Source organism: Thalassophryne amazonica, chromosome 13 (genome assembly GCF_902500255.1).
Source record: "Thalassophryne amazonica chromosome 13, fThaAma1.1, whole genome shotgun sequence".
Classification (NCBI taxonomy): domain Eukaryota; kingdom Metazoa; phylum Chordata; class Actinopteri; order Batrachoidiformes; family Batrachoididae; genus Thalassophryne; species Thalassophryne amazonica.
The window spans coordinates 72,938,858-73,010,946 of record NC_047115.1 but is presented as its reverse complement, the minus strand read 5'-3'; the positions used below and the strand labels follow the sequence as shown (position 1 = coordinate 73,010,946).

Sequence of the window (72,089 nt, the reverse complement as noted above, 5' to 3'; positions counted from 1 at the left end):
CTACATTGTCACAACATCACTTTTTTATTTATTTTTTATTTATTTTTTTTATTTTTTTTTAGGAATAATGATGTCAGAAAGTGATGTTGCCATGACATAATTCTGTAAACTCCCCAAACGTTGTAGGATGACAAAATGGAGCAATATTTGACTGGAAAATGTTTGGTAGGTTTTCCTCAGGCAGCACTCATATATGTTGGGAAGCCATGTTTATTCACTTTGAAAGTCAAGTCACATTTATTTATACCTTGAAATTCTTTATGTTCCCTCCCAGCCAGGATTGAGGCGGGGATAGTGGAGCAGATAACACTAATTTTACAGCAAAATTGTGCAAATGCTGGTACAAGTACCAATGATTCCAAAGATAGTACTTGCAAAATCTGGCTGATTGGCCACTTTAAAATCTAAGATGGGAGCCATTTTCCAAGATGGCCACCGAAATGACCCCCCCCCCCCAACCAAATTGCTTTTTGCATCGAAATGCTTCCATCACAATAGATCTGTTTTACAGCAACAGTGAATCCAAGATGGTGCCTAATTTCACAATGGCCACCAAATCAACCCTAAAATGTTCTTTTTCTCACAAAAATGATACTTAAATTAGAATAGATTTGATTTGATAGAACTTTATTAATCCCTTGGGAAGACTCCCTCAGGGAAATTGAGGTTTCAGCAGCATTGGACAGCAGCACAGAGGGCAAGAAGCACACAGAGTATCAAAACTAGAAGTAAGAAACAATTTGTCAAAAGTAAATGCATATATAAAAACCAAAACTATTGTCTTACTGGCTACAACTGCTCCTCTCCTCACCATCCTCTGTCTTCCTGTTACTACTCCTCCCCCTGAGTGAGGAGTTGTACAGTCTGGTGGTCCTGCACTTGGGGAGGAGCAGTCTGTGGCTGAAGAGGCTCCTCTGGTTGCTGATGACTTATTTGATTTGTGTGATCTTGGTGTCAAATTGTAGGTTTTCAGGTATGCTGGATTAATTTTTTTCATGTCCCAACAACAATATAACACTCTTGTCCATTTTGACTGCAGATATTAAAAATTACAACACAGTATACCTGACACACCTTTTAATAGGCCTACATGCAATAGTTTCAAGAGTTGAACACTTTCAAAATATGTGCTGGGTGGAAACCATTAATACTAAATGTAAAAAACGTCACTGTAATTTGGGACATAAGAAAAATAAAACATAATAAATACCATAAATAGCATTAAAATAAAATAAAATATAACTAAATGGGATTTGACATAAAACCTGACCAAAATCCAACATCATCTGAACATCCTCTATTAGCTGGGATACACAGCTTTTCATCCCTGTATGTTTAAAGGACACGAAGCATGTTATTTAACATCTCGGTTAGCAACACAACATCAAAGTATTCATGATTGTAAGTCTATTAGCACACATGCAGTAATAATTAATGGTTGCTGAGGTGTTTTATTGCTAATTATCCCTTTTGCTTGGCGAGTTTGTAGGTGCATTTTTGGAAAATCTCCTACTTCATACATCTTATTTCTCACCATTTCTCTGTGTGTGACGTACATTATAGGAAAAGCAGAAATATTCGGATGGCCAACAGACAGAGTGAAATGAATTCTGCTACAGCCAATAATGAAGCTTCTGAGCTTTCATTAGAAAGTGGTGGCTCAGAATTACATATAATATATGGAGAGGAGACCACACACTTCGTCCCAAAACTCTTAATTTTTTGAGAGTCTGGTTGGATTTTGGATCCTAACGTGCTGACTCTGCTGTCTGTGTCACAGGATGCTATTTTACTGCTACTGTGAACATGCGCATGGAATGTCTCCATGAGGCTGTTTTTGCAGGCTGTCTGAACATGCAGATGGATTTCATACATTATTTTCAGGAGATAATGGACTTTCTAGCTAAAGTACCAGAATCGTGAGAGAACTTTGTAAGGAGCTGTCAGTCAGGACCTCTTTGATGGAGTGAACATAGACATTATTCTTCGGCCGGCAATCATGTGTGATCTGTGCATGACAACTTCTTTGATGGTGTGGACTTTACATATTTAATTTTGGAAATAATTCCACAAGTGGGTGAGTGCCCTGTTCAGTTTTTTCTGTTGTATTTAGTTCTCGTCAGTGGAGCTGGTAGACTTTATTATTTTTATTTTACTTTGAGAGAGTCTGTCAGATTTTCAATCTTGAGGTGTGCAGTCTTTTCTCTGTGAAGCTTTGGTCCCACCAAATAATAATGCCATGAATAATGAGCCACGTATAAATCTATCACGTATCCGCTATGAAGAATTCTCTATGTGCCTCGAAGTACCTCACATGTGCCAGGTATCAACCTCTAATGAGCCACTACTGACATGTCATTTGAGCCCCGTCCAGCCTTGAATGGCTTGTGTCACTGCATATGATCCATGTCGAGCCACATATGATCCATGTAGCAGCATGTAATGCGATGTTGGTGCATGTTTAGGCATGGGTTTGGTCCAAACGTCCAGCCCTCCCACACTCCCACACAAAAAAAACCAAGACACCACAATGAGGCGGCTGCTTTAATTATATACACCCGCAACTGTGTGGATCACCCCCCCCCCCCCCAAAAAAAAACCCCACAACACAAAACACATCCATAACCAGACCAGCTAGAACCAAACCACGGGTTCCTGGACAGTCGCCTTTGCGCTTCTTCTCGCTGGCTTTATTTATTCCGTGGCTTACAGTCATTTTGATACCGGTGATCCAACTTTTAAGTTTGTATTCATCCGTTATTGTCTGCAAAATCACTCTTTTGCACACTCGTGTTCTGCGTAAATGCTCATCTTGAGCGTAAGCGATTATGCCAGTGCGCACACAGCGGTGCTCATCTGATCCATTATAACAAGATGTTAAATCTATTATAAACATACTTTTATAACTGCTTATATGAAGGAATGAACATGCAGTGGCGAGCGCAGTGAACCAAAAGTTAGCTTCAATAACCATTAATCCGATAACTGAACTGGAAAGTTATCTTTTATGACGCTAAACCAAAAAACTGTTAAAAAATGTATCTTTATTACAGATAACCGATAACTTTTAGTATTGACCCGGATGCGGCCACATCAGAATACACTGTCAGCTTATGATAAACCAGTTTCACTTTAAGCGCCGCAGGGGCTGCTGGGTAAATTCAAGGATCACAAACACAAAAAGAACGCATGAAAAATGAATGAATAAAAAACCCCAAATACTGTTATCATCTTTCAAAAGCAGTAAAACACAGTATTAGAAGTTACAGTTTATCTCAGTATTATATACACCGTCATTTATGAACTAAAAGCTGCTGCTTTTTTCACATGCTTTGATTGGCAGAGTAAAAGACACGTAGTAAATATAAATTCTTACCTGTTAGTTTCAGTGGGGCTCATGAAGAAAATAATCCACATAAAGCGTCCTGATTATCCAAAACGGTGTCTAAAACGATGAAGAAAAGTCCCTCTGTAACACAGCTGCACCGTGAGATCTCCTCTCTACCACTGAGTCTTTGCGATTAAATTATCCAGTCAACCACAAAGAAATAAAATAAAATAATGTTAAAATGAGTCAGTTTTGTTTGTGTCGAGCGGACGGTAATAGTGTAACGTCCAAAGTGAACCTGAACTACACTACCCACAATGCTCCCTGCGTTGACTGGCCAATCACGTCTTGCGCTTAATGATGACATCATCAGCAAGTGACAGGCAGTCTGCCACAAACCACTCATCTACACACAGCAGGGACTAAAATGTTTGATTTTAGGGTTTACAAACATTTTTGACCGTTAAACTTTGCTCATTTTACCAGCAACAACAACAAAATGTTAGCAGACTGAAAGTTATCAGAACTAAATTTATCGGAAGATAAATTATCTGAAAAGCTAATCCGCTAACAAAAACATTAGCTTTGATAATTATCAGTTATCGGATTAGCTGAACAGTGCCCACTACTGTGAACATGCAACTGTTTTACAAAGCTATTACAATATAAACATTACAAACAATTACCTTTTAGGCTGTTCCAAATATGTTCTCCACCTCAGCGCACAAGACAGAGAGAGGAAAAAGCTCCAAATGAAAGGTCCGCTGTGATTCTTGAAGTGATTAGTGTTTTCAACATCTTACAGGAAATGATAAATCCGCTACAAAATAATTATTTTATATATAGCGTCTGGTGCACAAAGCAGGTGGGATTGTAGTATGCAAGATGGCTGAGCCAAAATAACCTGTCCTGTCCTCGTAGCCACCAGGTGCTCAGATAATGGGCTTTTAACAGCCTTGTCCTCACTACAAACATGCCTCTAAAATCCTTGTTTGCCCTCGTAGTACCTTGTACATAAACTGCCCCACGCTGTTGTTGCTAAATTTTGAACTTCTTGAAATTAGCGCCACGCTCAGAGATTAGCCTTGTTAGGCGAATATTCTGCCTCTAAGACCCACTATTCTCCCATGATTGTTGAATAACTGGACTCGTACCAAAAAAATATACTATGTGGCCCATTATTCATCTTTCATTATTTGGTGGGACCAGGGCTTAACAGAGCAGCACACTGTTTTAACCCTGTTATAGCTCCTGCCGTGAACGTGAATGCAGAATGCTGAAGTTTTTCAGGCTGTCTGATCACACAGATGTATTTCTTAGATTTTTCCACAGTTATATTGATGACAACACTTATAAATGTGCACAAATCTCATCCTCTAGCAGTGACTGTTTTTAACAGGCTGTATTCATGATGGGCGTGTATGCGCACTAAGTCTTCTCACAGTGGAGAGCAGCTGTTGCTTTTACCGTGACTGCATCAAAATGAACAGTTATCACTTAAAAACGACTCATCATAACACGACATCACACTTATGTAAACTTTGCAATTAATCTGCGGGTCCATTCTTAATGTTAGCGGCTACATTCCATTCAAGCGTGTGCTGGGACGTTTTTCTCAAAGCTACGTAAATGCTGTCAGAAACACTCGGAAAATGAGTACTCACGAGTTCTTTGCTTTCGGCAGTCTCCATAGCTGTTTGTTGTGAATGCTGTATACTTTGAGACCAGTCATAGAAGTGCACAAAGTAATCCCGGTATATCACCGGATGGTCACAAACAGCCTAAATCTAAGTTGTTATGATATCGGTGGGATGTGTCCTTTACGCATTATATAAAAAAAGGCCATTTAGCCATTTCTTGCATACTTGCATCATTGCTTTACAGGCATGTAAATGATTGGTTGTAGTAATTCTGGTTGTGACATCCATTACGGGCCAATGAATGCCTTAGTACCTCTGCAGACAAAGTAACCCATATTATCCTCTCTAATCATTCACTCTCAATCACTCGCTTCCGCACAGCAAGCTTTGCGATTGAAGGAGAAGGACGTCAGCATTGTCTAACTATCTCAAGTGGAGCCTTCTAATTAATAACAAGCATAACTTTGTGCAGACAGTTTATGTAAGCTTAAGGTGAAATAATTACTTCTCCAGCAGGAGCCACACAGACACACTTTGAAGTTCAACCAGCGATGTTAGGAAGGAACTCTCCACTATCACTCCATTATGCATTAGCAGCAACTGAGAAGAGCTTTACCCGACTCCGGCGCTCGCTGGCTAAAGTGCTTTCTGCCATATAATTGCATGCAGTGTGAACATGTGAACTGTAAATGCACCTGACCAGAAATGACTGGCAGGTGACTTTGAAGCTATGTGATGTGTGATGGCCTGTGCACATCACCTCCTCACAGTAATCATTTTGGCTGCACCACTTCTTCAGTAACATCCAAGTGAGAGTGGAATTTATAATAAAGAAAAATCTATCTCTTCAGCTGCAATTACTGCAGGAGCAGAAACCCTCACACGTGGTGTTGTTGCACCTTTTGGGTTCTCCAAAGTGTTTATAAGTGAGTATAATAGTAGCAGGTTATGTCAGCGCTTGAGGTTATTTTGTGTTTGGTGGTGAGGACACGGCAAACCAAACCACTTCACACATGAAAGGCGGTATAGGTCCGTTTAATTCTCTGTGCCGCTGGATCTCGCTGTCCTTTTAGGAGGACTCCAGAGGCTAGTTAAAAGGTGTCTGATTCTCACTATGAATCTAATTAGGTCTCTGACTGAGGTCTTAACATATCTTAAAAAAAAGGAATGCATGGAGGAATAAGGTGCTAAAGCACCTTGGCCTGAGCCGTCCCCTGCTTCCTCATTTTCTGCAGAAAAACAAAGTACTGCAGGCTAATGAAGTTTGTAATTAAGGAGATTCTGTCAGGCTGAATGAGTAATTAGGAAGTGCTTTCTCGGGGGTGTTAATGGTGGTCAGACTCAGCGGACCGCAGGCTGCACGTATGGCCAAAGAGAGTGCACATTCATTGGCCACAAAACCAGCCAAGAGAGTCTTTGTTTCTTCTGCAGCACTTTCTACACTTAACGGTTTAAGATGCAAAACGCCGTATAGGCTCAGGCGCAAACATTAGTTGAGAGAAAACCATAAAAATAGTCTTGTATGTTCTCCTGTTGTAATTCAGAGCAGGCTTTTGGGGATGTGTTGTGAAATAATCAGATGTAATGTGAGGGAAAGCGGCTGAGGGACAGGACCACCACGCTCTGTTCTCGGTGAAGACATCTCTGTTCTAATTATCACATTTACTTCAGATTGGTTGACTGGGCTGCTGATAAAGAAAGTTCACCTGGCCTCAATTAACTATATTTATCTCAGATTATCCCTTCATGAGATTTCTGCTGTGGCAAAAAGATTAGCATTATTATGAGTCGCGCACACAGGATGAATACATTTTCAGACAAAGTGACATCTCTTAAGGATGAGAAATTAAATCAATGAAACGGGAATCAAAAGAAATGGCTGTATGTTCTTGGGATTCTCTGGCAGCACTCCCCCCACCCCTTTCTTTTTTCATCTCCAGTTGTAATATCCCAGTTTATGTCCACTGACAGGCTCTTTTCATTTTGACAACAAACTGAAAATTAAATTGGGTAATTGTTCAAGTCTTATCTAAAGTTCTCTAAAATCACATTTAGTCACCAAAAACGGCAGCACAGCAATAGTCATGCGCATCAGTGTCTACATCGGTTATTATTTTTTAGCATACTGGGCTTCAAAGCAAATAATGACTGTAAGCTTGTCGTAAGCAGATAATGCAGTAGCAGAATATACAGCCGTGCCGCTAACTGTTTTTTGCAGAGCATCCAGAAAGTATTCACAGCGCTTCACTTTATCCACACTTTATGTTACAGCCTTAGTCCAAAATGGAGTAAATTCATTTTCCCCTCAAAATTCTACCCTCAACACCCCATAATGACAACATGAAAAAAGTTTTGTTTAAATTTTTGTAAATTTATTAAAATCACATGGATGCTCCTGAGCCTAAAGTATTCACACCCTTTGCTCAATTGTTTGTTGATGCATCTTTGGCAGCAATTATATTCTCAAGTCTTCTTGAACATGATGCCACAAGCTTGACACACCTATCTTTGGGCAGTTTTGCCCATCCATTCCTCTTTGCAGCACCTCTCAAGATCCATCAGGTTGGATGGGGAGCATCGGTGCAAGGTATGCATGTGAATCTCATCACTGACAATGATTCGATATGCACCTCGATACACTACCAGTGATATGATACATATAGCGATGCATGAGGAGGCTGAAGATACGATGTGATATGATTCAACCCTGTTCTCGATTTGATGCGATTTGATGGCAATTCAATTCCTCACAATGTGATATGATGCAATTTGGTGCGATATGATTAATGATGAGTATTGATAAGATTTTATCGATATCGATGCCATTATTGATTCTGCTTATCGGCCCGATTCTTTATTGATTCCCTTATCAATACCTCTCGTGAATTTTCTGTGTACTAAAAGTAGGCTTTACAGGTTTTCTTGTTCAATAACATTTTATTGAGTCTTAAAGTAAGTAAATATGAAAGTGGTCACTGGATCCTTGATCTCTGGACATAAAGAAAAATCAATAAAATCTGTACATGGTCACTGGATCCTTGATCTCTGGATAGAAATAGAAATAAACAAAATCAAAGTCAAAAGCATTTTCTTTCAGATATTAATGGCACAAATGTAACTCCATAGGCTCTGACGTGAGCTCTTCAGGCTGCGCTACACGTCAGGATGTAATTCATAAAAAAACGCAGACGTCTCATTTTGGGAAAAACGGTTTAGTGGGTTGTCGTTTGTTTATTATAAAGAATGGAAAGAGGTGTCACTTGATTTGAAACAGCGATTCACTCTGAAGTTATTATTTCCAACCAAAATCTGCACTGCTCTTTCGAGCTGTGCACTTAGTCCCACAAAACAGAGGATATTATTATTATTATTATTATTATTATTATTATTATTATTATTATTTCCTTTACTTGATGGACAACTTCAGTTTATGCACCGGCTGATGCTCATGCCAGAGACCCATCACATAAAACTCCGTTGTGGAACGTTGGACAATTCTCATTTCTTCCCCGCAACAGGACAAGAGTGCCAGTTCATGACTTTAATCCACACAAAGCAGACTCACGATTGACATCTTTAAATGGCTTAGAGAGAGGTTAATGAAGACATTGCAGACCTGCTGCTGGAAGCAAAGCAGAGAACCAGCAAACAGTGGGTCAAAGCGCTGCTTCGTTGCTTCAAGCTTCAAGCAGACCCGCTGCAGTCTGTAATAAATGTAGAGAAATAATAATTTTCTCAATAAACACCCTCAAAAACAATGGCCTCTCCGGTGTCCCGAACTGAAGGGCCAATAAGGGAATCGTTAAGCAAAAAGGCTATTGATGTCATCATTTTTGTTGTGGTAGAAATGTGCTTTTTCTGGCTTCTGTGGTGCATTCAATGTGCATCGGGAAAAAAATGATGCAAGCAGGCAGAGGGCGATGCAACACAATTCAGTCTGTCAAATGAATCAATGCACACTGAATGAATCGATACATTCACATCGCGCATGTTTGTATCTAGATACTGATTCGTATCGATTAATCTCCACATGCCTAGTGCGCAGCCATTTTCAGATCTCTCACAGAGATGTTCACTCAGATTCAGGTGTGGACTCTGGCTTGGCCACTCAAGGACATTCACAGAGTTGTCCTGAAGCCACTCCTTTGATATCTTGGCTGTGTGTTTAGGGTCACTGTCCTGCTGAAAGATGAACGTCACCTCAGTCTGAGGTCAAGCGCGCTCTGGAGCAGGTTTTCATCCAAGATGTCTCTGTACATTGCTGCATTCATCTTTCCCTCAATCCTGACTAGTCTCCCAGTTCCTGCCACTGAAAACATCATCACAGCATGATGCTGCCACCACCATGCTTCACTGTAGAGATGGTGCCTGGTTTCCTACAGACATGACGCCTGGTATTCCCACCAAAGAGTTCAATCTGTGTCTCATCAGACCAGACAGTTTTGTTTTTCATGGTCTGAGAGTCCTTCAGGTGCCTTTTAGAAAACTGTAGGCGGGGTGCCGTGTGCCTTTTACCAAGGAGTGGCTTCTGTCTGGCCACTCTACCATACAAGCCTGATTGGTGGATTGCTACAGAGATGGTTGTCCTTCTGGAAGGTTCTCCTCTCTCCACAGAGGAATGCTGGAGCTCTGACAGAGTGACCATCTGGCTCTTGGTCATCTGATTAAGGCCCTTTCTCCTCCAGTTTAAACGGGCAGCCAACTCTAGGAAGAGTGCTGGTAGATCCAAATTTCTTCCATTTATGGATGATGGATGCCACTATGCTTATTGGGAACTTCAAAGCAGCAGAAATGTTTTTGTATCCTTCCCCAGATTTGTGCCTAGAGACAATCCTGTCTTGGAAGTCTACAGACAATTCCCTTGACTTCATACTTGGTTTGTGCTCTGACATACACTGTCAACTGTGGGACCTTAGACAGGTGTGTGCCTGCTTGACTGATTTGGCTCTTTTTCTCTCTGTCCGAACTACAGACAATGTCACATAGGATTGCAGGATTGATGAATCCAAACCGCCAGGGGCTGGACTGAACATGAGATACAGGGCCTGAAGCAGGTGCTATATACTGCTGTCTGCATTTGAAACTGACCCTGTTGCAGGAACAGGCCCACTGACGGTGTGAGGAATGCTGGATGACCCTGCCTGTGGCGCTAAGACCTGCATGGACTTCTCATGTTCTTTATATTATTATGTTGTTTGATTTGCTGTTTTCTGTTTCTTCAGCTTTGTAAAACTTTGCAAAACCTTGTAATTGTTAGAATGGCTTAAGCAGTGGGTCACCTCTCTGAGTCTGGTCTGCTTGAGGTTTCTTCCTCAATATCATCAGAGGGAGTTTTTCCTTTCCACTGTCACCTGTGTGCTTGTTCTAGGGGTTGGTAAGGTTAGACCTTACTTATGTGAAGCGCCTTGAGGAAGCTTTGTTGTGACTTAATTGGCACTGGATAAACAAAATAAATTGAAATTGAAATTCCATAATCATGTCCAATCAACTGAATTTACCCCAGGTGGACTCCAGTTAAGCTGTAGAAACATCTCAGGGATGATCAGTGGAAACAGGATGTGTGTGAGCTCAATTTTGAGCTTCATGGCAAAGGTTGTGAATACTTATGTACATGTAATTTCCTAGTTTTTAAATTTTTTTAATAAATTTGCAAACATCTTAAAAAAACTTTTCCCCATATTGTCATTATGTGTATTTTGTGCAGAATTTTGAGAGAGAGAGAGAAAACAAAACAAAACAAAAAAGAAATTCATCCATTTTGGAAAAAGGCTGTAACATAACAAAATGTGGAAAAAGTGAAGCGCTGTGAATACTTTTTGGATGCACCATACATCAGCAGTGACATCATTAATCAGATAAGTTTCACTGCCAGCCATACATGTGTCCACCACAACACGACGTCCATCATGTTTATACAGATGTGAACTGAGGTCATGAGCACTTCCTCATTATCCTCTCAAGATCTTTTGTTCATCATTCTGCTTCATCCTGATGTTTGACAAACTTTCTGATACTTGAGATTTTCACCTTCACAGTGTTTAGCAGGACATCATATTCTTATTTAGTATATCATACAAATAGTTAAGCATGATAGATATTTTATGCATTTTTAAAAAAATAAATAAATTCCATTCATTTAAAGTAATTTATATCCTCCTGAGATCCAGAAAAATAAAAGTTTTGCAAGTTCTGCTTTTTTCCCAATAATTATTCTTGGGTGAAAACACTATGCTACAAAAGTTTTTTTTTTGTCAGAAACGTTTTTTTTCAAAGCTGTGCAGCCTTTCAAAGTTCACAAAAGTGACAAAATTTAGTTTTTACTGAAATCTGAGTATTATAATGTCAGTTTATTTTTGAAACATGTTGCAAAATTACAGCTCATTTTAATGAAGAGAGCATATTTACCTGGGGAGAAATACATAATGAATATTTTGTTTTACTTTTTAATGGCATCTACAGGAGGAAGTGCATGTGTGCATGCATGAGATTTTGAAATTAATGGAAGTTGCCTTTGACCTCACGTGATGCATGTACATGGCTTGTGCATGCTAACATCCAAAAATGTCTTGTAAATCACTTTGGAGGTGTTATCTGGTTTCAAAACCAGTGTTTGTAGATATAAATGTGGTTATTTCTCATTAACTTTTACAAAATAAATAAGAAACATATTACATTTATACAGGAATAAGCTGTTTTGGAGCATTTTATGGTTTATTTTGTTTGAGGGAAGAGCCAGCTGATGTCACCATGCCACCCTACTCAGATTGGCTGGCCCTGTGTGCTTCCCAACATCCTTTGTGCAAGTCAGGGAATCTGTTTCAGGCTATGGTGGCTATCAGTTTATTTTTATTTTATTTAACCAGGTTAGTCCCAATGGGATTTAGATATTTTTTGAAAGGAAGACCTGGACAATTACAGTTGTATTATACAGTTTCCAATCACCTAACCTGCATGTCTTTAAATGTGGCAGGAAACCGGAGCACCCGGGGGAAATCTGCGGAAACATGGGGACAACTTGCTAACTCCACACAGAAAGGCTACAGGTGGGAATCAAACTCATGACCTTCTTGCTGTGAGGCAACAGTGCTAACCACTAAGCCCCTGTGCTGCTGTAGAGTGTATGTGTCACAACTGAACATAGTTCAAGGCTATTATTTGGAATTGTTTCCTCTAAACTATTTTAAATTTTTTTTGTGACCATGTGAATTTTGATCATATTACCAATGCGATATTATGGATCCCCTATTTAAAAGCTAATAAATAAAATTATAGTGGTGCCAAAGAAAATTATTTTTATGATTTTAATCTTAAAAAACCCAAAGGCCAAACCTTTAATTGAGTGTCCTTTGCAGTGGACAATGGGATCTACTGCTAAGTGAATAATTCTTTTGAAATAAAGCTGTGAAACGCTTGTCATTTACACCCCATTTACACTCCGTTTACACCAAGTCCACAACCCAGTTGCGATTGAATATTTGGTCTCTGCTTGCTGTCACTCTCACTGACTCCCACTGGGGTTGCAGGCTGGTCACAATGGGGGCTCCATGGTTGGAACAAGGATCCCTCCTGGGCGCCATCACTCTCCATCACTCCCCGTCAGTCTCCAGCAGGTGTGCGAGTGTATTGAACTGTTTAAAACACTCGCTCAAGTTGTGAAACCAGTTAACAGATACATGGGTCTCATAATCAGTCTTGATAAACTCTCACATGTCTTAACTTGATCCTGTGGGTCGTAATAGACTCTCAATTGACTCTGCATGGGGTTGCATCAATGTTCGCGGATATTAACATATTTTTCACTTCCACAATTCCGTCGCAATGCAAACTTGGTTTAAATGTAAATAACAGATCACAATGGAGACCAGGCAAGACTTGTGAGAGCTGACAAAATGTCATGATCTTGTAGGTCTCCGTCCAGTGTAAACAAGGCATTACAGAGGACAAAAATGCATTGCTGGGACTAAAAAGGATTTAGTACCAAATCACAACCTACAGTAAGTAGTAAAGAAAAACTTCCTCTGGCATTTTCTGATTGTAAGAAATAAACCTTATGCAGGCCCGAGTTAGAGGGGCGACTGTCGGCTCTGGCCATAATAATGTTTGGTTTTTGGCAGTCCCAGTTTCTTCAGGGTCTGTGGAGCAGAAACAGTACAGATCCGCATTTGGCTCATGTACAAGTTTTATGCCAATGCAACTCTAGTTTTACCTGAAGAAACACACACAGTCCCTGATCATCCTAAGAGGTCTCTCACCAAAGTACTAACCAGGACCTTGATGATCAGGTGTACACAAAGCAGAGTGGCTGCCTTCTCTGGCCATAATACCAACAACAAATTAACAAATATGACAAAGCACAACAAAGAATTGTGAAAAACAGGCAAGATAGAGAAGATACAGCTAAGCATCCAATTACTCAAAGTCCAATGGTCATTTTCCCCAATTATCAAAATGTGTGCTTGTGTTTTGGTTAAGGCTAGGGTTAGGTTTAGGGCTAGACTAACACTAATAAATATAAGATTGCTTCCTGTACTTTTTCACTTGGATGATCTGCCATCTTGTCATCACACCCTCCGGGTAGAGTGATATATGGGACATCTATGAGATCACCTGAAAAATATGTAGGAAGATGTACAAATTTTTGTACATTACTTTTTTGTATGTTTTACTACAAATTTTCATGAGAACAGGATGAACATGATGTTGACGTCTTGCTGATGTTGGGCACCATGGAGTACAATTAGTTATACCTAACAGCTAACGTTAGCTTATCTAGCGGGCCTTAGCAATGTTCATTGTAGCTTACAAAATAATTGGTTCTTTTGTGTTTGATAACCCACATTAATTCATACTTTTGCCCACATTTATTTTATATATATTTGTTAATACTGTTACTGTAGGTTTAACTATGCTATTAAGATAAGATAAACTTTATTGATCTCACAGAGGAGAAATTCATGTTATTATACTTTATACACTAATTACCGTTTTTGTTTATCATGTTAGCTTGCTGGGTACGGTTGGCTTATTCACGGCTAATTTAACTCTTCTACTATAACTACCTTATTTTCGCCATTTACAATTCTATTTTACATGGTGTAGATTTTTAATGATTCATCAGTTTATGTGTTCCTCTAAAGACATCAACATATAGTACCTAAGTTCTTAGGTTTCCATTTGATAGCATAATGATTATTCCATCCATCCATCCATTTTCTTCCGCTTTATCCAGAGACGGGTCACGGGGGCAGCAGCTCAAGCAAAGCCGCCCAGACCTCCCGATCCACACACACCTCCCCCAGTTCCTCTGGGGGAACCCCAAGGCGTTCCCAAGCCAGCCGAGAGATGTAGTCCCTCCAGCATGTCCTGGGTCTTCCCCGGGGCCTCCTCCCAGTGGGACGTGTCCGGAACACCTCCCCAGTGAGGCGTCCAGGGGGGCATCCGGAAAAGATGCCCAAGCCACCTCAACTGACTCCTTTCGACCTGGAGGAGCAGCGGCTGGACTCCGAGCTCCTCCCGAGTGACCGAGCTCCTCACCCTATCTCTAAGGGAGCGCCCAGCCACTCTGCGGAGGAAACTCATCTCGGCCGCTTGTACTCGTGATCTCGTTCTTTCGGTCATGAGCCAAATCTCATGACCATAGGTGAGGATCGGAACGTAGATCGATCGGTAAACTGAGAGCTTTGCCCCCCTACTCAGCTCTCTCTTCACCACGACGGTCCGATACAGCGACCACATCACTGCAGATGCTGCACCGATCCGTCTATCGATCTCATGCTCCATCTGTGCCTCACTCGTGAACAAGACCCCGAGATACTTAAACTCCTCCACTTGAGGCAAGGACACTCCACCGACCTGAAGAGGGCAAAGCACCTTTTTCTGGTTGAGAACCATGGCCTCAGATTTGGAGGTGCTGATTTTCATCCCGGACGCTTCACAGTCGGCTGCAAACCGCCCCAGTGCACGCTGAAGGTCCTGATTTGACGAAGCCAACAGAACCACATCGTCTGCAAACAGCAGAGACGAGATTCTGTGGTTCCCAAACCAGACCCCCTCTACACCCTGGCTGCGCCTAGAAATTCTGTCCATAAAAATAATGAACAGAACCGGTGACAAAGGGCAGCCCTGGCGGAGGCCAACGTGCACTGGAAACAGGTTTGACTTACTACCGGCAATGCGAACCAAGCTCCTGCTGTGGTCGTACAGGGACCGGATAGCCCTTAGCAAAGGACCCCGGACCCCGTACTCCCGGAGCACCCCCCACAAGGTGCCCCGAGGGACACGGTCGAATGCCTTCTCCAGATCCACAAACCACATGTGGACTGGTTGGGCAAACTCCCATGAACCCTCGAGCACCCGATGGAGTGTGTAGAGCTGGTCCAGTGTGCCGCGACCAGGATGAAAACCACACTGCTCCTCCTGAATCCGAGGTTCGACCATCGGTCGAATTCTCCTCTCCGGTACTCTGGAATAGACCTTACCGGGGAGGCTGAGGAGTGTGATCCCCCTATAGTTGGAACACACCCTCCGGTCCCCCTTCTTAAACAGAGGGACCACCACCCCGGTCTGCCAATTCAGAGGCACTGTCCCCGATCGCCACGTGATGTTGCAGAGGCGTGTCAGCCAAGACAGCCCCACAACATCCAGAGACTTAAGGTACTCAGGACAGATTTCATCCACCCCAGGAACCTTGCCACCGCATAATGAGTATACTTTTTATTTTCCTATAGTATGCTAACAGAGTTAGATACCAGTACGCTCACACAATCATAGCTTTTGCTTCTACAGCTTAGCCTACTAACTATATTTGATTTTACTACTAGTCTACACACTAATTACAAATACTACAGTCTTCTCCTGTGATGTCTTATCCTTCTTATGTCTTATTATTCTTTATTATGTTATATATACCTTTTTCTTGAGATGGGTAGGGAGATTTCCCATGGGATAAAAAAGGTTTTTAACCTACCATCCCTGGTTCTCAAAACCAGGCACCTAAGTGGCTCTACTCTACTCTTTTCTACTCTCCTATTTTCCTTTTCCTTTTTAGATATTTAGATATACCTTTGTATACTGGCATAGTTCCACCTTAGAATTGTAATATAATATATAAGATATACCTTACTGAATTTTCATGTTATGTCATGATGCGTCATCCTGGGTTTGCAGGCCCCGCGATGCACTGCAGTATCTTTCGAAATGTTCAAAAATGTTCTTCTGTTTTGGCATTTTGTGTGACAATGTATTGATGGTTTTGTGACAGCATCTTGCAGAGTCATGAGTATTCTTGGCAATACTTGAGGAAAAGAAATGACCACAAACCAGTAAGTGCTTTCATGAATGCAACACTAATCCCACCAGTCACCATCTGATGAAGATATGTAATGCACCCGATATTTATGGAAGACTTTGGCACCATTCTCCCATGACGTGCAACCTGTGTGTGCATTGTGATGGCATACTTACACATTGTGATATGTCGTACTGGTGTCATAGCATAATGTTGATGTGTTGTATTGATGTCGTGACAGTTTGTGGTGATTCTTGCTGAGGTTTTTTGTCAGATAAGCGAGGTTATTGCTGTGTTGTGTAACACTACTGTGTTGTGGTAACATTGTCACGTCAGTGCCTCAGAAGTAAATGGACTGCATTTATATAGCGTTTTTCCATCTGAATCAGACGCTCAAAGCACTTTACAATTATGCCTCACATTTACCCCGATGTCAGGGTGCTGCCATACAAGGCGGTCACTACACACCAGGAGCAATAGGGGATTAAAGGCCTTGCCCAAGGGCCCTTAGTGATTTTCCAGTCAGGTGGGGATTTGAACCCATGATCTTCTGGACTCAAGCCCAACACCTTAGCCACTAGACCATCACCTCCCCTAAAAAGAAGTGTCATCAATACATTGGTGGTGGGCCACTGTTCAAGTCAAATCGCCAGTGGCCATTAAACTACAGCTCATTACAGTTCGGCCTATAGATCTTGACAAAAACTACAGCTCATTACAGTTCGGCCTATAGATCTTGACAATTTGTGAAAGTGGAACACCTACTTTATTCATGATTCTTGAGTTTTGATCTTGACAAAGATACACCCATTTGTTTGAGGGTGTTCTTGATCTGGCCAAATGTTGTTAAGTGTTTTTCTCCCATCAGGGAAACAATTATTCATTCATTATATATAGTAAAGTAAGTCCCTTCGGCTGCTCCCTTGTTTGCACTTGGGGTCGCCTCAGCAAATCCAAGGTGGATCTGCATTTTGAATTGGCACAAGTTTTATGCCGGATGCCCTTCCTGACACAACTCCACATTACATGGAGAAATGTGGCAGGGGTGGGATTTGAACCCGGAACCTTCTGAACTGTAACCAAGCGCATTAACCACTTGGCCACCACTTTATTTATGCAAATCCATGCATGCATCGATTTCTGTAAATCCCTATTTAAAATCACAAAAAAAATGGTGATACCGGGTTTTGCACCTGCATCCTTCAAATATAACCTTATAACAGCATATTTTGCCTGTACTTCCTGCAATACTGTAAATGTAGTATATTGGGTATTATTTGAAGGAATGTGATGTGCTACATGCAGACAGACTGTGTACAATGTTAAGCATTTTTTAATCTTGGCTATGCAACAAGCTGATATGTATGTGTCGACCAATGTGAATATCCATGAAAAGTTGAAGAGATTAATGAAAAATCAGTAACGTATATCTTCTATTATACATACCAATTCTAAGGTAGAACTCTACTAGTGTATACTAAAGAATATTTTAAAATATCTAAAAAAGAAATAAGAGTAGGGCCACTTAGGTGCCTGGTTTTGAGAACTAGGGAAGGTAGGTTTAAAAGCTTTTTTATCCCATGGGAACTCTCCCTACCCACCTAAGCGGCTCAAGAATATGGACAGCATGTATATAAGTGATATTTACACAATGAGGGTAGTAAACAACATATACAAGAAATATAGTTACTACATAATATTATAGGAATAAGCTACCAAAATCTAAATATTCATACAGGAGAAGATTGTATTATATGTCTACCTAGTCTGTAGAGTTGTTGTAAAACTAAATTATAGTTAGTAGGCTAAGCTATAAATATGGTTATGTTATTATAGAAACAGAAGCTATGATGTAATATGTTTTAGGTATCTATCTAAAGTTCACCCTGCTAGCTTACTATAGGAAGACAAAATCTATACTCTACATGCTTTCTAATGGAAACCTCAAACTTACCCATATGGAAAAGATATACATAAATTTTATAAACTTTGTATCTGTTCTATCTGGAACTTGTAAGTAATGCATGTGACAGTCAAACCAGATATAACATCCTTAGTAAATTTGTACAATATGTAACTTATATAAATTGGGAACTTAAAAGAACAATATATGACAGTAATTACACATACAGAATCCTTAATAGATATGTGTAATATCAAACTGAGACTTATAAGCACAACACATGTCAAACATAAAGATTTATTACTGGAACTGATGTAACTTCTTGTAAGTTTTTTATATTTCTTTTCCATATGGGTAGATACTATCTGTTGATATCTATTAAAGAACCCGTAAACTGAAAAAAGTCTACACCATGTAAAATAAAAGTGTAAATCACAAAAGTAAGCTAACTACAGCTAGATGAACTACTGTTAATTTAGCCCTTAATAAACCAGCCGTACCTTGCTAGCCAACAAACCTAAACAAAAATGGTAACTGGCGTATAAAGTACAATAGCGTTGCGTCACCCTACAATAATGGTATTAACAACAAATACATATAACAACAAATGTAAACAAAAGTGTGTATTAATGTTAGCTTCCAAAACAGAACAGAACCGACTATACGTATTGTTAGCTATGACAAACGGTGCTGCAGCTGTCTTGATAAGCTAATGTTAGCTGTTAGGTTTAACTAATTGTACCCCACTCCTTCATTTTATCACTAATAAAATAAAAAAAGAGAACAAGAAAAAAGACGTGTATGTATTCACAACCATCCGCCTGTGGATCTGACCATAATAACAGATGGGAGAGTTAGCTTCTCAAACTTAAACATGTTGGTGGGAAGAACTGGTGTAATCTGTTGTGCATGATAAATGTGTTACTTATTGAGATGTTAGAGGCAGCTTTCTGAAGAAGTTAAGAACTGATCCGTAGGGCGGAATCAGTGTCTGACTCCTCTTAGGACCCCTAAGGGGTGCAGATCGAAGCAGATTAGTGTTTTGACAAAGTGATGTGAGTGTCAGATACAGTAGAAAACAGCCCGTACGAGGCAGACCTGTTTGATCTCAGGTTACCCTCCACATCCTCCAAAATCAGCTTGCAGTGTTCAGACTGGAAGTGTCCTGCTGCGAGGCACAACACCTGGGCTTTGAACCCATGACCTCACATCTGAGTGTTCTCACTGAAGCCTCACAGTCAGCTGGAGGATCAGCGGAGACAGACAGGCCCAAAGGTCTTCATTTCCTGTTTCGCCTGCAATCTACCCTTCCCAAATGGGAGGAAAAATGTTACCTGTGTTTCAGGTAAAATAATCTACAGAACAAACGGACGACCCGGATAAGGACAAAACAGCTTATGTTCACTCCAGTCACACAGATCAGTTGTGTGTGTGTTTTTTTTAATGGAAATGGCTTGAAGAAAATTAAGAAACACTATTCACTTAACCACTTTATAATGTTTGGCAGATTACTGGACAGTGCAAATATTTGCAGAATACTTACAGTGCCGTGCAGAGATTTTAGGCAACTTAGACTTATGATTAAAACATTATTTTTCCTTTGGGGAGCGCTGTAACAAGGTGATGTTCAGTTCACTGTCTCACGGGAAAGTCACTATGGTGCCCTTGAGCACGATCCTAAATTCCCAACTTACTCCTGGTGCATTGCACACATCAGTGTGAATGAGAGGCATCATTGTAAAGCACTTCTAGTGTCTGCATCAGATGTAAAAGTGTTATAGAAATACAGTCTATTTCAACTGAAATGTTCAAACATTTCTATTCCAACAAAAATCAAATTGAAGATTTTTTTTCTCAGTTTTTTAAAATAAAAGAATTATTATTATTATTATTATTATTATTATTGATGGCCATCCCTGTATATGACAGCATGCTCATGATGTCACATAATAATAAAGTCATTGAGTTAAATACCTTGGCAATACTTGAGGAAAAGTATTCAGTATTCATTCAGTTAAATCACTTAAGATATATATATATATATTTTTAGAAGTGAAAAGTACTCTTGCATTGTACTTAAACATATGGAACAGCTTTTCATTGTTTTTTTTTTAAATAAATATTTAGGGAAATCAAAAGTGTAGTTCCTTTTGGGTTAAACAATAATCATTTAAGTCATAAATGTGTTTTTGTTGGCATCACTATATATCATGCAATTCAAATAAAGGGGTCACAAGTTTATAATGGCAATTAAATTAAAAATAGTCCATTCTGGAGCAAGTTTTAATGAGTTGAAATACAACAACAAGACATCAGGATGATGTCAGAAACCCAGTCTCCCAGCACGGTGTTAGAGGTTTGAATGGCAGTAGTGTGCTACATACATTTAATTTCTTACATTACTTTCAATTGTAACTGAAGGTAGACCTAGACTAGACTAGACTCAAAGGGGTGATCCATTGCTCTACTGGTTGTTGTCTCTCACTGCGGTATTGTATCACTTCCTGTTCCGGAGCACAGCGGTGTTTTGCTGTATCTGTTAGCTGTTTAATCTGCACAGTTAGATTGATCTAGATAACTAGATAACGATTTGTTTCACAGTGTAATCTTCACGTGCCTTAACTAAAGCACTCCTTCTGCTGAATCACCTCTAAATTATTTACACATTATTCACTTTGCGTGTTTTTAGGAATCCGCTAGCTTAGCGCAGCTACTAGCTCTTAGCCAGTTTAGCATGGCGGCTTCTCCTGTCTCTCCCGCACTTTTCTGCTCTGGGTGTGAAATGTTTAGTTATTCCTCGGCCTCCTTTAGCAGTAATGGTACTTGTAATAAGTGTAGCTTATTCATAGCTTTGGAGGCCAGGCTGGGCGAATTGGAGACTCGACTCCACACCGTGGAAAATTCTACAGCTAGCCAGGCCCCTGCAGTCGGTGCGGACCAAGGTAGCTTAGCCGCCGTTAGTTTCCCTCTGGCAGATCCCGAGCAGCCGGGAAAGCAGGCCGACTGGGTGACTGTGAGGAGGAAGCGTAGTTCTAAACAGAAGCCCCGTGTACACCGCCAACCCGTTCACATTTCTAACCGTTTTTCCCCACTCGGCGACACACCCGCCGAGGAACAAACTCTGGTTATTGGCGACTCTGTTTTGAGAAATGTGAAGTTAGCGACACCAGCAACCATAGTCAATTGTCTTCCGGGGGCCAGAGCAGGCGACATTGAAGGAAATTTGAAACTGCTGGCTAAGGCTAAGCGTAAATTTGGTAAGATTGTAATTCACGTCGGCAGTAATGACACCCGGTTACGCCAATCGGAGGTCACTAAAATTAACATTGAATCGGTGTGTAACTTTGCAAAAACAATGTCGGACTCTGTAGTTTTCTCTGGGCCCCTCCCCAATCGGACCGGGAGTGACATGTTTAGCCGCACGTTATCCTTGAATTGCTGGCTGTCTGAGTGGTGTCCAAAAAATGAGGTGGGCTTCATAGATAATTGGCAAAGCTTCTGGGGAAAACCTAGTCTTGTTAGGAGAGACGGCATCCATCCCACTTTGGATGGAGCAGCTCTCATTTCTAGAAATCTGGCCAATTTTCTTAAATCCTCCAAACTGTGACTATCCAGGGTTGGGACCAGGAAGCAGAGTTGTAGTCTTACACACCTCTCTGCAGCTTCTCTCCCCCTGCCATCCCCTCATTTCCCCATCCCCGTAGAGACGGTGCCTGCTCCCAGACCACCAATAACCAGCAAAAATCTATTTAAGCATAAAAATTCAAAAAGAAAAAATAATATAGCACCTTCAACTGCACCACAGACTAAAACAGTTAAATGTGGTTTATTAAACATTAGGTCTCTCTCTTCTAAGTCCCTGTTGGTAAATGATATAATAATTGATCAACATATTGATTTATTCTGCCTTACAGAAACCTGGTTACAGCAGGATGAATATGTTAGTTTAAATGAGTCAACACCCCCAAGTCACACTAACTGTCAGAATGCTCGTAGCACGGGCCGGGGCGGAGGATTAGCAGCAATCTTCCATTCCAGCTTATTAATTAATCAAAAACCCAGACAGAGCTTTAATTCATTTGAAAGCTTGACTCTTAGTCTTGTCCATCCAAATTGGAAGTCCCAAAAAACAGTTTTATTTGTTATTATCTATCGTCCACCTGGTCGTTACAGTGAGTTTCTCTGTGAATTTTCAGACCTTTTGTCTGACTTAGTGCTTAGCTCAGATAAGATAATTATAGTGGGCGATTTTAACATCCACACAGATGCTGAGAATGACAGCCTCAACACTGCATTTAATCTATTATTAGACTCTATTGGCTTTGCTCAAAAAGTAAATGAGTCCACCCACCACTTTAATCATATCTTAGATCTTGTTCTGACTTATGGTATGGAAATAGAAGACTTAACAGTATTCCCTGAAAACTCCCTTCTGTCTGATCATTTCTTAATAACATTTACATTTACTCTGATGGACTACCCAGCAGTGGGGAATAAGTTTCATTACACTAGAAGTCTTTCAGAAAGCACTGTAACTAGGTTTAAGGATATGATTCCTTCTTTATGTTCTCTAATGCCATATACCAACACAGTGCAGAGTAGCTACCTAAACTCTGTAAGGGAGATAGAGTATCTCGTCAATAGTTTTACATCCTCATTGAAGACAACTTTGGATGCTGTAGCTCCTCTGAAAAAGAGAGCTTTAAATCAGAAGTGCCTGACTCCGTGGTATAACTCACAAACTCGCAGCTTAAAGCAGATAACCCGTAAGTTGGAGAGGAAATGGCGTCTCACTAATTTAGAAGATCTTCACTTAGCCTGGAAAAAGAGTCTGTTGCTCTATAAAAAAGCCCTCCGTAAAGCTAGGACATCTTTCTACTCATCACTAATTGAAGAAAATAAGAATAACCTCAGGTTTCTTTTCAGCACTGTAGCTAGGCTGACAAAGAGTCAGAGCTCTATTGAGCTGAGTATTCCATTAACTTTAACTAGTAATGACTTCATGACTTTCTTTGCTAACAAAATTTTGACTATTAGAGAAAAAATTACTCATAACCATCCCAAAGATGTATCGTTATCTTTGGCTGCTTTCAGTGATGCCGGTATTTGGTTAGACTCTTTCTCTCCGGTTGTTCTGTCTGAGTTATTTTCATTGGTTGCTTCGTCCAAACCATCGGCATGTTTATTGGACCCCATTCCTGCCAGGCTGCTCAAGGAAGTCCTACCATTATTTAATGCTTCAATCTTAAATATGATCAATCTATCTTTGTTAGTTGGTTATGTACCACAGGCCTTTAAGGTGGCAGTAATTAAACCATTACTTAAAAAGCCATCAATTGACCCAGCTATCTTAGCTAATTATAGGCCAATTTCCAACCTTCCTTTTCTCTCAAAGATTCTTGAGAGGGTAGTTGTAAAACAGTTAACTGATCACCTGCAGAGGAATGGTCTATTTGAAGAGTTTCAGTCAGGTTTTAGAATTCATCATAGTACAGAAACAGCATTAGTGAAGGTTACAAATGATCTTCTTATGGCTTCGGACAGTGGACTTATCTCTGTGCTTGTTCTGTTGGACCTCAGTGCTGCTTTTGATACTGTTGACCATAAAATTTTATTACAGAGATTAGAGCATGTCATAGGTATTAAAGGCACTGCGCTGCGGTGGTTTGAATCATATTTGTCTAATAGATTACAGTTTGTTCATGTAAATGGGGAATCTTCTTCACAGACTAAAGTTAATTATGGAGTTCCACAAGGTTCTGTGCTAGGACCAATTTTATTCACTTTATACATGCTTCCCTTAGGCAGTATTATTAGACGGTATTGCTTAAATTTTCATTGTTACGCAGATGATACCCAGCTTTATCTATCCATGAAGCCAGAGGATACACACCAATTAGCTAAACTGCAGGATTGTCTTACAGACATAAAGACATGGATGACCTCTAATTTCCTGCTTTTAAACTCAGATAAAACTGAAGTTATTGTACTTGGCCCCACAAATCTTAGAAGCATGGTGTCTAACCAGATCGTTACTCTGGATGGCATTTCCCTGATCTCTAGTAATACTGTGAGAAATCTTGGAGTCATTTTTGATCAGGATATGTCATTCAAAGCGCATATTAAACAATTATGTAGGACTGCCTTTTTGCATTTACGCAATATCTCTAAAATCAGAAAGGTCTTGTCTCAGAGTGATGCTGAAAAACTAATTCATGCATTTATTTCCTCTAGGCTGGACTATTGTAATTCATTATTATCAGGTTATCCTAAAAGTTCCCTAAAAAGCCTTCAGTTGGTTCAGAATGCTGCAGCTAGAGTACTGACGGGGACTAGCAGGAGAGAGCATATCTCACCCGTGTTGGCCTCTCTTCATTGGCTTCCTGTTAATTCTAGAATAGAATTTAAAATTCTTCTTCTTACTTATAAGGTTTTGAATAATCAGGTCCCATCTTATCTTAGGGACCTCGTAGTACCATATTACCCCATTAGAGCGCTTCGCTCTCAGACTGCGGGCTTACTTGTAGTTCCTAGGGTTTGTAAGAGTAGAATGGGAGGCAGAGCCTTCAGCTTTCAGACTCCTCTCCTGTGGAACCAGCTCCCAATTCAGATCAGGGAGACAGATACCCTCTCTACTTTTAAGATTAGGCTTAAAACTTTCCTTTTCGCTAAGGCTTATAGTTAGGGCTGGATCGGGTGACCCTGGACCATCCCTTGGTTATGCTGCTTTAGACGTAGATTGTGGGGGGGTTCCCATGATGCACTGTTTCTTTCTCTTTTTGCTCCGTATGCATCACTCTGCATTTAATCATTAGTGATCGATCTCTGCCCCCCTTCACGGCATGTCTTTTTCCTGTTTTTTTTCCCTCAGCCCCAACCAGTCTCAGCAGAAGACTGCCCCTCCCTGAGCCTGGTTCTGCTGGAGGTTTCTTCCTGTTAAAAGGCAGTTTTTCCTTCCCACTGTTGCCAAGTGCTTGCTCATAGGGGGTCGTTTTGACCGTTGGGGTTTTTCATAATTATTGTATGGCCTTGCCTTACAATATGGAGCGCCTTGGGGCAACTGTTTGTTGTGATTTGGCGCTATATAAGAAAAAAAGTTGAGTTGAGTTGATCACTAATTGAAGAAAATAAGAACAACCCCAGGTTTCTTTTCAGCACTGTAGCCAGGCTGACAAAGAGTCAGAGCTCTATTGAGCTGAGTATTCCATTAACTTTAACTAGTAATGACTTCATGACTTTCTTTGCTAATAAAATTTTAACTATTAGAGAAAAAATTACTCATAACCATCCCAAAGACGTATCGTTATCTTTCGCTGCTTTCAGTGATGCCGGTATTTGGTTAAACTCTTTCTCTCCGATTGTTCTGTCTGAGTTATTTTCATTAGTTACTTCATCCAAACCATCAACATGTCTATTAGACCCCATTCCTACCAGGCTGCTCAAGGAAGCCCTACCATTATTTAATGCTTCGATCTTAAATATGATCAATCTATCTTTGTTAGTTGGCTATGTACCACAGGCTTTTAAGGTGGCAGTAATTAAACCATTACTTAAAAAGCCATCACTTGACCCAGCTATCTTAGCTAATTATAGGCCAATCTCCAACCTTCCTTTTCTCTCAAAAATTCTTGAAAGGGTAGTTGTAAAACAGCTAACTGATCATCTGCAGAGGAATGGTCTATTTGAAGAGTTTCAGTCAGGTTTCAGAATTCATCATAGTACAGAAACAGCATTAGTGAAGGTTACAAATGATCTTCTTATGGCCTCGGACAGTGGACTCATCTCTGTGCTTGTTCTGTTAGACCTCAGTGCTGCTTTTGATACTGTTGACCATAAAATTTTATTACAGAGATTAGAGCATGCCATAGGTATTAAAGGCACTGCGCTGCGGTGGTTTGAATTATATTTGTCTAATAGATTACAATTTGTTCATGTAAATGGGGAATCTTCTTCACAGACTAAAGTGAATTATGGAGTTCCACAAGGTTCTGTGCTAGGACCAATTTTATTCACTTTATACATGCTTCCCTTAGGCAGTATTATTAGACGGTATTGCTTAAATTTTCATTGTTACGCAGATGATACCCAGCTTTATCTATCCATGAAGCCAGAGGACACACACCAATTAGCTAAACTGCAGGATTGTCTTACAGACATAAAGACATGGATGACCTCTAATTTCCTGCTTTTAAACTCAGATAAAACTGAAGTTATTGTACTTGGCCCCACAAATCTTAGAAACATGGTGTCTAACCAGATCCTTACTCTGGATGGCATTACCCTGACCTCTAGTAATACTGTGAGAAATCTTGGAGTCATTTTTGATCAGGATATGTCATTCAAAGCGCATATTAAACAAATATGTAGGACTGCTTTTTTGCATTTACGCAATATCTCTAAAAGGTCTTGTCTCAGAGTGATGCTGAAAAACTAATTCATGCATTTATTTCCTCTAGGCTGGACTATTGTAATTCATTATTATCAGGTTGTCCTAAAAGTTCCCTAAAAAGCCTTCAGTTAATTCAAAATGCTGCAGCTAGAGTACTGACGGGGACTAGAAGGAGAGAGCATATCTCACCCATATTGGCCTCTCTTCATTGGCTTCCTGTTAATTCTAGAATAGAATTTAAAATTCTTCTTCTTACTTATAAGGATTTGAATAATCAGGTCCCATCTTATCTTAGGGACCTCGTAGTACCATATCACCCCAATAGAGCGCTTCGCTCTCAGACTGCAGGCTTACTTGTAGTTCCTAGGGTTTGTAAGAGTGGAATGGGAGGCAGAGCCTTCAGCTTTCAGGCTCCTCTCCTGTGGAACCAGCTCCCAATTCAGATCAGGGAGACAGACACCCTCTCTACTTTTAAGATTAGGCTTAAAACTTTCGTTTTTGCTAAAGCTTATAGTTAGGGCTGGATCAGGTGACCCTGAACCATCCCTTAGTTATGCTGCTATAGACGTAGACTGCTGGGGGGTTCCCATGATGCACTGTTTCTTTCTCTTTTTGCTCTGTATGCACCACTCTGCATTTAATCATTAGTGATCGATCTCTGCTCCCCTCCACAGCATGTCTTTTTCCTGGTTCTCTCCCTCAGCCCCAACCAGTCCCAGCAGAAGACTGCCCCTCCCTGAGCCTGGTTCTGCTGGAGGTTTCTTCCTGTTAAAAGGGAGTTTTTCCTTCCCACTGTAGCCAAGTGCTTGCTCACAGGGGGTCGTTTTGACCGTTGGGGTTTTACATAATTATTGTATGGCCTTGCCTTACAATATAAAGCGCCTTGGGGCAACTATTTGTTGTGATTTGGTGCTATATAAAAAAAAAATTGATTGATTGATTGATTAGGCCATTCTAACAGTTACAACATTTTTGCAAAGCTTTACAAAGGTGAAGAAATAGAAAACAGGAAATCAAAACAACATGATATAATAGCAAAAGAGTATGTATCTGATGAGAAGTCCAAGCAGGCGGTTATGCCACAGGCAGGGGTCATCCAGCATTCCCCATGCCATAAGTGGGCCTGTTCCCGCAGCAATGTCCATTCCATACGCAGACTGCAGTGTGTGGAACCAGCTTCAGGTGTGGCATCTCATGGTCAGTCTGGCACCATGGTTTCAGTAGCTGTCCCACTATCCGTACCTCGGACAGAGAGAAAAAGAGCAGAATCTGTCAGCTGGAAAAACTACACCTAAAGTATATTTCATCACCAGTAAATCAATAGGAAAGCAGAGAAAATGCTAAAGTGATCTCCAGCCGCTAGCCCTAAGCTTCACTAACAGGCCCAGGATTTAGATAAAGTTGAGGCCGAGGCCTGTTCCATTACTAATACAATGGATTTAAAAGGACAGGAAGCATAGTTCCATACTATGCCAGTATGCTTGCAATATGAAAAGGAGAATAAATGCATCTTAAGTCTGGATTTGAATGTCGCTACAGAATCAGACTGTTTTATCGCCATAGGGAGATCCTTCCACAAAACACGTGCATGATGAGAGAAAGCTGTGTGGCCTGCAGATTTTTACTCACCCTAGGGACACAACGTAGTCCTACACCCTGAGAATGCAGAGCCCGGGCCGGTACGTAGGGTTTAATTAGGTCAGCTAAGTAGGGAGTTGCTAGTCTGTGAATAATTTTATAGGTTAACCTTAAAATCTGATCTCACAGGGACAGGAAGCCAGTGAAGAGACACCAAAATGTGTGTAATGTGGTCAAACTTTCTGGTTCCTGTCAAGAGTCTGGCTGCAGCATTTTGAACCAATTGGAGACCCCTAATGCTGGACTGTGGTAAACCAGAAAATAGAATGTTACAGTAGTCCAATCTAGAAGAGACAAACGCATGAATCAGGGTCTCAGCATCAGCCATAGACAAGATGGGATGAATGGTCACTATATTTCACAGGTGGAAGAAAGCAGTCCTCGTGATTTCTCTAATGTGGAGGTCAAAGGAAAATGGGACGAAAAAATGACCCGAAGGTTTCTCACTCCTCAATATCTAAAAGGACTCTGGACACAGGGCCAGAGCCCGGGTTTTGGCCTTCTGGTTAGAGTGTCTGCCTCCCATGACAGAGATCATAAGTTTGTGTTAACAACTCAGAAGCAGAGAGTACAAGCTGCTACACTAGCAATAAGATTAGCTGTAATTTAATGATATACCACAGAAATAAAGCACTTTGCAATAACTAGATCTCAACAAGGGCTAAATTCTATCAATTTTGTGAGAAACCTAAATGTACCTAAAGCCTTTGCTTTGTATGAAGACATTTTCAAACCATATGACAAACCATATGTCTCAAACCCTGCTGGGAATGTCAAAATTGATTTATACCAAACACGGATAATTCACTCAGTACACAGCTGGTGTGCTTCCACATAAAAATCCATCTTTTTTATGAGTCAAGAATGTTTCAAACGTACATTTCTATGAATGATTTTCATGAAGGAAGCTGTCCATGGTGCTGCTCAATGACTGTTACATATTCAAATGGAATCAGTAAATTGAAATACATGTTAACAGCTGAGGGTTCAGTCCTAAAGAAGTTGTGAAATTCTATTTTGAGGACTTTGAAAAAAGAATTTCCACTTAACTCATTTTAGCTAATTTTCCTGAAAATTTCTGATACCCTCTTGACAGGTCCACAATGATATTATAGAAATATGATTATGGAATAATCGCCCTTGTTATGTATGTATGTATTTTTTTGTCGTCGTGGTTGCGGCAAGGAAGATTGTCTCTTGATTGATTCCCGTACAGGATGGCGGATGCAGAGATGACTGAACAGGCCTAGTCTTGACACACACTGTTTCTGATGCTGATGCTGCAGTAAGCTTTGGCCAGTTAGGATCGTGCTCTCTCTCTCTCTCTCTCTCTCTCTCTCTCTCTCTCTCTCTTTCTCTTTCTCTCCTTCCTCTTTCTCCTCTGTGTTGTTCATCTGCCTTTTTTCGAAGACTTCCACTTCTGTGTAGATCATTTCTCCCCCGCTGGCTTGATCCCTTGCTTGTTCTTCCTGGTCTTCCAGTCGATGGAGCAGCTCTTGAGGTTGTGCTGCAGGAGGTCCTTGTCACATTTCTTCTGCCCTCCTTTAGACCGTTTTCCTTCACTCAGTTGGGAGTAGAAGATCTGCTTGGTAAGTGGGCTGTCACCCATCTTAATGAAGTGACCCAACCACTGAAGTTGGTACTTGATGATGACACACTTTGTGCTCTGGAGCTTGGCTTTAGTCAGGATACTGATATTGGTACGTTAGTCTTCCCACCTGATGTGGAGGATACGCCTCAGGAAGCCTTGGTGGAACTGCCAGAGGGTCTTCAGGTGGAGGTAAGTGTTTTCCGAGGTCTCAGATCTGTACAGCACACTTGGCATGACAAGAACATTTTTGTCCCGTGTCCAAAACCTCTGTTGTTGACAGCATGTGTGAATCGGATCAAAGGCAGTTCCTGTACACTTGAGTCTGTTTTGGATCTTGCCATCAATGTCAGTATTTGGCTGTCAACATGTGGCTACCCAGGTATGAAAAGAGGGTCACATTCTCCAGGACCTGTCTGTGAAGTTTTACAGCAGGAAGCGTTGGATTGACCATGTTGGGTGGAGGCTGACACAGGGTGTATCTTCTTCACAAGATGGGTGTAGTCTTAGTTGAAGGTTTCAAATGTTTTCTGAAGACCTTCTTCTGTAAAGGATGACACGCTTCGGCTGTAGGCGTAGTGGAAGTCCAAGAGCAAAGTGATTTTGATTGTTTTCTTGGCTCTCAGTCAGCTCAGGTTGAAAAGCTTTCCATCTGTTCCGTACATGATGCCAATTAATGGTGGCACCTTGTCTTTGATCAGGAGGGGGATTGTTGCCACGAAGATGATGAAGAGTGTAGGTGAGATGATACAGCCCTGCTTTACTTCTGATTGAACATTGCCGGCTTCAGTTTTTATGCCAATTCCCAGAACTTTGATCGACATGTCCTCCTGTAGAAGCCTCTGGATTTTGCTGAATTCCCCACAGAGCACACTGTAAACACAAAGGAAGGACAGCAGGAGAGAGAGCAGCGGAGTCGGATGTTGTCAGTGATGCCACCTTGAGCTGTGTGTAACCTGGACACTTGTCCTTCACTAAAACAGGAAATCAGACACTGATAAAAGGTGATGTTGAAGGCAGAGATAAGCACACATAAAACACAACGTCCTTCACAACTGCCTTCATAAAACAGTGCTAAAACAAAACCAAGTGCACAAAAGGCACAACGTACAAGACTGGCAGGAACTAATCATTCTCCGCCACTGAAAATCTGCTTTGCAAAGACAGGTTCATTTGAGATGGACACAGATGCTATGGAGCAGAAAGAAACAGGGATCTCTCACAGGGGGAGATCTTCACACTCTCAATCAATCACACACACGTTTTAAAGATGTTCAGCTTGTATGTCCCCACACTTATCTGATACAGGAGCTGTACGAGGGTTAATCCTTCATCAGTCTTCTTTTTTCATGTCTGGGTTGCTCTTTGCTCATTGATGCTGCTTATCACCAAACTCAGTGTTTCACCATTGTTGCCATAGCTTCTGTCATCTGTACAGGGAGTTCATCTTTGTGCTGCCACACAATTGGCTTCTGCTGCTCCTGCCAGGTCTCCTGTCACTTGTCTGTGCATCTATGGTAGCCACCCATAGGTCAACACTGGGGGTGTGTCTTTCGAATGGTGCGACTCATTGTCTATACAGAGCATCCGGAAAGTATTCACAGCACTTCACGTTTTCCACATTTTGTGATGTTACAGCCTGATTCCATAAGGGAGTAAATTAAATTCTCTCAAAATTCTTCACACAATACCCCATAATGACAACATGGAAAAAGTTTTTTTTTTTTTTTTTTTTTTTTTGCAAATTTATTAAAAAAACCACCCCTAACAAATCACATGTACATAAGTATTCACACCCTTTGCGAAATACTTTGGCAGCAATTATAGCCTCAAGACTTCTTGAATATAATGCCACAAGCTTGGTGCACCTGTCTTTGGGCAGAGTTGCTCATTCCTCTTTGCAGGACCTCTCAAGCTCCGTCAAGTTGGATGGGGAGCATTGGTGTCCAGCCATTTCCAAATCTCTCTAGAGATGTTCAGTCGGATTGTCATTGTCCTGCTGAAAGATGAACGGTCTCCCCAGTCTGAGGTCAAGAGCATTCTGGAGCAGGTTTTCATCCAAGATGTCTCTGTACATTGCTACATTCATCTTTCTCTCAATCCTGACTAGTCTCCCAGTTCCTGCTGCTGAAAAACATCCCCACAGCATGATGCTGCCAGGGATGAGCGAGTACACCATGATCTGTATCTGTATCTGTTCAACCATCTAAATGATCTGTATCTGTGTCTGTACTCAGAGTGTGCGGAGTCTAGACTGGAAGTGGGCGTGGTTTAACCAGAAATGGGTGGGGGTTAAATTCGTACATTATTTTAAACCTGAAATTGATATGGATTGATCAGAAGTTGCTATATTTATTGCTTATTTGAAAACTATTTACAGAACAGCCTCAAAACTGAGATTCAAATCAATGATTTTGATCACAAAAGTAACAGAACTATTTACAGAACAAGTTTTTTTAGGAACTCAGTACATGAATATTCTTAAGTGTATGAATGAATATTTACAGAGCAGCCTCAGAATTGACATTCAGTGTAGTAGGAAATTCTGAACTACTAAGTATGCATGAACAAGAGTTGTCATACTCAACACAACTTTCTTCTTCTTCTTCTTTTTTCATTTTATGATCAAACTGTGATTTTTTTCAATTATTTATTTATTTTTACTACCTAACGTTCTTGGCACACAAAGTTAAACAATGTTGATTAAGGTGTGTGTGTCTGTGTCTGTGTGCATGTGTGTGTGTGTGTGACTGAGTGAGAGGGAGAGAAAGAGGTTGTTTTTTAATGATCTGTGTGAACTTGGTGATTCATGCAAACATCCAGTGATGGCAAACAGGGAAATAATATGTCAGCCTTGTTCACTGTATTCTTCTCAAAAGCACCACGTTCAGTACGAGCAAAATTTTCTAACTGACTTTATATCACCAGCCAAACTAAGAGCAAACAAACGGTTAAAAAAAACCCAGACCGGAGTGGAGGCGGTGACCGACTGTCTTGTCAAATGCTCCACGTACGTTACGAAACAAGTTCACCAAGTAACTTTAAATAACATACAAACCAAAACAGAGGCAGAGTGAAGAAAACCTAAGGAGTACTGAGAGAGCAACGTGAGGTAGAGTCAAGCCAAGCACACAGAGAGAGAGAGATCAGTTCCTGTCTGCGTGTGTGTGCGTGAGAGTGAAGTCTGTGTGCACACATGTGTCTGTGTAGGGAGGGGCGGGCGCTGTGTGTGTCTGGCCAATCACAGAGCATGAAGACAGTCAGTTACCCACTCAGGATTTTCCTTCAGCATGAGCACAGATATTGATGAGTTTTACTCATATCATGCTCGTGCTTGTCAAAAATGCTTTATCCGTACCCGATACTAGTCCGAAACGAGTATCCGGCTCAACCCTAGATGCTGCCACCATGATGCTTCACTGTAGGGATGGTGACTGATTTCCTCCAAACATGACACCTGGCATTCATGCCAAAGAGTTCAATCTTTGTCTCATCAGATTGAATAATTTTGTTTCTCATGGTCTGGGAGTCCTTCAGATGCCTTTTGGCAAAATCCAGACAGGCTGCCATGTGTTGTTTACTAAGGAGTGGCTTTCTTCTGGCCACTCTGCCATACAGTCCTGATTGGTGGATTGCTGCAGAGATGGTTGTCCTTCTGGAAGGTTCTCCTCTTTCCACAGAGGAATGCTGGAACTCTGAGAGAGTGACCATGGGGTTCTTGGTCACCTCTCTGACTGAGGCCCTTCCTTCCTGATTGCTCAGTTTAGACGGGTGACCAGCTGTGGGAAGAGTCTTGGTGGATCCAAATGTCTTCTATTTACAGATGATGGAGGCCACTTTACTCATTGGGACCTTATATGTAGACAGGTATGTGCTTTTCCAAATTATGTGCAGTCAACTGAATTTACCCCAGCTGGACACCAATTAAGCTGTAGAAACATCTCTAGGATGATCAGTGGAAACAGGATACACCTGAGCTCAGTTTTGAGCTTCATGGCAAAGGCTGTGAATGCTTATGTGCATATGATTTCTTAGTTTTTTTTTTACTTTTAATAAATTTGCAATAATGTCCAAAAACTTTTTTTCACATTGTCATTATGGGATATTGTGTGTAGAATTTTGAGAGAAATAAAAGAATTTCATCCATTTTGGAATAAAGCTGTAACATAAAATGTGAAAAAACTAAAGTGCTGCGAATACGTTCCAGATGTACTGTACCTTTGGGATTGGCAGATTGTGCAGGAGTCCACTCACAGTAGTGGAAACACTCTGGACTGTGGATGTTATTACTTATAACTGTAATTCAGCATTCTGAGGTCTACTGGATTTGATTGCTCCCGGAAAGACTATAAAATACTGCTTACAAAAACATATGCCCTGGCTTAAATGTGGACTTGCGACATCTTAGGGGTAAATGCTGGTGTTCAAAGCAAGGATGGTGTCACTCAAGGCTGGAGGTAGCCTATCATGAATGGCACAGTTGCTTACCTCATTATAAATTTGCTTATCACTGGAAGTCTGCCTCACAGCTTTATAAATGCATTCAGGGAAGACTAATGATTCAGTAGATTATAGCAAAATATATTGACTGCGATCATAATAAAGTATATTTTATTTGTCAACATAAATTTCATAAATACTATGACCAAAGAAACCTACTAAAACAGTTAGCTGTTGTTATTTGGGAGATAATATATAAATTGAACTGAATAAATGTACTAAAACATATTAGTAGGGGAAACTGGGGCACAGTGGATCAGAAATGTTTTGTGTCAGCATAAACACATTATGCAAAGGTTCAGGTCATTCTATTGTGGATTTAATACAGCAGGTTATTGTTTATAAGGCTGTGTTATTTAATTTACAGGTGTTTAAAATCAATTTTAAAATTTTTGATTCACTGTGCCCCGGACACTAATTCACGGAGCACAGTGAATCAACTTAGAATATAATGAAAAAACATATGATTAATAAAGATGTCTTCAAAATTATTAAACATATGCTGATGCATATACAAACTATAATCCAGCAAACCAGCTATGTAATGTGTGAGTGTCTTATATAGTGATAAGTCCTTTAGAAACTATTATAAATACAACTGTCATCATTTCTGTTAAAACATAAAAAACAGTTGTTTATATACACAAATTATAGAAATAATTCATGGAAAAATAAATGTATAAGCATCAACAAGTAATATTTGTCAACCACTTGATACTGGGGCTTAGTAAATCACTCTCTAGACTGATTCACTGTGCCCCGGGTGAATGTGACACACATGAGTCATGTTATCAAATAGCTGATAGTCTGGAGAAGACATAACACATACTCATCAGTTGGACGGGGTAGTCTTCTAACTAATAATTTTTTGGGCCACATTTCCTCTGTTGTGAGAAATAAATACAAAGACACTGACATCCACAAAATTTATTTTTGAAAAAACTGACTTCACTTGCCACTTAGTTTTACCCTTAATATAACCAAAAACAAAATACAAATTTATAAGAGGTGTGTGTTTATGCATAAAAATATGGCATAACTGCTGCAAATATATATGTAGTTTTGCAGATATAGCTACTGATTCACTGTGCCCCGGTTTCCCTTATTTGTATTTTGGGTAATTTTGGCTCAATTAGAGTGTATTTATTCACAGAGATGGCATGTATCCATCTATCATATACAGTTGTGGTCAGAAGTTTTCATACACCCATCATGCTCCTTTTATACCCAATCATGACACTCACAATTAGTGTCCTCAGTTCCCAAACGCTTATTGAATGTTGTTAGAAGGAAAGGTGATGTAACACAGTGGTAAATGTACCACTGTCCCAACTTTTTTGAAATGTGTTGCAGGCATCCATTTCAAAATGAGCAAATATTTGCACAAAAACAATAAAGTTTATCAGTTTGAACATTAAATATCTTCTCTTTGTGGTGTATTCAATTGAATATAGTTGAAGAGGATTTGCAAATCGTATTCTGTTTTTATTTACATTTCACACAACGTCCCAACTTCATTGGAATTGGGGTTGTACATATATAAAGTTAAAACTTTTAATAAGTGGTGCTGAAAGTTTTACAGTGTCTTTTAACATGACAAGGTCAAGGCCCATTAACTCCTCATTAGTGATTATGATGGACTACAGCTGGTAGTTTCTCTTTTCCAAAATAGAAAGGATGTGTTTGACAGCAGTCACTGGACTGAATAATGGGAAACTCTAAAGAACTCAGGGAGGACTAAGAAGGAGAATTGTTCATTTAAACAAGTTGGGAAGATCTCTTGGAGCTAGTTTTAAACAACTGCAGATTCTAAGATAATCAGTTCAAACAATTGTATGTAAATACAAAATAAATAAATAAATAAATAAAAACACCTTCAAGCTAGCTAGACTGAAATTTGTAGCGACCCACATGGACAAGAGTTTATGGTCAGACAAGACAAAGACTGAGCAGTTTGACCACAATGACAAGAGATATGTTTGGAGGTGCAAAGGCGAGTCTTTCAAACCTAAGAACACTGTACCAGCTGTCAAGCATGGTGGTGGTAGCACCATGCTGTGGGGCTGTTTTGTTGCCAGTGGTGCTGGTGGATGGAATAATGAAGGAGGAAGATTGCCTCCAAATTCTTCAACATCACCTCAAATCAACAGCTATACTATTGAAACTTGGTCACCATTGGGTTGTTCCAACAGGACAACAATCCCAGACCCACATCAAAAATAGTTCTGGGTCATTGTATAAAGCAGGAATCTGGAATGGCCTTCCCAAAGGCCTGACCTCAACCCTATTGAAAATTTGTGGGTTATGCTTAAAAGCTGGTTGCATTTCAGGAACTCAACCAGTTTAAATTAACTCTACCCATTCTGCCAAGAACAGTGGTCAACATTGTTAACTGAAGTAGGCAGGTATAGAAAATGGATGGATGGATGTAAGACAGATTTTTTTTCAACATTGCTATGGTATGATTTCATTAAAGGAGTTCCAGACCTTCTCTGGAACTGGAGATGAAATATTGACCGGTGGCAACTAATCTTTTGTAAACCTTTAACCTGAATGGGAATGACGGTGTTTGTCATATCAGTCATTTGGACAAACAAACACAGAGTGTCTGCCTACCCTCGAGGGCGGGGCGAGGATAATGAACAAAGCAGATCTCACGTGCAGACTCATTACAGGTTAAGTAAAACAGGTGTTTGTCAGCTTCAGGCAGACCTACGTGGACGAGGCTGTTTCATGTGCTGCTTCCTCACACATTACTCTTTAGCTAAATTGCTGTGAGTGGAGGCTTTGCCCAGCCCATCCCTCATCATCCACCCTGACCTCGCTCCCCTCCCTGCTGCAGGCAGGCCTGCAGATAAAAAAAGCTGAAAAACGACTCCAGGAATCCTAAATATTAGTGGTTGTAAATCAGCCCCCAGTGGCCTATGAATAGCAATTATCTTTTTCTTGCTAATAAATCCCCGCAGTCACAGATAAGATGGTTTCCCTTCATAACCTGCAGTAAAAACAGCCATGCATTGAGCAAGCAAATGAGAGGAGTGCAGCAAATAAAGGAGCACTGTGGATTTAGTCATAAGAGAAAATATGTAATCTGTTGTGAACAATATGAACTGACAGACAACCGCTGCATGATCAGGCCACTGTGGGAACATAAGTACAGAGAGCTCTTATCAATACCTTATCAATACCTGCTGAATGTGAATCACTTCAGTGCACAGTGGCAAAAGGTTTTGTCAAAATGTCACTGAGGGAGTGGAGGTAAATTGGACTGATTGTATCATTCTATGCATCTCATAGGAACCCTTCTTTGATTTGATCTATTGGAGATCAGAGGGTCCAACAAGGTTTAGCTGTTTTAAACCAGATTTAAATGGACTACTGTTTAAACAGTAGTTTCTTGACTGAACAAGTGAATCGTCTGCACTAACCCATGGTGCCTTGGGGCAAGCGTTGGTTCCACAGAAGCTTTTACACAGTACAGTTCAGTGATTTTGACCTTTGACTCTTGGCGTCACCATGCCTAACATGCAAACAAAGTTCGGTGACAATCAGACAAATAGGAAATAATTTATACAAGTCCAGGTTGGCTGAGGCAGGTCAGCTGGACTTATTTCCTTGAAAATGTTTCGCTCTTCTTTCAGAAAAGCTTCATCAGTTTAACAGCACAGTCTGTGAGTGTGCCTAGTACATACACCAAAGGATATTTTTGAAATGACCGTTGCTACTCTAGCAATCACCACTTTCTTTCTGCAGGCCTTGTCACTGACTTCTTGGTCCTTTCTTAAATGAAAATTGTCAAAATATGATTCCGCACTGGCTCTCAGCTCCAGATAGTTCAATGCTCGACTTGCCAAAATCATGACTGCCAAGCCTGCACATTATGTGTGTGTTGTCAGATTGGGTGTTTTTTTTAATTTATTTAGCTTTGGCTACATTGCTTTTTATAATACACTAGTTGAAGCAATTAGGACAATTAAAATGCTGAAAAAAATACAGATCCATAGTTCTGAGCAGTTTTGAGTGCATTGTGACAGCTTTTGAACAGTTTTTGGGCTGGAAACCATCAGCTGCATTTCGCAATGATATGCTTCGTGGCTGTGGGCTCATTCACTCATTCAATAAAACAAATAAATAAGGGGAGGTGATGGTGTAGTAGTCTAGGTCTAGAGGTTAAAGCGTTGGGCTTGAGACCAGAGGCTCCTTGGTTGACATCCCAGTCTGACCAGAAAATCACTATGGGCCCTTGGGCAAGGTCCTTAATCCCCTAGTTGCTCCCGGTGTGTAGTGAGGACCTTGTATGGCAGCACCCTGACATCGGGGTGAATGTGAGGCATTATTATCACTTACTGAGGCGTTGCTAGGCTGGTAGCACAGATTTACATTTACGCTACCTGTCTATACCTGCCCGCAGTAATGGGCATCTATATCCAAATACCCGTCTGTTGTGCATAAAGTGATGACGTCATAGCATGTACAACCCAAGAACTGTCCGCAGATGATAACATGAAAAGGCGTTTAGTGTGTGTTGGTCCCAATATGGATATTATGGATGATTTTATCATAGATAGTCCTACAATGAACAGCAGCCAAAACAGCCAGCTTGATGAGGACACCCTGGTGAATTTGAAGAGCAGCGCGGTACCAGCCAACATGACAAAAGTTAAAGTGAGCCAACTTTTTATGTATGCATTTGCTGGGTGTCGTGCGTTTTGAAATGACATTAAATATTGTTAATGTGATTCCACATGTTGTGTATTTCAGTAAGTGATAATAATGCAAATAACATGCAGTTGTCGTGCGCTATGCATTTTCAGAGTCCCTCCATCCATGCCCAGTCGCCCAAAATGACCGATATTCACCCGTATTCAGAGATTCCTTGTTATCTCCCGTTGGTGCTGTATTTAGTTTTGGATTTTTGTTCATTCGTTGTTCCCTTTGTGTTGTATTTTGTTGTGTGTTTGATTTTGGACTCTTGTATCCCCGTGGCTCTCACATTGCTTGCAGACTGTTATTCACATTTTTGGATAATTAATTAAATCACCTTGTGTTTTCACCTCACCTCTGTTTTGATTGCTGCCTGCATTTTGGGTTCAGTTTTGACATTACTAAATGTAACAGGGTGATCTCTTTGACGTGAATGCCAGGCATCATGCTTGGAGGGAACCAGGCACCATCCCTACAGTGAAGCATGGTTGGTGGCAGTATCATTCTGTGGGGATGTTTTTCAATGGCAGGAACTGGGAGACTAGTCAGGACTGAGGGAAGGATGAATGCAGCAATGTATAGAGACATCCTGGATGAAAACCTGCTCCAGAGTGCTCTTGACCTCAGATTGGGATGACAGTTCATCTTTCAGCAGGACAATGACCCTAAGCACACAGCCAAGATATCAAAGGAGTGGATTCTGAATGGATAAGCCAGAACCCAGACCTAAATCTGATTGAACACCTCTGGCGAGATCTGAAAATGACTGTGCACTGACGCTCCCCATCCAACCTGATGGAACATCAACAAAGTATTGAGCAAAGGGTAAGAGTACATATGTACATGTGATTTCTTAGTTTTTTTTAAATAAATTTGCAAAAATTTCAAAAAAACTTTTTTCATGTCATTATGGGGTTTTGTGAGTAGAATTTTGAGGGACATATGAATTTACTCCATTTTGGAATAAGGCTGTAACATAATAAAATGTGGAAAAAGTGAACCGTTGTGAATACTTACCGGATGCACCATATGCAATACAACACAGCATTTTACAACTGAGAATCAAAGAATGAAAATAAATGACCCATATGCCGTACCATTTTGTGGGCACCCTTCGGTTGGGGTCCCAAAATTATGGACTGGTTACAAAACAGAGGCACTAACCCACTGCTGTGCATTGATTGGCTCAACAACTGAAAGCTGCAGCCCTTATGCAAACAGTTGAGACTGTTTCAAATATTAAAACCAATCACACACGGAGCAAAATTATATTCTTACCAGTTTGTTTCAGTTGGATTCATCATCACAGCCTGTGGCAAACTTATTAAAGTAAAGCATCCTGATTTTGGAAAACAACATCTGAAAATAGTTAAATTTCTTGCCATGGTTGAAGCAACATGGCATTTTTCAAGCAGTCCCTCTGCTCCTGCTGCATTTCTCAGCCTGAACCAGTGGATGCTTTGTCCCACAATAAAAAATGAACTTATTTTAAAAGTTGAAAGAGTAACAGCACCTCTTTCATTCACATCAGTGTTTACCACAGGCATGAGTCGACGCTTCAGCATGCTGCCCACGATGAAATTTAATCCCATGATCCACCAAGATAAAAATAAAATTATTATTGCATGTTTTCTAACTCTCCCTGATCCACTCCCAGGCAATTAACTCTATCAGGTGTGCTCATTCAATCAAGAGCACACTTAAAAAAAAATCAGGTGTGACTTGAGTAGGTTGATGTGGAAAACATGCACGACAGGTGCCCTCCAGGAACAGGGTTGGTGACCCCTGGTTTACACGCTCAAGGTGAATGACAACATCTACTACAGAGCAGTTAAGATATATGATAGACAATCTAACTCTTATCATCACTGTAAGTTTCTGGAAAAGCATAAGTTTGTAGACTTTGAAAATCTGAAGGTATTCAAATATGCCTGTTTCATATATAAATGTTTACATGGACCAGCACCAATTCCTGTTAAATAATTCATACACATAAAAAGACTCACATGGTATGGTACAAGATCTGACACAAGAGGTGACTGTGAGATCAGACCACCTTTGGTCAGAACGTGTTATCCATTAAAGGTGGGCAAGCTTGGGACAACCTCCCAGTCACAATCAGGGAGCGCACCACTTTCAGTACTTTCAAAGGACAACTGAAAGCATGGTTACTATCAAATCAGACATGCAACCATCTGTAGCCTAAAACACAGTTCACCCGTGGAGGCACCGTTCAAGTTTCTTTTTCAGTTATATGTACACAATTCCCTTGTGTATTTTATTTTATTACATGGTTTAGTAGTCTTTACATAATAAACTTGTGTATGACACCCTGTGCAATATTTACACTTGTGCATGTGAATGAGTTTATTGGGCATCATGCAATACAACCTAGTACTGTAATGTGCAATTACGACCAGGCACTGGAGCAATTTTGCACTTATCACTTGTCACTTTAATAGAGTACTTTTGCACCTCAACACCCATCATGAAACTCTTTTGGTTCCTCCACCTGTCGGCTACTTATAATCTATCAATTATTGTTATGTTGAATTGTAAATATCTGACTGCTGGGATAGGCTCCAGCACTCCACGACCCTTGATTGGACTAAGCGGTTGAAGATGAGTGTGTGTGTGTGTGTGTATTTTCTTTTAATTGTTTTTCTGTCATTATTAATTTACTTTGGTATGTTCTGTGGTCTTAGTCTGTTTTTATGTTACTGGGACGACGTATGAAAATTAGCACCTTGCTATAATCCGGCACATTTACATGTAACTATGTCCATTAATATGCACTGTCCCATTTCAAATAAAAATATAAAAAAAAAATACATGCTCCGTCTACCAAACAAAAGGGTACTGCTGGCGGTGGAAATGCAAGCTAAGCCAGACTGAACTTTTCCAACCCGTAAGTCTGACGCAGACAGCTTGGTGGAAACAAGGTTTAAGTACGTTTTGTCAGTTTTTTGTTGTTTCATCCGTTGTTTTTGGTCACATTTTTCTCTACGGAGCTCCCCCTACAGCTTGGGGGTACATTTGTCACAAAACTGTTATAAAACTCACTGCCCACCCACCCCTACCTCTCCCACTTTCCATGTGCATTTGTTTTTACACAATCCATGGAACCATGTCAAGAAAGCAACAACCCACAGAAATACACAGGGAATACAGTTTAGCTCAGGCAGACTCTCACTCCAAAGCTTCCCTCAGCAGCAGGAACACAGGTTTGCATCTTTTTTTCACACTTCTTTATCTGTCAGCTCTGCTATTCCAAGAAAGTCCAGCTGAGGTTATCCTGTATCGCGTTGTTTTCCCTATTCCTCTCTTCCTACGACAGTGTTTTTTCCCTCTTTTTTTTTCTTGCTTTTTTCCACAGGCTCTGTCATGATTATGAACATATAAAAAATAAATTTGGCTTGTTCTTATAGCCACTAGCTCACCTGTGCCTTGATAGGGGGCTAGTATGTGTTGTTGTCGTTCCATAAAGCAGTTTGTGCGTCTTGCGAGACCCAAGACTCTCAATCACACAACACCGGGTCAGTGTCTCTGAAGTTGCAAGGCTGGTTTTCTGCTATGAGACCCTTGGTGGTGGACAGAGCCTTCATTCTCCCCAAAACTAGTTATTTAATCATTACAATTACTCCCAAACTGAAAAATGAAGGTAAAATAGTTACTTAGTTCCCCTGTAAGCATAAACTTTGCAACTTATCTGAACATGTGCCAATAAAAAAAGCCCTCCTACACTGAACAAAAACATAGGTAAATGCAACACTTTTGCTTTTGCTCCCATTTTTCATGAGCTAAACTCAAAGATCTAAAACATTTTCTACATTCCCAAATCTGTCTAAATCTGTGTTAGTGAGCACTTGTCCTTTGCTGACATAATTCATCCCACGTCACAGGTGTGGCATATCAAGCTGCTGATTAGACAGCATGATTATTGCACAGGTGTGCCTTAGGTGGGCTACAATAAAGACAATGTTTCTTCTCAGGACACAAGTCACATTTTGTACAGCCAGTCAAACACTGCAGCCTCCTCCTGTATGATGTCTGATAATTTAACCGTGATGCACCACTTACACTTTTGCCCAGAGGATCGTCCTGGCTGACTTTTGAGGAAAACACAAATGTACGTTATTTTTATTGTTTGTACAAATGACCTCTGGTGTTGTTTTTCTGTTGTGGACAGTCTGAGCTTCTTTTCTTGTCTTCTTACCACAGAGAATAAGTTCACTGTGCCCCTGATCTCTGTCTGGATTCACAATAATTCTGCTTTCTAGCCATTATTTTTGCAGGAGCAGTACACACTGAAAGCCCCCAATCATAAAGTTGTTTCTCTACAAGGTAGCTGAACCTTTGTTTCACAAAAAGAATTTAACCTCAGGACGCTCGGTCACATATGAGATAATTGTTCCTGAGAGGATAGTCGGTGCTGAAACAAATTACGAAGATAATGAAGCTACTGAGACTGGACAAAACAGAGCATTCAAAACAACTGCAGTTTACAGTCACTACACCGCCTGTTTATCAGACACGTAGTGCAGTTTGTCAGACAGGCAGTACAGTTTAACGGACTTGCAGTACAGTTTGAAAGACATGCAGTACAGTTTGAAAGACAGGCAGTACAGTTTGTCAGACAGGCAGTAGAGTTTAATAGACATGCAGTACAGTTTGTCAGACAGGCAGTACAGTTTGTCAGACAGGCAGTACAGTTTAATAGACATGCAGTACAGTTTGAAAGACAGGCAGTACAGTTTGTCAGACAGGCAGTAGAGTTTCTCAGACAGGCAGTACAGTTTGTCAGACAGGCAGTACAGTTTGTCAGACAGGCAGTACAGTTTAACAGACAGGTAGTACAGTTTGAAAGACAGGCAGTACAGTTTGTCAGACAGGCAGTACAGTTTAATAGACATGCAGTACAGTTTGAAAGACAGGCAGTACAGTTTGTCAGACAGGCAGTACAGTTTGTCAGACAGGCAGTACAGTTTAACAGACAGGCAGTCCAATTGAACAGACAGACAGTACAGTTTAACAGACAGGCAGTAGAGTTTCTCAGACAGGCAGTACAGTTTGAAAGACATGCAGTACAGTTTGTCAGACAGGCAGTACAGTTTGTCAGACAGGCAGTACAGTTTGACAGACAGGCAGTACATTTTGTCAGTACAGTTTGACAGACAGGCAGTACAGTTTGAAAGACAGGCAGTACAGTTTGTCAGACAGGCAGTACAATTTAATAGACATGCAGTACAGTTTGAAAGACAGGCAGTACAGTTTGTCAGACAGGCAGTACAGTTTGTCAGACAGGCAGTACAGTTTGAAAGACAGGCAGTACAGTTTGTCAGACAGACAGTACAGTTTGAAAGACAGGCAGTACAGTTTGAAAGACAGGCAGTACAGTTTGTCAGACAGGCAGTACAGTTTGTCAGACAGGCAGTACAGTTTGAAAGACAGGCAGTACAGTTTGTCAGACAGGCAGTACAGTTTAATAGACATGCAGTACAGTTTGAAAGACAGGCAGTACAGTTTGTCAGACAGGCAGTACAGTTTAACAGACAGGCAGTACAGTTTGAAAGACAGGCAGTACAGTTTGTCAGACAGGCAGTACAGTTTAATAGACATGCAGTACAGTTTGAAAGACAGGCAGTACAGTTTGTCAGACAGGCAGTACAGTTTGTCAGACAGGCAGTGCAATTGAACAGACAGACAGTACAGTTTAATAGACAGAGAGTACAGTTTAACAGACAGACAGTACAGTTTAACAGACAGACAGTACAGTTTAACAGACACACAGTACAATTTGTCAGACAGGCAGTACAGTTTAACAGACAGGCAGTACAATTTGTCAGACAGACAGTACAGTTTAACAGACAGGCAGTACAGTTTAATAGACAGACAGTACAGTTTAATAGACAGGCATTACAGTTTAATAGACAGGCAGTACAGTTTAACAGACAGACAGTACAGTTTACCAGACAGACAGTACAGTTTAATAGACAGGCATTACAGTTTAATAGATGGACAGTACAGTTTAACAGACAGACAGTACAGTTTAATAGACAGGCATTACAGTTTAATAGACAGGCATTACAGTTTAATAGACAGGCAGTACAGTTTAACAGACAGACAGTACAGTTTAATAGACAGGCAGTACAGTTTAACAGACACACAGTACAATTTGTCAGACAGGCAGTACAGTTTAACAGACAGGCAGTACAATTTGTCAGACAGACAGTACAGTTTAACAGACAGGCAGTACAGTTTAATAGACAGACAGTACAGTTTAACAGACAGACAGTACAGTTTAATAGACAGACAGTACAGTTTAACAGACACACAGTACAATTTGTCAGACAGACAGTACAGTTTAACAGACACACAGTACAATTTGTCAGACACACAGTACAATTTGTCAGACAGGCAGTACAGTTTAACAGACAGGCAGTACAATTTGTCAGACAGACAGTACAGTTTAACAGACAGGCAGTACAGTTTAATAGACAGGCAGTACAGTTTAATAGACAGGCAGTACAGTTTAACAGCCAGACAGTACAGTTTAATAGACAGGCAGTACAGTTTAACAGACAGACAGTACAGTTTAACAGACAGGCAGTACAATTTGTCAGACAGGCAGTACAGTTTAACAGACAGACTGTACAGTTTGAAAGACAGACTGTACAGTTTAACAGACAGACTGTACAGTTTGAAAGACAGACAGTACAATTTGTCGGACAGGCAGTACAGTTTGACAGACAGGCAGTACAGTTTAACAGACAGGCAGTACAATTTGTCAGACAGACAGTACAGTTTAACAGACAGACAGTACAGTTTAACAGACAGACAGTACAGTTTGAAAGACAGACAGTACAATTTGTCAGACAGGCAGTACAGTTTGACAGACAGACAGTACAGTTTAACAGACAGGCAGTACAATTTGTCAGACAGACAGTACGGTTTAACAGACAGACAGTACAGTTTAACAGACAGACAGTACAGTTTGAAAGACAGACAGTACAATTTGTCAGACAGGCAGTACAGTTTGACAGACAGGCAGTACAGTTTAACAGACAGACAGTACAGTTTGAAAGAGAGACAGTGCAGTTTAATAGACAGGCAGTACAGTTTAACAGACAGGCAGTACAATTTGTCAGACAGACAGTACAGTTTAACAGACAGGCAGTACAGTTTAACAGACAGGCAGTACAGTTTAACAGACAGACAGTACAGTTTAATAGACAGGCAGTACAGTTTAACAGACAGGCAGTACAATTTGTCAGACAGGCAGTACAGTTTAACAGACAGGCAGTACAATTTGTCAGACAGACAGTACAGTTTAACAGACAGGCAGTACAGTTTAACAGACATGCAGTACAGTTTGTCAGACAGACAGTACAGTTTAACAGACATGCAGTACAGTTTGAAAGACAGACAGTGCAGTTTAACAGCTAGGCAGTACAGTTTAACAGACAGGCAGTACAGTTTAACAGACAGACAGTACAGTTTAACAGACATGCAGTACAGTTTGAAAGACAGACAGTACAGTTTAACAGACAGACAGTACAGTTTAATAGACAGGCAGTACAGTTTAACAGACAGACAGTACAATTTGTCAGACAGGCAGTACAGTTTGTCAGACAGGCAGTACAGTTTGACAGACAGGCAGTACAGTTTAACAGACAGACAGTACAGTTTAACAGACAGACAGTACAATTTGTCAGACAGGCAGTACAGTTTGACAGACAGGCAGTACAGTTTAACAGACAGACAGTACAGTTTGAAAGACAGACAGTGCAGTTTAATAGACAGGCAGTACAGTTTAACAGACAGGCAGTACAATTTGTCAGACAGACAGTACAGTTTAACAGACAGGCAGTACAGTTTAACAGACAGGGAGTACAGTTTGTCAGACAGACAGTACAGTTTAACAGACAGGCAGTACAGTTTAACAGACAGACAGTACAGTTTAACAGACAGGCAGTACAATTTGTCAGACAGGCAGTACAGTTTAACAGACAGACAGTACAGTTTAACAGACAGGCAGTACAGTTTAACAGACAGGCACTACAGTTTAACAGACAGACAGCACAGTTTAATAGACAGGCAGTACAGTTTAACAGACAGGCAGTACAATTTGTCAGACAGACAGTACAGTTTAACAGACAGGCAGTACGGTTTAACAGACATGCAGTACAGTTTGAAAGACAGACAGTACAGTTTAACAGACATGCAGTACAGTTTGTCAGACAGACAGTACAGTTTAACAGACATGCAGTACAGTTTGAAAGACAGACAGTGCAGTTTAACAGACAGGCAGTACAGTTTAACAGACAGACAGTACAGTTTAACAGACAGGCAGTACAATTTGTCAGACAGGCAGTACAGTTTGACAGACAGACAGTACAGTTTAACAGACAGACAGTACAGTTTAACAGACAGGCAGTACAGTTTAATAGACAGGCAGTACAGTTTAATAGACAGACAGTACAGTTTGAAAGACAGGCAGTACAGTTTGAAAGACAGACAGTACAATTTGTCAGACAGGCAGTACAGTTTGACAGACAGGCAGTACAGTTTGACAGACAGGCAGTACAGTTTAACAGACAGACAGTACATTTTGTCAGACAGGCAGTACAGTTTGAAAGACAGACAGTGCAGTTTAACAGACATGCAGTACAGTTTGACAGACAGGCAGTACAGTTTAACAGACAGGCAGTACAGTTTAACAGACAGGCAGTACAATTTTTCAGACAGACAGTACAGTTTAACAGACAGACAGTACAGTTTAACAGACATGCAGTACAGTTTGACAGACAGGCAGTACAGTTTAACAGACATGCAGTACAGTTTGACAGACAGGCAGTACAGTTTGACAGACAGGCAGTACAGTTTGACAGACAGGCAGTACAGTTTAACAGACATGCAGTACAGTTTGTCAGACAGACAGTACAGTTTAACAGACATGCAGTACAGTTTGAAAGACAGACAGTGCAGTTTAAGAGACAGGCAGTACAGTTTAACAGACAGACAGTACAGTTTAACAGACAGGCAGTACAATTTGTCAGACAGGCAGTACAGTTTGACAGACAGTACAGTTTAACAGACAGACAGTACAGTTTAACAGACAGGCAGTACAATTTGTCAGACAGACAGTACAGTTTAACAGACAGGCAGTACAGTTTAATAGACAGGCAGTACAGTTTAATAGACAGACAGTACAGTTTGAAAGACAGGCAGTACAGTTTGAAAGACAGACAGTACAATTTGTCAGACAGGCAGTACAGTTTGACAGACAGGCAGTACAGTTTGACAGACAGGCAGTACAGTTTAACAGACAGACAGTACATTTTGTCAGACAGGCAGTACAGTTTGAAAGACAGACAGTGCAGTTTAACAGACATGCAGTACAGTTTGACAGACAGGCAGTACAGTTTAACAGACAGGCAGTACAGTTTAACAGACAGGCAGTACAATTTTTCAGACAGACAGTACAGTTTAACAGACAGACAGTACAGTTTAACAGACATGCAGTACAGTTTGACAGACAGGCAGTACAGTTTAACAGACATGCAGTACAGTTTGACAGACAGGCAGTACAGTTTGACAGACAGGCAGTACAGTTTGACAGACATGCAGTACAGTTTGTCAGACAGACAGTACAGTTTAACAGACATGCAGTACAGTTTGAAAGACAGACAGTGCAGTTTAAGAGACAGGCAGTACAGTTTAACAGACAGACAGTACAGTTTAACAGACAGGCAGTACAATTTGTCAGACAGGCAGTACAGTTTGACAGACAGTACAGTTTAACAGACAGACAGTACAGTTTAACAGACAGGCAGTACAATTTGTCAGACAGACAGTACAGTTTAACAGACAGGCAGTACAGTTTAATAGACAGGCAGTACAGTTTAATAGACAGACAGTACAGTTTGAAAGACAGGCAGTACAGTTTGAAAGACAGACAGTACAATTTGTCAGACAGGCAGTACAGTTTGACAGACAGGCAGTACAGTTTGACAGACAGGCAGTACAGTTTAACAGACAGACAGTACATTTTGTCAGACAGGCAGTACAGTTTGAAAGACAGACAGTGCAGTTTAACAGACATGCAGTACAGTTTGACAGACAGGCAGTACAGTTTAACAGACAGGCAGTACAGTTTAACAGACAGGCAGTACAATTTTTCAGACAGACAGTACAGTTTAACAGACAGACAGTACAGTTTAACAGACATGCAGTACAGTTTGACAGACAGGCAGTACAGTTTAACAGACATGCAGTACAGTTTGACAGACAGGCAGTACAGTTTGACAGACAGGCAGTACAGTTTAACAGACAGGCAGTACAGTTTAACAGACACAATACAGTTTAACAGACAGGCAGTACAGTTTAACAGACAGGCAGTACAGTTTAACAGACATGCAGTACAGTTTGACAGACAGGCAGTACAGTTTAACAGACAGACAATACAGTTTAACAGACAGGCAGTACAGTTTAACAGACAGGCAGTACAGTTTGACAGACAGGCAGTACAGTTTGACAGACATGCAGTACAGTTTAACAGACAGGCAGTACAGTTTAACAGACAGGCAGTACAGTTTAACATACACACAGTGCAGTTTGTCAGACAGGCAGTACAGTTTAACAGACAGACAATACAGTTTAACAGACATGCAGTACAGTTTGTCAGACAGGCAGTACAGTTTGACAGACAGACAATACAGTACAGGCAGTACAGTTTGACAGACAGACAATACAGTTTAACAGACATGCAGTACAGTTTGACAGACAGGCAGTACAGTTTAACAGACAGGCAGTACAGTTTAACAGACACACAGTGCAGTTTGTCAGACAGGCAGTACAGTTTAACAGACAGACAATACAGTTTAACAGACATGCAGTACAGTTTGTCAGACAGGCAGTACAGTTTGACAGACAGACAATACAGTACAGGCAGTACCGTTTAACAGACAGACAATACAGTTTAACAGACAGGCAGTAGTTTGTCACATTGCTCAAATACACTTAGTCCCCAGGCTGCCCATTGCTTCTTGTCGGTGGACTGTGTCGAACTTTAATTTGGATCTGTTAAATGCAGAGGACAATTTTGATTGTATGGTCAATGACAATAAAGGCCCTTCTTCTTTGCTCTTCTTGCAAGGCACCCTGTATAGTTTATCAGATGGTCTGTGGAGTTTCACATGGCCCATACATATGAAATCAAATCTGAGCAAACAAATGTATCTGGACATTATATATATATATATATATATATATATATATGTATATATGTATATATATATGTATATATATATATATATATATATATATGTATATATGTATATATATATATATGTATATATGTATGTATATATATATATATATATATATATATCTGTATATATGTATATATATATATATATATATATATATATATATATATATATATATATCTGTATATATATATATATATATATATATATATATATATATATATATATATATATATATATATATATATATATCTGTATATATATATATGGGCTGGGCAAGTTAACGTGTTTTTAACGTGTTAACGCATAAATTAAATTAAGAGTAAGTCCCTTCGGCTGCTCCCTTGTTTGCACTTGGGGTCGCCACAGCAAATCCAAGGTGGATCTGCATGTTGAATTGGCACAAGTTTTACGCCGGATGCCCTTCCGACAGTTTTTTTTATCGCACATTAACGCAGTTGAATTTTTTTTATTTTAAGAGTCTGGTGCTCACAGGCTTTTGTTTTGCAAGTATGTCGCTGACTGCTTCCGTGCTCACAGGAACTGTTGTGATGAGTTCCCGACACCGGAAAATAATTGGCTGATAAACCAACCAACATGGACATGAGCATGGAACCTTTACATGGCCATTTTCATTTTAAAGTGCTTCCAGATGGCATAGACAGAACCAAAGTTATTTGTAGCCACTGCAAAGCTGCATTTTCTTATCAGCAGAGTACTTCAAGTCTTAAATATCACCTAAATGCAGCACATACAGCTGATGCCAGCAAATCATTCAACGAAACAAACTGCGACGCAAGGCTTCGGCAGACTATGTTAGATGCAGCATGTGGGAAAATTACCAAGGCAAGAGAGGCTCGCAAATGCGACAGCGGAAGGGATTGCTACATACTGCAGGCCGATTAGTGTTGTGGAGGATGTCGGTCTGAGAGACACTCTCACGATGCACCATAAAGGAGAGGACTGCAAAAGCCACAACTTTACAACATGCACCTGCTGTTGCTCTCACTGGGGACTAATGGACATCAATTCAATTCAATTCAATTTTATTTATATAGCGCCAAATCACAACAAACAGTTGCCCCAAGGCGCTTTATATTGTAAGGCAAGGCCATACAATAATTACGTAAAAACCCCAAAGGTCAAAATGACCCCCTGTGAGCAAGCACTTGGCGACAGTGGGAAGGAAAAACGCCCTTTTAACAGGAAGAACCCTCCAGCAGAACCAGGCTCAGGGAGGGGCAGTCTTCTGCTGGGACTGGTTGGGGCTGAGGGAGAGAACCAGGAAAAAGACATGCTGTGGAGGGGAGCAGAGATCAATCACTAATGATTAAATGCAGAGTGGTGCATACAGAGCAAAAAGAGAAAGAAACACTCAGTGCATTATGGGAACCCCCCAGCAGTCTAAGTCTATAGCAGCATAACTAAGGGATGGTTCAGGGTCACCTGTTCCAGCCCTAACTATAAGCTTTAGCAAAAAGGAAAGTTTTAAGCCTAATCTTAAAAGTAGAGAGGGTGTCTGTCTCCCTGATCTGAATTGGGAGCTGGTTCCACAGGAGAGGAGCCTGAAAGCTGAAGGCTCTGCCTCCCATTCTACTCTTACAAACCCTAGGAACTACAAGTAAGCCTGCAGTCTGAGAGCGAAGCGCTCTATTGGGGTGATATGGTACTATGAGGTCCCTAAGATAAGAAGGGACCTGATTATTCAAAACCTTATAAGTAAGAAGAAGAATTTTAAATTCTATTCTAGAATTAACAGGAAGCCAATGAAGAGAGGCCAATATGGGTGAGATATGCTCTCTCCTTCTAGTCCCCGTCAGTACTCTAGCTGCAGCATTTTGAATCACTGGGTAACGACAATTTATTTTTATTTAACTGCAGCTACATAAACAAAATGCTGTTGTTAAGTGCAGAACAAACATTATTTCATTCATATGCCAGAGCATTTAAAATAAAATTGTGCTATACATTACTTTTGAATTCATTTTTGGATTTTGCACATAACTGTTGGGAAAGTGTAGGAACACGGACCCACAACAGGGGGCGCAAATGAACGGACAATGGAGTAAGTCAAAATAACAACGCTTTACTGTTGTGAATGTGCACAACGAATACAACCAATCACAGCAATGGACAACAGTCAATTCACAAAAGTGTCGTGTGGGCAGGCTCGAAGATAGGAGACGCCTCTCCAAGGTAAGACCGGAACCACACGGCTTCCTCCGCCACAGGACCCCGGGAATACTGGAGCCGCCAAGTCCCGAACTCCCAGGTGGCCACTGCCTCCGCGTGTCGGACCTGGTACTGCTGGCGAGGAGCAAAGAACAGTTAGATGGGGGCGCGTATGCACCCAGGACTCCGAACAGCAGGAAAGGTACCTCCACCTCTCGTTGGAACAGTAATCCAAAAAACCTAGCTCAATCCAAAAGATGCACTCTATTTGCTTTGATACGTTACCTCTCTGGTAGAAACGATATCTCGGCAAATGAGGTGGAGATGCCGTCCTGCTGATATACCTCCGTAGTGATTGGGATCAGCTGTCTCCGGTGATGGGTGACAGCTGTCATCCTGGCTGCTCCTGTAAGGCGGCAGCGCCCTCCGGTGCCTGGAGCCCGCACTCCAGGCAGGGCGCCCTCTAGTGGTGGTGGGCCAGCAGTACCTCCTCTTCAGCGGCCCACACAACACATAACAATGCAATTAATCTCATATATATATATATATATATATATATATATATATATATATATATATATATATATATATATATATATATATATATATCTACAGGGGCAGATCCAGGATTTTGTAAAAGGTGGGTGGGGAGGGGGGTGCATGGATTTGCAAATGAGTAAGGTGTGACGGGGGGTGGGTGAAATTCTACATTTTTTTGGTGCCATTTCCTACATTTTTGCACATATTTTACCACAAATTACACCACAGAAAAAAGAAACTTTATAACCTGTTTTTTTTTTTTTATTAATTTGAACTTGTATTGTGCAATATATGATGACAGAGAACATTTGAAATGTCTGTGGCTACAAACCTTGCTGAATGTTTAAATGTATCTACAACCCCTGGCAAAAATTATGGAATCACCTGCCTCGGAGGATGTTCATTCAGTTGTTTAATTTTGTAGAAAAAAAGCAGATCACAGACATGACACAAAACTAAAGTCATTTCAAATGGCAACTTTCTGGCTTTAAGAAACACTATAAGAAATCAAGAAAAAAGATTGTGGCAGTCAGTACCGGTTACTTTTTTAGACCAAGCAGAGGAAAAAAATATGGACTCACTCAATTCTGAGGAATAAATTATGGAATCACCCTGTAAATTTCCATCCCTAAAACTAACACCTGCATGAAATCACATCTGCTCGTTAGTCTGCATCTAAAAAGGAGTGATCACACCTTGGAGAGCTGTTGCACCAAGTGGACTGACATGAATCATGGCTCCAACGCGAGAGATATCAATTGAAACAAAGGAGAGGATTATCAAACTCTTAAAAGAGGGTAAATCATCACGCAATGTTGTCAAAGATGTTGGTTGTTCACAGTCAGCTGTGTCTAAACTCTGGACCAAATACAAACAACATGGGAAGGTTGTTAAAGGCAAACATACTGGTAGACCAAGGAAGACATCAAAGCGTCAAGACAGAAAACTTAAAGCAATATGTCTCAAAAATCGAAAAATGTACAACAAAACAAATGAGGAACGAATGAGAGGAAACTGGAATCAACGTCTGTGACCGAACTGTACGAAACCGCCTAAAGGAAATGGGATTTACATACAGAAAAGCTAAACGAAAGCCATCATTAACACTTAAACAGAAAAAAACAAGGTTACAATGGGCTAAGGAAAAGCAATCGTGGACTGTGGATGACTGGATGAAAGTCATATTCAGTGATGAATCTCGGATCTGCAGTGGGCAAGGTGATGATGCTGGAACTTTTGTTTGGTGCCGTTCCAATGAGATTTATAAAGATGACTGCCTGAAGAGAACATGTAAATTTCCACAGTCATTGATGATATGGGGCTGCATGTCAGGTAAAGGCACTGGGGAGATGGCTGTCATTACATCATCAATAAATGCAGAAGTTTACGTTGATATTTTGGACACTTTTCTGATGTTTGGGGATGATGAAATCATTTTTCAAGATGATAATGCATCTTGCCATAAAGTAAAAACTGTGAAAACATTCCTTGCAAAAAGACACATAGGGTCAATTTCATGACATAGGGTCAATGTCAACCAGCAGATGTGATTTGATGCAGGTGTTAGTTTTGGGGATGAAAATTTACAGGGTGATTCCATAATTTGTTCCTCAGAATTGAGTGAGTCCATATTTTTTTCCTCTGCTTGGTCTAAAAAAGTAACCGTTACTGACTGCCACAATCTTTTTTTCTTGATTTCTTATATTGTTTCTTAAAGCCAGAAAGTTGTCATTTGAAATGACTTTAGTTTTGTGTCATGTCTGTGATCTGCTTTTTTTCTACAAAATTAAACAACTGAATGAACATCCTCCGAGGCCGGTGATTCCATAATTTTTGCCAGGGGTTGTAGTTGAGTCACTTATTGCTGAATAGAGGGTTCAGAAACAGCATTCGGCAGGGATTTTTATTTTGTTGGTCCATGAAGGGGACCATGTATATGTGTATATGTGTGATATATGTGAATGTAAGCATTTTACTGAGTGTTCCTCTTGGTTGTTTTCTAGTCTCAGTTAATTTACTATTGAAGACTAAGTTGCAAATTTGTTCTAATTCTTGACTTATCTTTGTGTTAAAGTCTCACAACAAGTCAGCCTTCTTTACAAATTTAAGATCATTTTTGATGCTGTGATTGTTTGTATTTTAGAAGTATGTGCCAAGCTTCGGTCATCTCACTTCTGAATTTTCTCCTGTCGGACTGCGTCCGAGGAGTGCCTCAGGGCTGCAGTCCACCTTTGTAACCAGGCAGGTTAGTGTCCTGAAATGTCTAAGAGTCACTTCAAAGACGCCAAAGTGCCTCCTCGAGCAAAAGGAAACATTTCTCAAAAACGCTCAAACAGGAACAATAAATCTGGATGATTTGGACATTCCTCTTTAGATCACATGATACCCGCATGAACGGCAGCGTGCACGACAGCGTACATGTGCACGGCTCAGTGTGGTGTCCCTGCAGCGTCACGATTAGATCAGGGTGCAACTGTTATTTGAAAATATGTCCAGAGAAAAGATAAGTCCTCATTGCTGGATGTGCTTTAAAGCCAGGATGCGCGCACACTGTGAAAACGCTGCTGAACACAGTTTTAAAGCCATGTTTAAAAAAAAAAAATGTGATGCTAGAAAACGTGTGGCTGTGTATAGCGTTCTCTTCTTTTTTTTTCCTTCTTTGCCTTCATGAAGGTACTGGTTGTGTGCCAGCTGAGCCTCCTGCGGTTTCACGCGTAACAAGCCGGCGTGTGCACGGCTCTAAGTAAAGCATTGATTTAAGAGGGCACTTCTTCTTTCCACAGCTTTAGCAAAACAAGCCCCTATGTTTGGATAGACTCGGTAAGCAGCTCACTGACCTGAGCAATGGGTCAGATTAAGTTAGACTGCTCCGTCCCTCATCTTTCCCTCCCTTCTGGCTCAACGCAGAATGAGGAAAAGGAAAGTGGTCTTTGGGGCAGGCGGGCCTGCCAGCCAGGTCAGAGGAGTGACTCAAGACAAATGATAGGTCTCCCCCAACCGCCAGCGCTTAGGCCTTCTGCTGCAGAAGGCTGATCGTCCATAATTGCTGGAAGAGTGCGAGAAGCATGTGCATGCTGATTATTTCATGATCATCGCTGTTTTTCCACACATGCTGTTGGGTAACTGAGTGGATAAATCTGTTATCGCCGGGTCTGAAATCAACCTGTAAAGTAATAACCTATAAAAGCACTCTTACAGTTTGTCATAAACACGGCAAAGCAGCTGTTTTAATCTATAATTAAAAGAAACATTAACCCTGAGTATGTTTTTGTGGAAACCCACAAAGTAAACACTGAGACGTGGCAACAGTGAGAGCTGATATTATCTACTGACAATAAGTTAGTTATATATTTTCTCTGGACACGCCGCAGGGAAGACTGTGTTGTGTGACTAACGGGCGGCGGGTTCAGAGCAGAGAAGATGCTTTTGGCCAAATGCACAGATAAGGCGAGGGGAACTATGGGGGAGGCACAATGGATGGAGCCCAGCAATCAGCGAGCGATCTTGGGCCGTGTTTAGTGGCGCTGTAAGATCTGCTAAACTAGGCCTAATTTCCCCTGTTGTAGGAAACGTGTGAGTTAAGGTGGAAAGGTGCAGGAGGAGGGGAGGCCTTTCGTCTGTCAGAGCGGAGTTAATCTGAACCCGGGGCAGCACGTTCACTTTTGATGGAGACCAGAGATAGGACGGCGAGGCAGCAGAGGAGGAGGAGGAGGAGGAGGAGGAGGAGCGCTGGGAGGATGAAAGATCACCCACACCTGCAAGGGGCTGCCGAAAGTTACAACTCACTCAAAGACGCTTTTCTGCCGCTGTTCCATTTGTCAAGGAGGCGGCGTGATGGGATTGTAACCCTCCTCCTAATTTTTTTTTTGTAGCACTATCATCATAACCCCACCTGGAATGTGACAGTTACTGTTCAAAATCCTGTGTTTTCATCCTTAGACTCTCACATTCTGTGGCTGATCTGCTCGATAGCGCCTCCAGCTGTCACACCACCCGTGAGATACTGTTCATGAGCTGCGTATGGATTTTGACTGAACAAGATCCGAGTACTCATTCAATGCAATGTTATTATTTTCTAGTCAATTCATTTGCTTTGGTATACTAGCATGAAAAAATAAGGCAATGCTAAAATATGCTCTGCCATATGAGCATTGTGTTCTTTATAATTCACAGTTTTTCATTAATTATTAAGATTTATATAATGGCTGAGTGGATCCTTGTCATTTGATAGGTGCTTTGTATGTCACATGACATGGATTAATTCATCCCATTTGTGTTGCATTGCATTCAGAGTGCGGCTTGGTTCCACTTAGAGTGCAAATTTGGTTCCATACGTTTGGTAACATTGCACTCTCACGTACACGCCCTCGTGCACGCGCGGCATGGCGTGTGCACACATGCTCGTGCGCGCACAATCTTTTTTTTATGGAAGTTGGAAGTCAGTGCACAGCATCACTGGACTACACGTCACAGTGGAACACCAAAATGTAAGTCCCTTTTCTGTTGTTTATAAATTAATAAAATATCAAATGACGATCTATTTTGGCTGTTATATAAAACAAATAATGAATGTTTTTACATTCTTTCAATGGTACGAATATTTAATTCGGTGAAAGCTCGGCTTCACCTCGTTGAATGGTATGTTCCAGCTTTCACCTCATGAAATATTCATAGCATTGAACTCATAAACATTCATTATTTGTATAATATTGTTTTACATACAATTTGTACAATTTGTGTTCAATAAAGCCCGTCTATCAATCAATCAATGAATCACAAACAATATTTATGCTTTAATGCCATCTGCAGGAGGCTTAGTGTGTTTGTTTGCATGAGAGTTTGACAAGAGTGAAAGTTGTGCAAATCAAAGAAAATTTGTAGATCACCCTCTGTGCATTTGCAGGTATTAATAAGACAAATTTAACCCATAGCATGTTAGCTTTGACTGAGCAGATGTTAGCGTTAGTGGATGTTAGCATGCACGCTAACATCCACTAAATGTCTTCTAAATCACTCCAGAGGTGTTATTAGGTTCCAAAAACAGCCTTTTCAGTTTTAGAAGTGTTTATTTCTTGCTAGCTTTTACGTAATATATGAGAAACATATATAAACACACAAAATGAAGCGGTTTTGAAGAGACCAGCGACTGACATCACGGTGTAGCTCTACGGTTGTGTTGGAATGACGTTGTCACCCGTGTCATTCCAACACAAAACGCATCAGATTTGAACAGAATGTGACTTTTTAACTTCTTAAAATACACCAAGGTTATCCATCTTTGAACTTGTCCAAGGTGTGTGTCCCAAGAATATTTCCTGTGAATTTCAAGAGTCTGTCAGTAATTGGACTGGATGTATACTGAGCACAGACAGACAGACGGACGAAAAACCTTTGCAATACCCGATAGCCATATTTGATGGCCTTGGGTAAAAATGGATTGTTTTCCTGTCAAATACGTTCACAATCAAATTAGAACCCAATGAAATAGAGAAACAGAAGAATAACAGTCCTAGAAAGAGAATAGTGCCACAGAATGGTCCCCTGAATGCGTGCTTTGTTGTTTACTGGGTAGTATTTCTTGTTTTTGTTATTGTGTGTTTTATTACATTTGTAACTTGTCAGAAGAGTAACTGTTATTTTAAAATAAAAAATAGTATTTATTATTATTATCACTTTACAGAGGCGTTGCTAGGCTGGTAGCGTAGATTTACGTCGACGCTACCTGGCTATACCCGCCCGCTGTACGTAAACAAATGACGTCATAGCGCGGAAAAAAAAAAAATGTCAGCAGAGGAAAAGATAAAAAGGCGAGAAGTGTGTGTTGGTCCCAATATGGATATTCCGGATGATTTTATCATGGATAGTATGACAATGAACAGCAGCCAAAACAGCCAGCTTGATGAGGACACACTCCTGAATTTGAAGAGCAGTGTGCACCAGCCGACACGACAAAAGTTAAAGTGAGCCAACTTTTTGTACGCGTTACGTGTTGTGTATCTCAGTAAGTGATAATAATGCAAATAACATGCTGTTGGCAATGACAAATATCTGTCATTTTGGGAAACTGGGCATGGACGGAGGGACTCAGAAAATGCATACTGCCCTCCAAAAGCATGTTATTGTATTATTATTTAGTTCATTGTGCATTGTATGTGTGAATTAACAACATATATGTAGGAGACATTTAAAATTTACTGTAAATTTCATATTTGCAGATTTACTACAAATTCTGTCACTCCACCCCATAATTTCTGGAGCCGCCACTGCTAAGTACAAATACACTCAAATAAAACAATTTAAATGCTGACATTTCTCTTAAACATGGCTTTGAATCTATTTTGCACTATGGTAAAAGACAAAAACAATTAGAAAACTAAACAAACAGAATTCCCCCCAGTGCTCTGTATTTATTTCTCAGCGGGCTGGTTTTGGTTTTTGTTTTGAGAGGCGTTTGTGTAAGAAGGCTCCCGCAATCTTCTCAGAGAGAAATATGAAGCACCAGCCCTTCAGGTTTGCCCTCTTTGGCCTGCATCTTTCTTTCGTGCACTTTAAGAGTCATCTGTGCAATCAAAAGCTTTCCTTTAAATTATGATGCTGGGATGATTAAAGCTTGTCTTTCTTAAACCATAAAACACAAAAATCTCCACTCACCTCAGGCTGGTGCAGGATCACTGACAATAATTTACAGCATAACGACTTAACCCGGAGTCATATCAGCTTTAAAAGGGTCATATTAGACAGCATTTCATCCAGTTAATACAAGGCACCAGCAGGTTTAGAAACACATCTTAGAGTTTGTGGTCAGGAATAGACGCTGGCTGATGCATTTATAAAATCAATCAATCAATCAATTTTTTTTTATATAGCGCCAAATCACAACAAACAGTTGCCCCAAGGCGCTCCATATTGTAAGGCAAGGCCATACAATAATTATGTAAAACCCCAACGGTCAAAACGACCCCCTGTGAGCAAGCACTTGGCTACAGTGGGAAGGAAAAACTCCCCCTTAACAGGAAGAAACCTCCAGCAGAACCAGGCTCAGGGAGGGGCAGTCCTCTGCCGGGACTGGTTGGGGCTGAGGGAGAGAACCAGGAAAAAGACATGCTGTGGAGGGGAGCAGAGATCGATCACTAATGATTAAATGCAGAGTGGTGCATACAGAGCAAAAAGAGAAAGAAACAGTGCATCATGGGAACCCCCCAGCAGTCTACGTCTATAGCAGCATAACTAAGGGATGGTTCAGGGTCACCTGATCCAGCCCTAACTATAAGCTTTAGCAAAAAGGAAAGTTTTAAGCCTAATCTTAAAAGTAGAGAGGGTGTCTGTCTCCCTGATCTGAATTGGGAGCTGGTTCCACAGGAGAGGAGCCTGAAAGCTGAAGGCTCTGCCTCCCATTCTACGCTTACAAACCCTAGGAACTACAAGTAAGCCTGCAGTCTGAGAGCGAAGCGCTCTATTGGGGTGATATGGTACTACGAGGTCCCTAAGATAAGATGGGACCTGATTATTCAAAACCTTATAAGTAAGAAGAAGAATTTTAAATTCTATTCTAGAATTAACAGGAAGCCAATGAAGAGAGGCCAATATGGGTGAGATATGCTCTCTCCTTCTAGTCCCCGTCAGTAATCTAGCTGCAGCATTTTGAATTAACTGAAGGCTTTTTAGGGAACTTTTAGGACAACCTGATAATAATGAATTACAATAGTCCAGCCTAGAGGAAATAAATGCATGAATTAGTTTTTCAGCATCACTCTGAGACAAGACCTTTCTGATTTTAGAGATATTGCGTAAATGCAAAAAAGCAGTCCTACATATTTGTTTAATATGCGCTTTGAATGACATATCCTGATCAAAAATGACTCCAAGATTTCTCACAGTATTACTAGAGGTCAGGGTAATGCCATCCAGAGTAAGGATCTGGTTAGACACCATGTTTCTAAGATTTGTGGGGCCAAGTACAATAACTTCAGTTTTATCTGAGTTTAAAAGCAGGAAATTAGAGGTCATCCATGTCTTTATGTCTGTAAGACAATCCTGCAGTTTAGCTAATTGGTGTGTGTCCTCTGGCTTCATGGATAGATAAAGCTGGGTATCATCTGCGTAACAATGAAAATTTAAGCAATACCGTCTAATAATACTGCCTAAGGGAAGCATGTATAAAGTGAATAAAATTGGTCCTAGCACAGAACCTTGTGGAACTCCATAATTAACTTTAGTCTGTGAAGAAGATTCCCCATTTACATGAACAAATTGTAATCTATTAGACAAATATGATTCAAACCACCGCAGCGCAGTGCCTTTAATACCTATGGCATGCTCTAATCTCTGTAATAAAATTTTATGGTCAACAGTATCAAAAGCAGCACTGAGGTCTAACAGAACAAGCACAGAGATGAGTCCACTGTCCGAGGCCATAAGAAGATCATTTGTAACCTTCACTAATGCTGTTTCTGTACTATGATGAATTCTAAAACCTGACTGAAACTCTTCAAATAGACCATTCCTCTGCAGATGATCAGTTAGCTGTTTTACAACTACCCTTTCAAGAATTTTTGAGAGAAAAGGAAGGTTGGAGATTGGCCTATAATTAGCTAAGATAGCTGGGTCAAGTGATGGCTTTTTAAGTAATGGTTTAATTACTGCCACCTTAAAAGCCTGTGGTACATAGCCAACTAACAAAGATAGATTGATCATATTTAAGATCGAAGCATTAAATAATGGTAGGGCTTCCTTGAGCAGCCTGGTAGGAATGGGGTCTAATAAACATGTTGATGGTTTGGATGAAGTAACTAATGAAAATAACTCAGACAGAACAATCGGAGAGAAAGAGTCTAACCAAATACCGGCATCACTGAAAGCAGCCAAAGATAACGATACGTCTTTGGGATGGTTATGAGTAATTTTTTCTCTAATAGTTAAAATTTTGTTGGCAAAGAAAGTCATGAAGTCATTACTAGTTAAAGTTAATGGAATACTCAGCTCAATAGAGCTCTGACTCTTTGTCAGCCTGGCTACAGTGCTGAAAAGAAACCTGGGGTTCTTATTTTCTTCAATTAGTGATGAGTAGAAAGATGTCCTAGCTTTACGGAGGGCTTTTTTATAGAGCAACAGACTCTTTTTCCAGGCTAAGTGAAGATCTTCTAAATTAGTGAGACGCCATTTCCTCTCCAACTTACGGGTTATCTGCTTTAAGCTACGAGTTTGTGAGTTATACCACGGAGTCAGACACTTCTGATTTAAAGCTCTCTTTTTCAGAGGAGCTACAGCATCCAAAGTTGTCTTCAATGAGGATGTAAAACTATTGACGAGATACTCTATCTCCCTTACAGAGTTTAGGTAGCTACTCTGCACTGTGTTGGTATATGGCATTAGAGAACATAAAGAAGGAATCATATCCTTAAACCTAGTTACAGCGCTTTCTGAAAGACTTCTAGTGTAATGAAACTTATTCCCCACTGCTGGGTAGTCCATCAGAGTAAATGTAAATGTTATTAAGAAATGATCAGACAGAAGGGAGTTTTCAGGGAATACTGTTAAGTCTTCTATTTCCATACCATAAGTCAGAACAAGATCTAAGATATGATTAAAGTGGTGGGTGGACTCATTTACTTTTTGAGCAAAGCCAATAGAGTCTAATAATAGATTAAATGCAGTGTTGAGGCTGTCATTCTCAGCATCTGTGTGGATGTTAAAATCGCCCACTATAATTATCTTATCTGAGCTAAGCACTAAGTCAGACAAAAGGTCTGAAAATTCACAGAGAAACTCACAGTAACGACCAGGTGGACGATAGATAATAACAAATAAAACTGGTTTTTGGGACTTCCAGTTTGGATGGACAAGACTAAGAGACAAGCTTTCAAATGAATTAAAGCTCTGTCTGGGTTTTTGATTAATTAATAAGCTGGAATGGAAGATTGCTGCTAATCCTCCGCCCCGGCCCGTGCTACGAGCATTCTGACAGTTAGTGTGACTCGGGGGTGTTGACTCATTTAAACTAACATATTCATCCTGCTGTAACCAGGTTTCTGTAAGGCAGAATAAATCAATATGTTGATCAATTATTATATCATTTACTAACAGGGACTTAGAAGAGAGAGACCTAATGTTTAACAGACCACATTTAACTGTTTTAGTCTGTGGTGCAGTTGAAGGTGCTATATTATTTTTTCTTTTTGAATTTTTATGCTTAAATAGATTTTAAAATGTGCAGTAGATGTGTCTGTAACCAACTGCTGCAAACATGGTACTGATTTATGAACAGAGATAGACCCTCTAAAATGACCCCAAGTGAATAGATGAATGAACGATTGAATGCACCAAGCCAGGTTTTTTGCAAGATAACTCAAAAACAATAAGTGCTATCTTGCTGTAATTCACCAAATGAAAAGGACACTTAATGAGGACAAACAATCACATATGGTGAGCTTTGATACACCAGATCAATTGAAAAAGCAAATTTGTTTTGCCAGTCTAATATACCATCGATGTATCTGCTGGATATTTACTGGATGCTGGAAAATTAGGAACAGCCGTGGTTGAACTTTTATGAAGTTTTGTCTGCCATGTGCAGAACACACGTGCTCCTCAATGCGCTGCACCTACCGACGCCCGCCTGCATGTGAGTGTCAGCAAAAGCAAACAATTTAAGCCAACAGCCGCAGAGAGAAATATGATACCCAGGATGAAACGTACAACAGAATGGGAAAGTAAAACTGCAAGTAAAGAAAAGATAGAATGTGTGGCTGGGGATGACACCAGAAAGATTTGTAAGTACCACAAATTAGTGATGGCTAACTCATGACACTGATCCAGAATATTTCAAAACCAGTGCAACACCTGTGTTCTGGATCATTGCTCTGGAATCTGTAACAAAAGGAAGACATCATGTGTTCTGTGAAAAATGAACACCGATCACAATGTTTTGATTTACAGATAATCCTTAAAAATAAGTAAATATTGCATTCTTTCTGACTTCTTTCTTCTATTTTTAACCTATGCAGTACTTACTGACTTTGATTTTGGGGTTTTGGACATAGTGTGTTGATAAAACAGAATTAATCATGGGCAGACAGAGTATCTGTAAGTGTAAGAGAAGACTGTCAGAGGAGAAATCTCAGTTGAACATATATTTTCTTCATAAACATATTGCATACAAAATGATTGCTGAATGTATACAAGCACTCACTATAAATCACAATAACATGGGCACTACAGACGATGGTGGCATTGCGGCTTAGTGGTTAGCACTGTTGCCTCACAGCAAAAAGGTATTGGGATCGTTTCCCACCTGTGGCCTTTCTGGCATCCTCTCCATGTTGCCTCACACCCTGAAGCCCCGTTTACACATAGACGGTTTTGTCGGCGGGTAGTACGTAGACCGAAGTTCGTGGTAGTTCCGGCTGTTTTCGTGGTGGAAAGGTGCGGAGCATTTCGCCGGCGTTTTGACCACTGTACTATCCGCGAATACGCATATAAAACGCTGCTAAATCCGCCGAATAAAGCGGTATTTTGACGCCGTAGCATCCGGCACACATCAGGCAACGGGGGTTAATACCCAGTTCTATCCTTTACAATTGCGCGTGAGAACGGCGTTCTGCTGCCGCCGATAATGCCCTGTGTACCGCTGGTTAATACCCAGGTTTTTAAACAGGCAAATCCTGCGTTACTCCAGGATCTTTTGCATATAGGCACCGCCCCCAGATTATAATAGGCTGAAGCAGCAGGAATACATGCCTCTGTCACTGCAGGGGGAGGGAGATCATCCTCAGCCTTTTCTTCTCCTTCCTTTCCCCTTCCTCAACGTGTTGCTCCGTCTCCACCACAGGCCTCCCCTCTGCTTCTGAACCAGACCTCTTGGTAAGTCCTTGCCGCTGCCAATTTTCTTTTAGGAGGCATACTGGAGCTTCTCTGCAAAAATATCTGGAGCTGGCCACGAGTGCATGCAGCGCGCTAATGTTTTTATACTGACCGCGGCCTATCGGCTGTTTGGAACGTCGTTTTAACCGTGAGGTGGCGTTTAGAACGGCATACTGTCCGCTAGCGCCGCCGTTTTGTCTGCCTCTGTCGCCGGTTAAAACGCCGTTGAGGACGCCGATGTGGGCTCTATCGCCGTTTTACACGCTGTTGGTTAGGGATACAATGCCGGCTGCCAATTACGGCGGTGTAAACTGCGGCACTACAGGAAGGGGCAGGATGAAACAGCGATTAAAAAGTATCAAACGCCGTTGTTCGCAATGTCTCCGTCGTCACGCTAATTCTCCGGGAGTGCTCCCGGCATTATTCGACATGTGGAATAATTTTTTCGACGATTCCCGGTAAAGCCGGAATTAAGCCACGCCCCCTAGTGCCAGCGTTAACAACGACGTTTGATCCTTAAGACGGCTAAAAACTCTTCCGGGAGCTCTTACCGTCTATGTGTAAACAGGGCTTAAGACTGCTGGAATAGGCTCCAACCCCTGTGACCCTTAAATGGAGTAAGTGGGTATAGAAAATGGATGGCCTATAGACAATTTTTTGTTGTTGTTTTAATGTGTAATCCTCTGCAATTTATTTAGGGTATTTTATGTAAATATACGTTTTTTTTGCCAAATAACTAATTAAATTAAGCGCTTATATCCACAAACACTCACAAAAAATTGTCATAAACTTCCTCTTCATACAAACTTAAATATATTAAACACTGTATTTAAAAATACAGCTATACGAAGTTGTTATGGAATTATACCACTTCCAACAGAATGTTTTAATATCACTTTTTATTGATTTTTTGCAAATGAAGCAGGTATTTGGTTACTAGAGGTCACTGTGATGAGAATGTTCTATGAGATTCAGTCATTTCCTGACTCTAAAGTTCTACTGATATCACAAATATTCCATAATTGGCCACTCTGCATATTGTGTGTGTGTGACAGTAATGTGTAATTATGGGAAAAAACTGTAAAAAAAATATTAATAGCATAGAAATATCTTCTAGCTTTCTACTTCCTGCTTATGTCAGTGTAAATGCTCAGCTCTGTGAGCGGTGATATTTCCGCCTTGAATAGGCAATATTTCAACCAATAAGAGGCACAAATTTGCACCTCGTAACATATGTGAATTTATCCAGAGGCATAAGAAGGCCAATAAAGTTCTCACATAAGCTATTACAAACGATACTTGGTCTGAGAGGTCGTTCTTATTCATTTAATAACTGGATGACGCAGCACATTGTACCACTGGGCACGCTGACCTGCTTCATATGGCGTGTCAGTGTTATGATTAATGGATCGTTCATGCCCTTTATTATACAGTGTATCTTTAATAATATGATGTAATTTTAACGTATGTGTTTGACTAAAATGTATTTTTCATATCTGATATCAGGAAAAGTGGGAACAGGGTATTTAGTGGATACTTTTGGATAATTTTTCAAATTTTATTTTACATTTTTACCTTTTAATGTTAACAAAAATAGTTGTTAAAGAGTTTGTAGAAAGAGTACAGTGGAATGCTAAAGGTACTTTTGATACATTTCATCTGTGTACCTTGCAATCATCATTGACTCATAGATGTCATTTTCTGAACCTGTTTACTCTTGTTACTTGGGACTGGAGCGTTTGCCATCAGTCACAGGGCAAAACAGAAAAACCCATTCATGCTCTCACTTACGGACAATTTCATGGTTTCTACCCAATCTGCATGTCTTTCAGAGGTGGTAGGCAGCTGGAACACACACACACACACACACACACACACACACACACACACACACACACACACACACACACACACACACACACACACACACACACACACACACATACACACACACACACACACACACACACACACACACATATATACGAGGTCTCTTAGATAATAAACCGACCCTTTTATTATTTTTTTTAACTATATGGATTTGAATGACATGCGATTACACCAATCATGCTTGAACCCTCGTGCGCATGCGTGAGTTTTTTCACGCGTGTCGGTGACGTCATTTCCCTGTGGGCAGGCCTTGAGTGAGATGTGGTCCCGCCCTCTCGGCTGAATTCCTTTGTTTCACACGCTGCTCGAGACGGCGCGCGTTGCTTTATCAAAATTTTTTCTGGACCTGTGAGGAATATCCGAGTGGACACTATTCGAGAAATTAAGATGGTTTTCTGTGAAAAGTTTAACGGCTGATGAGAGATTATGGGGTGTTTCTGTCGGTGTAAGGACTTCCCATGGAGTGGGACGTCCTGCAGCGCTTCCAGGCGCTGTCGTCGGCCTGTTTCGAGCTGAAAACATCCTAATTTAAGGCTTAATTCACCCAGGACATCGTGAGAGAACAGAGAAGATTCAGAAGAGGCCGGCATGAGGAATTTATGCGGACATTCCACTGTTTAAGGACATTTTTTTAATGAAAGACGTACGCGCAAATTCGCCGAGTCGTTTCCGTGACAACTCTGCAAATCTGTGTGCGCCGCGACAGGAAAAACACCTCCGTGTTGAAAACCATTTGTAGAATTCAGGCGGCTTTTAATGGCTTTCAACAAGTGAGTAACTGAGAAATTGTTTAACAGCTTGGGCATGTTCCAACTTGCCCGTTAAGATTTCCAACGGAGGTGTTTTTCCTGCCGCGACCCCCCGCGGTCGGGTCCAACCCGACATGCGACTGCCCGCACGTTCTTTCATTACAAAATGACCGTTAACAATGGAATGTCCGAATAAACTCCTCATGCCGACTTCTTTTGAAAGTTCTCTGTTCTCTGACGACTTACTGCGTCAACAGAGCCTGAAATGTGGAAGTTTTCAACTTGAAACGGCGAGACGCTGCCGCCTCGAAGCGCAGATCGCCGTCAGGCGCCGTGGACCGTCCTTAAAGCGACACTACCAGACCAAAATCTCTCATCAGCCGTTAAAATTTTTACCGAAAACCAGCTGAATTTATTGAATGGTGTCCACTCAGTTGTGCCTTACAGTTTTGAAAAAATTTTTATCAAACAAAGCAACAGTCTCTGAGCCATTCCTAAACAATGAAAAAAATCGACGAGCGGGTGGACGACTCCTCACTCAAAGACTGCCCACAGGCGAATGACGTAACCGACAGGCGTGAAAAAACTCTCGCATGCCCACGAGGGTTCAAGCATGTCTGATGTAATCACACGTGATTCAAATCCATATGGTTTTTGAAAAAAATAATAAGGTTGGATACTTTTCTAATAGACCTCGTATATATATATATATATATATATATATATATACACACTCAACAAAAAATATAAACGCAACGCTTTTGGTTTTGCTCCCATTTTGTATGAGATGAACTCAAAGATCTAAAACTTTTTCCACATACACAATATCACCATTTCCCTCAAATATTGTTCACAAACCAGTCTAAATCTGTGATAGTGAGCACTTCTTCTTTGCTGAGATAATCCATCCCACCTCACAGGTGTGCCATATCAAGATGCTGATTAGACACCATGATTAGTGCACAGGTGTGCCTTAGACTGCCCACAATAAAAGGCCACTCTGAAAGGTGCAGTTTTGTTTTATTGGGGGGGGGGGGATACCAGTCAGTATCTGGTGTGACCACCATTTGCCTCATGCAGTGCAACACATCTCAATTGTGGCCTGTGGAATGTTGGTCCACTCCTCTTCAATGGCTGTGCGAAGTTGCTGGATATTGGCAGGAACTGGTACACGCTGTCGTATACGCTGGTCCAGAGCATCCCAAACATGCTCAATGGGTGACATGTCCGGTGAGTATGCCGGCCATGCAAGAACTGGGACATTTTCAGCTTCCAAGAATTGTGTACAGATCCTTGCAACATGGGGCCGTGCATTATCCTGCTGCAACATGAGGTGATGTTCTTGGATGTATGGCACAACAATGGGCCTCAGGATCTCGTCATGGTATCTCTGTGCATTCAAAATGCCATCAATAAAATGCACCTGTGTTCTTCGTCCATAACAGACGCCTGCCCATACCATAACCCCACCGCCACCATGGGCCACTTGATCCACAACATTGACATCAGAAAACCGCTCACCCACACAATGCCACACACGCTGTCTGCCATCTGCCCTGAACAGTGTGAACCGGGATTCATCCGTGAAGAGAACACCTCTCCAACGTGCCAAACGCCAGCGAATGTGAGCATTTGCCCACTCAAGTCGGTTACGACGACGAACTGGAGTCAGGTCGAGACCCCGATGAGGATGACGAGCATGCAGATGAGCTTCCCTGAGATGGTTTCTGACAGTTTGTGCAGAAATTCTTTGGTTATGCAAAACGATTGTTTCAGCAGCTGTCCGAGTGGCTGGTCTCAGACGATCTTGGAGGTGAACATGCTGGATGTGGAGGTCCTGGGCTGGTGTGGTTACACGTGATCTGCGGTTGTGAGGCTGGTTGAATGTACTGCCAAATTCTCTGAAACGCCTTTGGAGACGGCTTATGGTAGAGAAATGAACATTCAATACACGAGCAACAGCTCTGGTTGACATTCCTGCTGTCAGCATGCCAATTGCACGCTCCCTCAAATCTTGCGACATCTGTGGCATTGTGCTGTGTGATAAAACTGCACCTTTTAGAGTGGCCTTTTATTGTGGGCAGTCTAAGGCACACCTGTGCACTAATCATGGTGTCTAATCAGCATCTTGATATGGCACACCTGTGAGGTGGGATGGATTATCTCAGCAAAGGAGAAGTGCTCACTATCACAGATTTAGACTGGTTTGTGAACAATATTTGAGGGAAATGGTGATATTGTGTATGTGGAAAAAGTTTTAGATCTTTGAGTTCATCTCATACAAAATGGGAGCAAAACAAAAAGTGTTGCGTTTATATTTTTGTTGAGTGTGTATATATATATATATATATGCCTACCTACCTATAGTATATTGCATCACGTGCAACACAAATGCCTCGTACAGCTGTCCCGACAACCATTCGTGGACACCAGTAGCCGAAAGACAGCGACTGCCCTGTGAGTGCCCATTGAACTCCTCTCTCGGCAGGTGTTGGCCAAATTCCAGGTTTTGCACACGAACATCTAACACTGCTCGCTGGACACTTAGAAAAGGCAGGGCTATTTGCGCTCCCAGCACGAGAGTAGACAGCAGGTGACCACATTCGACCTGTCTGTGAAAACTGTCTAAGTCAAAGTCAAAGTGTCTTTATTTGTCTCCCTAAGGAGAAATTTGCCTTGGACAGAATCTGCTACACAACAACACATCCAGTACATAGCACCCATACATTAAAAAGAACAACACAGTAAGTCAAAGAATAAAATATAAATGCACAAGTGCCTCACGAGTGTGGCGTAACCTAGCAACACACATGGTTGTGGCTGTGCCGAACGCCTCCCCCCCATACACACACATGGCTTGTGGAGTGCCCCCCCCCCCCACACACACACCATGAATCCATCATTGTTAGCTGTGGGTGAGGGCCCCAGAGTCCGGTCACTGTCCAGCAGGCAGGCTGATGTCACTTCCACCACGTAAATTGTAATTTACATGACAGACAGAAAGAGTGGAGATTAAATAACACAAATAAGGGTGAAGGCGTAAACTCATTCATTTGTGATCGCTTTTCTCCTACGCTTTACTGTGGACATACGGCACCTGTTAGCTGACCACCGACTGTTAGCTGGACGTGACCGTGCACGCAAGGTGTTAAATTACAAACACAGACATCAGACAGATGCAGGACAAACACATAATAATACATACATTAAAATAAAAATCTCAGAACAAAGGAACAGGGAGTGAGACTTTTTTCTGTGAGCTGATGAGGTCCGCAGACAGAGGTGGGCATGTCCCCCTGAGACATGCAGGCTTGCTGTCCTCACGTGGAAATAAATTAATACACATATTGCTTCAGCTGACTGCTGCGTCAGTGCACTGCAGCGCTGGTGACTATCGTGCCATGCATGAAATCACCCCAAGGGACGCCCCCGCGAGGCACGTGTCACTGCAGGATTTCCCCACATGGTAATAATTAAAACACGTATCACATTTGCAGCGGATCACTGCGTGCTGGACATGCCATGCCAGCTGATATGTTCACGACGTGATAGCCGGCTCTTCATGACACGGGAGCCGGCCGGCTCTTCATGAGAGGAGCACATCAGGTAATTCATGTAAAACATAAATTATGATGCTGTTGCTGTGTGCGTGACTTTCCACATGCTCGCACTGTGTTCATGCATGTGAACACAAGCGTGCACGAAACTGTAGCTGTGGTATCATGCACGCCTGTCCGACCGTGTGTCCCTCCCGACAACAGGTGGAATGTTTCGTGGTTCCTCATTTTGTTTTTCGTTCACGGATTTTCTTTCGGTTTCTGCGTCTTTCATGTTATGTGTGAAGGGGCCTTTACAATTTGCCAGAAGGCACATCTGAGATGCCAGCCTAGGTTTGATCTGTTCTGCTGAAAGGAAATTCTTTTCCACTCTGCTATGAACCTATGAGTGTTGATGCAAAATGCAAAACTTTCAATCTGCACAGTTTCTCCAGCCTATAACTTGCTCAGGGTTGTCTGGGTGTCTTGGTGGCTTTCCTCACTCTTCTCCTTCTTGCACAGTCACTCAGTTTTTGAGAACTGTCTACTCCACACAGATTTACCATAGAGTGCCATACTGTTTGTATTTCTTCATAATTGATGTAAATAAAGTCCAAGACATAATCAGTGATTTAGAAATGTTCGTGTGTCCATCCCCTGACTTGTCTGAAGAAAACTGGATGTAAAAATGATGATTTATTTGTGTTACAGTAAAGGATGCACTTACCTATTCCACCACCATTTTGGCTTTTAGATTTTTATTACGTTTAATTCATGATGTAGAGATTACCTTTCACTGTGAGTTTAAAGGGCATCATTTTGGAAATTTAAATGAAAAAGCCTGAAAAATGAGTACTTTCTCAGACTTGAAAGTTCAGCTGCAGTTTGCCAGAAGGCACGTGGAAGATGGAAGCCTAGATTTGTGTTGTTTTGATGTATGAAAATTCTTCTCTGCTCCACTATGAAGCTGAGTGATGATGTAAAGTCGTATGCACACTTCTTCAATCACAGCCACAGAATCAGCCCGATCAAGGCAGTTTTTGATTGATCGGTATTGGCTAATTAAACCTGATTAAACCAATCAAATAAGCGTGCA

General features: G+C 41.0%; 1 long non-coding RNA gene across 1 annotated transcript; it reads left to right on the top strand.

The window, feature by feature from the left end:
• Positions 1-12,857: 12,857 nt before the first annotated feature.
• LOC117523472 lies at positions 12,858-28,274 on the top strand. Its single transcript, XR_004564510.1, has 3 exons — positions 12,858-12,870; positions 15,340-15,342; positions 28,087-28,274. It is a non-coding gene; the product is annotated as an uncharacterized LOC117523472 (long non-coding RNA).
• Positions 28,275-72,089: the final 43,815 nt, after the last annotated feature.